At 44.9% G+C, this 66,760-nt stretch overlaps 2 non-coding genes and 8 pseudogenes across 2 annotated transcripts; all 10 read right to left on the reverse strand.

The window, feature by feature from the left end:
* Window positions 1-2,636: 2,636 nt before the first annotated feature.
* LOC141270319 (5S ribosomal RNA) lies at window positions 2,637-2,755 on the reverse strand (annotated as a pseudogene).
* Window positions 2,756-3,697: 942 nt separating this feature from the next.
* Window positions 3,698-3,817, reverse strand: LOC141269157 (5S ribosomal RNA; annotated as a pseudogene).
* A 1,681-nt stretch (window positions 3,818-5,498) lies between these two features.
* Window positions 5,499-5,618, reverse strand: LOC141268633 (5S ribosomal RNA; annotated as a pseudogene).
* Window positions 5,619-11,235: 5,617 nt separating this feature from the next.
* On the reverse strand, window positions 11,236-11,354 carry LOC141266784 (5S ribosomal RNA). The gene has a single exon (XR_012320808.1). It is a non-coding gene; the product is annotated as a 5S ribosomal RNA (ribosomal RNA).
* A 982-nt stretch (window positions 11,355-12,336) lies between these two features.
* On the reverse strand, window positions 12,337-12,456 carry LOC141268492 (5S ribosomal RNA; annotated as a pseudogene).
* Window positions 12,457-26,629: 14,173 nt separating this feature from the next.
* Window positions 26,630-26,749, reverse strand: LOC141268930 (5S ribosomal RNA; annotated as a pseudogene).
* An 18,047-nt stretch (window positions 26,750-44,796) lies between these two features.
* On the reverse strand, window positions 44,797-44,915 carry LOC141270035 (5S ribosomal RNA; annotated as a pseudogene).
* Window positions 44,916-47,631: 2,716 nt separating this feature from the next.
* On the reverse strand, window positions 47,632-47,751 carry LOC141270109 (5S ribosomal RNA; annotated as a pseudogene).
* A 2,191-nt stretch (window positions 47,752-49,942) lies between these two features.
* Window positions 49,943-50,062, reverse strand: LOC141270161 (5S ribosomal RNA; annotated as a pseudogene).
* A 7,177-nt stretch (window positions 50,063-57,239) lies between these two features.
* On the reverse strand, window positions 57,240-57,358 carry LOC141266324 (5S ribosomal RNA). Its single transcript, XR_012320364.1, has one exon. It is a non-coding gene; the product is annotated as a 5S ribosomal RNA (ribosomal RNA).
* Window positions 57,359-66,760: the final 9,402 nt, after the last annotated feature.

The raw sequence follows: 66,760 nt of genomic DNA on the forward strand, positions 1-66,760 counted from the left end.
GTATTGCTTCATTAAATATATATTGCTAAGGAAAAAAATGTTTACATTTTCTGAGTAAACACAACAATTCATTCATTCATTTATTCATTCATTCATTCATTCATACATTCATATATTTATTCATTTTGGTTCAGGAGTATACATTCTTTGATATTCTTGGTTTAATAAAGATATAAAAACTTGTTTTTTCAAAATACACTGACACCTATGGGTTGGAAAAGGTAATTACACCTATGACATAAAAATGTTCTATCATATGGAGAACTTGATTGATAATGAATTATTATCTATTATTGTTTATTATTCCAAACATAATTTATTTTAATATTTTGATAATAATTAGATGGATATTACTAATTGCTATGGTACGCTGTGATATTAAAGGTTAGGAAAAACTGCCAGATTTGGTATCAGATTAGGGAATGAAGACTTCAATCAAGACATCGCAATTATGAATTCTATCTTAATAAAGACTTTTAATTTTTATAAATCAAAGAGATTCTCAAAAGTTACAAGAAGAAGCAACTGATATCCGGACGTCTCAGAAGGTAACAGGTGTGAATGCTGAGTGTTATAATAGACTGTGTCCATTACATACAATACAATTCACATCACTGATCACCAGGACGGCAGAGGACGATGATCCTATATGTACTCTGTTGTGTTCAAGTTTCATCACGTTCCAGTGGTTTCTTATCACCTGCAACGCTTCAATGAAAGCTGGTGAACAGGTAATACCTGGCATATGTGTCCTGTATATAAAGGACTGAGTACTGGTTATGGTGCTATATAAAGCAGGAAAGTGTCAAGTTAACCCTTGCTTTACTGACCAAAGACGTCACATCTGTTCCAAAAGTGACACGAGACCAGTGCGGACACACGGAAGATTCCAAAGACGATCCAACGTAAGTCCAGGTGACACTGCACAGATATTAAAGCTACATTTCATCCATGGACTTTGTTTTCTTATCAACTGACACACATGATCTTTCTAATAAAGAGTACAGTTTATGGACTGAACAATAATGAGCACAATTATGGACTGTACAATATCTACATGCTGTAATTTATTTCAAAGGAGTTTTCATCTAAAGACTGTGTTATAAAAGAACCAAGAAGATGACGACCCGATGACATCAGATGATGACGATTGAACCCGCGATTGCTTCAATTTAGATATAGGGAAGTATAATTATACATATTAAATGAATATTAGTCACGGCTTACCATAACATGAATTCACATCATTATATAACAATAATCCGATATTGATACTATTATTACTATTATTATTATTATGGAAATTTAATGATATTGCCAAGGAAGAAGGAAAGAAAAAATGATTGATGAATGTATCTTCTTTTGAGATTTTTCAGTTAAAGTCCTTTTATTCTCAAAAAAGGGGGAAATGTTAAATGGTTAATTATGGAAATTCATTTGGAATGTTAATCGATAATCATTTTTCTGAGTTCTATGCCTCAGCCATCGTGTCTAGTTGACATGCGCTATTTGTGTGTGTATTTTTGGTTCACTACCATATGTAGAACAGGTGTCCATACGACTGGCTATAAAAGCCCATGGTACAGAAAGGGGGGGCTCTCTTGCTCTGCCCACCCCACAAGACACAGAATCTTCATGCTGAGAAGCAGATGACATGTAGGCCTGGACACATGCTGGACAAAGACTTGATTTACCAGCCAGGATCCAAGGAAAGATGGGTGAATCTCAACAATTAAGCTAATTATGGACAAATGGACAATTACTTTATAACTAATTATTGTATGTACCTGCTGCAATCTGATTCTTTTTAATGGACAATCCAAGAATAAATAGATACATTTTTTTATAAGAATATCGTGATATTGATACTTTGAGAAGTCCTCAGTAGAAAAAAAATAATACACGAAGAGTATTATTTTACAGTCTCCCATCCAAGTACTAACCAGGCCCAACCTTGCTTAGCTTCCGAGATCAGATGAGATCGGGCGTATCCAAGGTGGTATGGCCAGTAGACGCTGCTCAATCCATCGCCCGGCCAGCCTTTCTCAGGATCGCTTGATGGCGAGCAATCTGGCCGTGACGGGGCGGGCTCCGAAGGGTCCATGCAAAGTCTGTGCCGTCCCTACAGGTGTGGTTTGTTTAGCAGTGATTCACCCGCCGCATCAGGTGTCTTCAAAAATGTCTCGGCGCAGGGTATCCTGCAGGCTAAACCCTTCATCGCGGTAATGTGACAGAAAGAGCAAGCTGGACCCGTAACTTGGGGGCGGAGCGAGACGTCCAGGGGTGAATGAAGGAAGAGGGTGAGATGGTTGCCAGTGATTTTGAGCTGCTCTTCAGGGGGGAGGGTCGTGTTGCCTGCAAAAGTCTTCTGCTTGGGGTTACCGGTTGTTGCCTCCAGCCACCCGGGAGACGCTGGTCCTGGTGAAAATGAGCCTAGTATTAAAAGTAAATAAGCAACAATGCTGGAGGCCCGCTGTCATCAGAAGGATGCTGGTATTTTGCAGAGATGAAATAGCGCAAGAGAGAAAGCAAATGAAAAAAAGAAAAGAGAATGAATGTGTGCACTTTTGAAAGGGAATGGAAAAAAGGCATTAGAAGAGAGTGCCCCCTGCTGGTGGAAGGAAGGAAAAAGCAAAAGCCTACAGCACATGGTATTCCCAGGCAGTCTCCCATCCATATACTAACCAGGCCAAACCCTGCATAGCTTCCAAGATCAGACAAGATCATGCGTGTTTAGGGTTGTGTGGCCGTAGGCAGAGACAAGCCTCTCACTTGCTCCTTTTCTACTTTGAAGTCTGGCTGCCAGATGCCCTTTCCAGTGCTCAGCAAGACCAGGTCCTTTTGTGCTTTCCCTTCTCTTCAATTTTTTTGCTGGCTTCCTTAAAAGGTCTTGTAGACAGAAGGCCCCACTCAGAGCCGCTGAGCTCACTGATCGGCTGCAGCGCTGTCGACGGAACGTCAGCTTCATGGCCAATGCCACAGGCAGGGAGCAGAGGCGAGACTCACTGGTAGACCTGGGTAGGGTGATTAGAGCCCGGTTAGTTGCTTTCTAATAGCCTGCAGCCGGGGATTAACTTTTAATGAAAGGGAACAATCCCTTTGACTGTCTGCAGCGCGCCACAGCTAGGAAGCGCACTCTCACACACAAGCCAGCATGCACACGTGCTCGCACGTGATAACATCCCCTATCTGCCCCTACAACCTCTCCGTCACCATGCGTCAGACTCTCCTGCCTGTTTTATGATTTCAGGGCCCTAGCAGGAATCACCCCCCCCTCCCCAATTCCTTCCGCACCTTCCCTGCCTTCCTTGCACTGAGGTTAGCTCTTTGTCAGCCGTCTAGCTTGGTTACACATGCTTCTTTGCAGAGAAACATGTTACTTCTGCTGGCACTCGCTAGGCGGCCGGCATCCAAAACCTTTCCTGGGCACCTGCTGAAAGCCTGGCCCCTTCACGGCCCCGGGTGCTTTTAACGCCATCATTTCCATACAGCTAGCTGCGGAGTCAATAAGCACTCCTAGCCATGGCAAGGAGCTCGGTGTCAGGCCTGCGTGAAGGGCGGCGGGGTAGCGTACTAAGCTGCCAACTGGCTCATAGGCCTTGGGGCTTCCATCATCTAAGTTACTTAAGGTCGGCGTCTGGCAAGGCGCCATTCCATGCTAGCCGAGCTGGGCAGTAGGGCAAAACGTCATCAAAATGGTCTACAGCACCTGGTGTTCCCAGGAGGTCTCCCATCCAATTAATGTCCGAGCCCAGCCCTGCTTTGCTTCCGAGATCAAACGAGATCGGGCGTATCCAAGGTGGGATAGCCAGTAGACACTGCTTAACCCATCGCCCGGCCAGCCTTTCTCAGGATCGCTTGATGGCGAGCAATCTGGCCGTGACAGGGCGGGCTCCGAAGGGTCCATGCAAAGGCTGTGCCGTCCCTACAGGTGTGGTTTGTTTTGCAGTGATTCACCCGCCGCATCAGGTGTCTTCAAAAATGGCTCGGCGCAGGGTCTCCTGCAGGCTAAACCCTTCATCGCGGCAATGTGACAGAAAGAGCAAGCTGGACCCGTAACTTGGGGGCGGAGCGAGACGTCCAGGGTTGAATGAAGGAAGAGGGTGAGATGGTTGCCAGTGACTTTGAGCTGCTCTTCAGGGGGGAGGGTCATGTTGCCTGCAAAGGTCTCCTGCTTGGGGTTACCGGTTGTTGACTTCAGCCACACGGGAGACGCTGGTCCTGGTGAAAAGGAGCCTAGTATTCAAAGTAAATAAGCAACAATGCTGGAGGCCCACGGTGATCAGAAGGATGTTGGTATTTTGCAGAGATGAAATAGCGCAAGAGAGAAAGCAAATGAAAAAAAGAAAAGAGAATGAATGTGTGCACTTGTGAAAGGGAATGGAAAAAAGTCATAGAGGGGAGTACCCCCTGCTGGTGGAAGGAAGGAAAAAGCAAAAGCCTACAGCACCTGGTTTTCCAAGGGAGTCTCCAATCCAAGTAGTAACCAGTCCCAACCCTGCTTAGCTTCCAAGATCAGACGACATTGGGCCTGTTCATGGTGGTGTGGGCATAGGCAGAGACAAGCCTCTCACTTGCTGCTTTTCTACTGTGACGTCTGGCTGCCGGCTGCCCTTTCCAGTGCTCAGCAAGACCAGGTCCTTATGTGCTTTGCCTTCTCTTCAATTTTTTTGCTGGCTTCCTTAAAATGTCTTGTAGACACAACGTCCCACTCAGAGCCGCTGAGCTCACTGATCGGCTGCAGCGCTGTCGACGGAACGTCAGCTTCACGGCCAATACCACAGGCCGGGAGCAGAGGCGAGACTCACCGGTAGACCCGGGTAGGGTGAGCAGAGCGCGTTTAGTTGCTTTCTAATAGCCTGCAGCCGGGGATTAACTTTTAATGAAAGGGAACAATCCCTTTGACTGTCTGCAGCGCGCCACACCTAGGAAGCGCACTCTCACACACAAGCCAGCATGCACACGTGCTCGCACGTGACAACACCCCCTATCTGCCCCTACAACCTCTCCGTCACCATGCGTCAGACTCTCCTGCCTGTTTTCTGATTTCAGGGCCCTAGCAGTAATCACCCCCCCCTCCCAAATTCCTTCCGCACCTTCCTTGCCTTCCTTGCACTGAGGTTAGCTCTTTGTCAGCCGTCTGGCTTGGTTACACAAGCTTCTTTGCAGAGAAACATGTTACTTCTGCTGGCCCTCGCTAGGTGGCCGGCATCCAAAACCTTCCCTGGGCACCTGCTGAAAGCCTGGCCCCTTCACGGCCCCGAGTGCTTTTAACGCCATCATTTCCACACGGCGAGCTGCGAAGTCAATAAGCACTCCTAGCCGTGACAAGGAGCTCGGCGTCAGGCCTGCGTGAAGGCGGCGGGGTAGCGTACTTAGCTGCCAACTGGCTCAGAGGCCTTGGGGCTTCCATCATCTAAGTTACTTAAGGTCGGTGTCCGGCAAGGTGCCGTTCCATGCTAGCCGAGCTGGGCAGTAGGGCAAAACGTCATCAAAATGGTCTACAGCACCTGGTGTTTCCAGGAGGTCTCCCATCCAAGTACTGTCCGAGCCCAGCCCTGCTTTGCTTTCAAGATCAGACGAGATCAGGCGTATCCAAGGTGGTATGGCCAGTAGACGCTGCTCGATCCTTCGCCCGGCCAGCCTTTCTCATAATCGCTTTGTTATGATCTGCTACAGAGACTAAGGAAAGAAAGGAGATCTATCGTTACAATAGAACTAAGCTAGATCCCTACGATGTAACGGGGAACCTGATCCTGCGATCAGACCCGCTAAAGTCCTCGGCTAGTCTGAACGCAGACCTATAGATGTGAGGGAGGGATCCCTACAAGATCTACGGACTGGGAAAAGTTGGACACCTCCTAGCAGAAATAGTAGCAGTCAAAGACAAACACACAACAAAAAGGCATAGGGGTCAGAAGACCTAGCAAAACTAACAGAGAACGGCAACAGAGCAACAAGCTAGCTCAACAGTAGTAAATACAAATGAAGTCCAGCAAAGCCAGGAGGGCAGAGCCGGATTAAATAGGCAAAATGGTCATGTGACCAGCAAACTAAAAAAAAACTAACAGGAGAGTTGTAACAGTACCCCCTCTTCTAAGAGGATCCTCCAGATCCCCTAGGCCCAGGCTTACCAGGAAACCTCCTGTGAAACGCTCGGACAAGTCTGGGGGCAGAAACATAATCCGCTCTCACCCATGAGTTATCCTCAGGTCCGAAACCCTTCCAAGCGACGAGATACTGCAAACTCCCTCTATACCGTCTAGAATTTAGGATGCGGGAAATTTCATATTCCCCGTCCTCCACCACCGGAGGAACAGTGGCAGAGGCGTCACCATCTGACACATCAGCTTTTTTCAACAGAGAAACATGAAACACCGGATTAATCCTCCAGGACGTAGGAACCTCCAGCCTAACAGCAGATTGGTTAACTATCTGAAGTACCTTAAAGGGCCCTACGAACTTGGGACCCAATTTTTTAGAAGGAATCCTCAATCGCAGATTCTTAGAGGACAACCAAACCATGTCACCAACTGCAAACAAAACCTCTTGCCGTTTCCTATCAAAGTACCTCTTAGATTTTTTGTTAGCCTCCTGAAGATTACCACGCACATCCGTCCAAACTCTCTCCAAATCACTGGAAAAACTCTCCTCCTCAGGCACAGCCGAAACCAATTTGGAAAATGACCCAAAAGACGGATGTCTCCCAGAACAACAAAAAAAAGGCGAACACCCAGCAGAAGAGGATGTATGGTTGTTAAGAGCAAATTCATCAAGTGGCAGAAACTCAGACCACCCCTCTTGATTGTCTGCCACAAAACAACGCAAGAACTGCTCAACATCCTGGTTCTTCCTTTCTGTCTGGCCATTAGACTCAGGATGATATCCGGATGAAAACGACAAATGAACTCCCAACCTGTCACAAAAGGCACGCCAAAAATGAGCCATGAACTGAGGTCCCCTATCAGAAATAATGTCAGTAGGAACACCATGTAGTCTGACAATCTCCTTGACAAAGGCCTTAGCGAGTGTCTTAGCGCAAGGCAGTTTGATGAAGGGAACCAAGTGACACATCTTGCTAAAACGGTCCACGACCACCCAGATGACCGTGAAACCTTCAGAGGGAGGAAGGTCAGTAATAAAGTCCATAGCCAGATGTGTCCAAGGTGCACTAGGAACCTCCAGAGGGCAAAGCAACCCCGCAGCAGGAGCATGCGAAGACTTGGATCTTGCACACACAGTACATTGGCGCACCCACTTAATGACTTCCTTCTGCCATCCAGGCCACCAAAAACTGCGACCCACAAGTCTCTTGGTCTCAGAAATTCCTGGATGACCTGCCAACCGAGACTCATGACACTCAACAAACAAATCTCTCCTAAAGGTCCTAGGCACAAACAACCTCCCATGGGGAGTGTTAGATGGGGCATTCTCCTGTGCTTTAAGAATCTCATCCTCCAAAACGGAGTCCAAAGCAGCAATCACAACACCTTCTTGTAAAATGGTCTCCTCTTCCTCCTCAACACCGACTATGGGAGAAAAGCTGCGAGACAAAGCATCCGCTTTAACATTCTTGGTACCCGGGATGTAAGTAACGGAAAAATTAAACCGCGAGAAAAAAAGTGCCCACCTAGCCTGACGGGCATTCAAGCGCTTGGCAGCATCAAGATAGATCAGATTTTTATCATCAGTGAAAACCTGAATGGGAAATTCAGCACCTTCCAAGAGATGACGCCAGTGTTCAAATGCGAGTTTAATCGCCAGCAATTCCCGATTATCAATATCGTAATTAAGTTCAGTCTCGGAAAATTTTTTTGAAAAAGAGGCACAGGGATGTACTCCATCCTTGTTTTCCTGAGACAACACCGCACCAACCCCCACCGAAGAAGCATCAACCTCAACCAAAAACGGCTTAGTCACATCAGGCTGCATAAGGATGGGAGCAGAGGTGAACCTCTCCTTTAGAAACACAAAAGCTTCAATGGCCTCAGAAGTCCACTGAACCGCATTAGCACCTTTCCTGGTGAGATCGGTCAGCGGTTTGACAATAATAGAAAATTTTTTTATGAATTTTCTGTAATAATTGGCAAAACCCAAAAACCTCTGTATCGATTTCAAACCAATAGGCCTAGGCCATTCCTGCACAGCTTGAACTTTAACCGGGTCCATCTCAAAACCTTCACTGGAGATAATGTAGCCCAAAAAACTAATTCTCTGTACAGCGAACTCACATTTCTCCAGCTTAGCAAAAAGCGAATTGTCCATTAATAACTGTAATACCTCACGTACGCTCCGCCAATGAGACTCCAGATCCGGCGAATAAATCAAAATGTCATCCAAATACACAACCACATTTTTGCCGATTAAAGGTCTAAGGATATCATTAATAAGATTCTGAAAAAATGCTGGAGCATTGGTGAGACAAAAAGGCATAACCAGATTCTCAAAATGACCCACAGGAGTGTTAAAAGCAGTCTTCCATTCATCACCCTCCTTCATGCGCAACAAATTGTATGCTCCCCGGAGATCAATTTTAGAGAACCACTTGGCCCCCACTAACTGGTTAAATAAATCAGGAATCAATGGCAGTGGGTAAGGATTGCGTACAGTAATTTTATTAATCTCACGAAAGTCCAGACAAGGACGTAAACCGCCATCTTTTTTTTTTACAAAAAAAAATCCAACAGCCACAGGAGACTTGGAAGGCCTAATGTGACCGGCGGCCAAGCTTGTCTGTATGTATTCTTCCAAAGCCTTTCTTTCAGGAATAGTAAGATTAAATAAACGACTCTTAGGAAGAGTCGCGCCAGGGACAAATTCAATGGTACAATCATAGTCTTTATGGGGAGGCAAAACCTGCGACTCCTCCTCAGAAAAACTCTCCAAAAATCCTGAATAGGTACAGGCAATTCCCCTCTATCCACAGCAGCAATGTGCCCGTTACAACACTTGCCATAACACTTAGGGCTCCAGGACTTAATTTCATTGGTAGACCAATCCAGTACAGGATTGTGCAATTTTAACCAGGGTAACCCCAATATTACTGGAGAAGGCAAATTATCCAATACCACCAAATCCAAATTCTCTTGATGAATACCATTAATAGTGAGGTGAAATTCACAGACCTTGTGAGTAACACTCTTCAAGGGAGAGCCATCGACAGAAACCACAGCAATAGGGGATGACAAAGTTTTAGGTTCTAATCTAAGTTTTTCCAAGAATCCCCCATCAATCACATTCAGAGTAGATCCACAATCCACAAATACCCGAAATTCAATTAATTCATCCAGAGCAGCAGTAGTGGCAGATAGGAATACTCCCTTAGAATTTAAACAGGCAATACGAGCATGACTGACCATTTTTTTTTTCTTTCTTCTTACGAAGCACACAGCTCTTAATAAAATGACCAGAATTTCCGCAATAGAAACACAAGCCTTCAGAAAGTCGGCGGTCTTTTTCCTGAGAGCGGGGTGCCATCGCCCCAATTTCCATCGGCTCTCCATTGTCAGCACAGAACCTCTCAGGACTCGAAGCTGACATAGCAGAGGATTTGCTCTCATTAACCCTTTCACGCAGTCTCCTGTCCACCCGTATAGCTAATTGCATTGCCTCCTGCAAGTTTCCAGGTGTGGGATAAGCAATCAGTAAATCCTTTACCCTTTCACATAGCCCTGCAAGAAACAAGCTTTTCAAAGCAGAATCGTTCCACCCCACCTGGGCAGACCACCGACGGAAGTGAGAACAATATTTTTCCACATTACCTGATCCCTGCCTCAAACGTCTTAATTCAGACTCAGCAGATGAGACACGATCAGGATCATCGTACAACAAACCGAAAGCAGAAAAAAAACTATCCACTGATCTAAAGCACGGATCACTAGGTTGGAGAGAGAAGGCCCATCCCTGAGGATCTTTGCGCAAAAGTGACATTATGATCCCTATGCGCTGTGATTCATCACCAGAGGATCCGGGTCTCAAACGAAAATATAATAGACAAGCATTTTTAAAAGAAAAAAAATCTTGTTTTTCGCCAAAAAATAGATCAGGCAGACGTACCTTAGGTTCCACAAAATGCGCTCCAGAACAGCTACTCACGTGTTGTTGGAGCTTGGTCACCTCCAGAGAGAGTCCCTGCAAGTGTTGAGCCAAATCTTGCACCGAGACCATGATGGAAAACTGGAGGTCTTTCCTTAGAGAATTTTTTTTTTTTTTTTTATGGCTGGAATTACTGTTGTGATCTGCTACAGAGACTAAGGAAAGAAAGGAGATCTATCCCTACAATAGAACTAAACTAGATCCCTACGATGTAACGGGGAACCTGATCCTGCGATCAGACCCGCTAAAGTCCTCGGCTTGTCTGAACGCAGACCTATAGATGTGAGGGAGGGATCCCTACAAGATCTAGGGACTGGGAAAAGTTGGACACCTCCTAGCAGAAATAGTAGCAGTCAAAGACAAACACACAACAAAAAGGCATAGGGGTCAGAAGACCTAGCAAAACTAACAGAGAACGGCAACAGAGCAACAAGCTAGCTCAACAGTAGTAAATACAAATGAAGTACAGCAAAGCCAGGAGGGCGGAGCCGGATAAAATAGGCAAAATGGTCATGTGACCAGCAAACTAAAAAAAAACTAACAGGAGAGTTGTAACACGCTTGGTGGCGAGCAATCTGGCCGTGACGGGGCGGGCTCCGAAGGGTCCATGCAAAGGCTGTGCCGTCCCTACAGGTGTGGTTTGTTTAGCAGTGATTCACCCGCCGCATCAGGTGTCTTCAAAAATGTCTCGGCGCAGCGTCTCCTGCAGGCTAAACCCTTCATCGCGGTAATGTGACAGAAAGAGCAAGCTGGACCCGTAACTTGGGGGCGGAGCGAGACGTCCTTGGGTGAATGAAGGAAGAGGGTGAGATGGTTGCCAGTGACTTTGAGCTGCTCTTCAGGGGGGAGGGTCGTGTTGCCTGCAAAGGTCTTCTGCTTGGGGTTACCGGTGGTTGCCTCCATCCAAGCGGGAGACGCTGGTCCTGGTGAAAAGGAGCCTAGTATTAAAAGTAAAGAAGCAACAATGCTGGAGGCCCACGGTGACCAGAAGGATGCTGGTATTTTGCAGAGATGAAATAGCGCAAGAGAGAAAGCAAATGAAAAAAAGAAAAGAGAATGAATGTGTGAACTTGTGAAAAGGAATGGAAAAAAGGCATAGAAGAGAGTGCCCCCTGCTGGTGGAAGGAATGAAAAAGCAAAAGCCTACAGCACCTGGTATTCCCAGGTGGTCTTCCATCCAAGTACTAACCAGGCCCAACCATGCTTAGCTTCTGAGATCAGAGGAGATCAGGCGTGTTCAGGGTGGTGCGGCCGTAAGCAGAGACAAGCCTCTCACTTGCTGCTTTTCTACTTTGAAGGCACAAACAAGCCTCTCACTTGCTGCTTTTCTACATTGAAGGCTAGCTGCCGGATGCCCTTTCCAGTGTTCAGCAAGACCAGGTCCTTTTGTGCTTTCCCTTCTCTTCAATTTTTTTGCTGGCTTCCTTAAAAGGTCTTGTAGACAGAAGGCCCCACTCAGAGCCGCTGAGCTCACTGATCGGCTGCAGCGCTGTCGACGGAACGTCAGCTTCACGGCCAATGCCACAGGCTGGGAGCAGAGGCGAGACTCACCGGTAGACCCGGGTAGGGTGAGTAGAGCGCGGTTAGTTGCTTTCTAATAGCCTGCAGCGGGGATTAACTTTTAATGAAAGGGAACAATCCCTTTGACTGTCTGCAGCGCACCACACCTAGGAAGCGCACTCTCACACACAAGCCAGCATGCACACGTGCTCGCACGTGACAACACCCCCTATCTGCCCCTACAACCTCTCCGTCACCATGCGTCAGACTCTCCTGCCTGTTTTATGATTTCAGGGCCCTAGCAGGAATCACCCCCCCTCCCCAATTCCTTCCGCACCTTCCTTGCCTTCCTTGCACTGAGGTTAGCTCTTTGGCAGCCGTCTGGCTTGGTTACACAAGCTTCTTTGCAGAGAAACATGTTACTTCTGCTGGCCCTCGCTAGGCGGCCGGCATCCAAAACCTTCCCTGGGCACCTGCTGAAAGCCTGTCCCCTTCACGGCCCCGGGGTGCTTTTAACGCCATCATTTCCACACGGCGAGCTGCGGAGTCAATAAGCACTCCTAGCCGTGGTAAGGAGCTCGGTGTCAGGCTTGCGTGAAGGGCGGCGGGGTAGCGTACTTAGTTGCCAACTGGCTCAGAGGACTTGGGGCTTCCATCATCTAAGTTACTTAAGGTCGGTGTCCGGCAAGGCGCCGTTCCATGCTAGCCGAGCTGGGCAGTAGGGCAAAACGTCATCAAAATGGTTTACAGCACCCGGTGTTCCCAGGAAGTCTCCCATTCAAGTACTGTCCGAGCCCAGCCCTGCTTTGCTTCCGAGATCAGATGAGATCGGGCGTATCCAATGTGGTATGGCCAGTAGACGCTGCTCGATCCATCGCCAGGCCAGCCTTTCTCAGGATCGCTTGATGGCGAGCAATCTGGCCGTGACGGGGCGGACTCCAAAGGGTCCATGCAAAGGCTGTGCCGTCCCTACAGGTGTGGTTTGTTTAGCAGTGATTCACACGCCGCATCAGGTGTCTTCAAAAATGGCTCGGCGCAGGGTCTCCTGCAGGCTAAACCCTTCATCGCGGTAATGTGACAGAAAGAGCAAGCTGGACCCGTAACTTGGGGGCGGAGCGAGACGTCCAGGGGTGAATGAAGGAAGAGGGTGAGATGGTTGCCAGTGATTTTGAGCTGCTCTTCAGGGGGGAGGGTCGTGTTGCCTGCAAAGGTCTTCTGCTTGGGGTTAACGGTTGTTGCCTCCAGCCACGCGGGAGACGCCGGTCCTGGTGAAAAGGAGCCTAGTATTAAAAGTAAAGAAGCAACAATGCTGGAGGCCCACGGTGATCAGAAGGATGCTGGTATTTTGCAGAGATGAAATAGCGCAAGAGAGAAAGCAAATGAAAAAAAGAAAAGAGAATGAATGTGTGCACTTGTGAAAGGGAATGGAAAAAAGGCATAGAAGAGAGTGCCCCCTGCTGGTGGAAGGAAGGAAAAAGCAAAAGCCTACATCACCTGGCATTCCCAGGCGGTCTCTGTTAAATGGTTAATTATGGAAATTCATTTGGAATGTTAATCGATAATCATTTTTCTGAGTTCTATGCCTCAGCCATCGTGTCTAGTTGACATGCGCTATTTGTGTGTGTATTTTTGGTTCACTACCATATGTAGAACAGGTGTCCATACGACTGGCTATAAAAGCCCATGGTACAGAAAGGGGGGGCTCTCTTGCTCTGCCCACCCCACAAGACACAGAATCTTCATGCTGAGAAGCAGATGACATGTAGGCCTGGACACATGCTGGACAAAGACATCATTTACCAGCCAGGATCCAAGGAAAGATGGGTGAATCTCAACAATTAAGCTAATTATGGACAAATGGACAATTACTTTATAACTAATTATTGTTTGTACCTGCTGCAATCTGATTCTTTTTATTGGACAATCCAAGAATAAATAGATACATTTTTTTATAAGAATATCGTGATATTGATACTTTGAGAAGTCCTCAGTAGAAAAAAATAATACAGGAAGAGTATTATTTTACAATGGTGAGCCAGCCAGTCCTGTTTTTTTGTTTTTTAAATTAAGTAAGTGAATTTCTTCCGTGAACAAGGGGGGAGTCCTGACGAGCTGAACAGCTGTTGTTCACGTGTCAGTAAATTCACTAGTTTGTCACGAGAAGCAGAAAGGACCTACAGACTGAGGAAAGACAGGAAGCAGAGGTACTAACAAGGAACAGAATCACACAGGAAAAGAATCAGACGAACTGAAGACAGGACGTGCTGATAAAGAGAAGCCAAGGAATCTTAAGGTAAGCAAAATATGGATATAATTTCTTCTTTTGCTAAACAAAGTAATATTAATTTCAAAGTTAATGTAGGAGATGACATAGAAGTTTTGTGGCTCAGTTTATACAAAGAATGTGAATTGCAGAATTTACAGTTAACTTCTAAATTGGTAAATAGAGACAAACAGAAATTGAGAAATATTCTACATTTGGTAGATTTTTTTCATAGTCTTGTGTTAGAGATTTCTAAGCAGGAAAATAGTGTAGAAGTGTCAGACGGTGATACTGATTCTGACTGTAATGTGGAAAATGAACAAGAAGTAAGACACGTGTCTGTAACTGAAGGTGACCTTGGGTCTGACCAAGAGACGGACATACAGAAACCTGACATGGGAGGAGACATGACTGACATACGAGAAACCGACATACTAGGTGATGTGGGAGGAGACGTGAGTGACGTAGGAGGAACGGACGTACAAGAGCCACTAAAAATATCAGAGAATTCTGGAATTACCCAGGCTCAACTCCAAATTAAAATGAGGAAAAATTTGCTGAAATTATACAAAATCATGCCAAAATATGATGTCAAAATCCATGCCTGTAGAAATTCAGAGACATTTGAGAGCTTCTCTGATAAGTTTGATTTATCCAATGAGGAGAGGAATCAATTATTTAAAATATGGATTCCTGTGACATTGTCCAGACGTTTACATTTAATGCCCTGTGAAAATGACTCTCCTAATGGATGGGAAAATGATTCGGACAGATTAAGATATTTGATTTATTGTGTCACAAAGGATTTTCCCAACATAGAAGATCTGCAGAAACTAAGGATTGGTAGGAAGGAATGTACATATACATTCATGTCCATATTTGAACGGTTGTACAAAGCTCTCATCAAAAATGGAAAAGTACAACATATGATAACAACTTTTGTACAAAAATTCAAATTCCTAAATTCAGTTTCCCAAGTTATGGCATCACAAAAAAATTCATTATTTGAATGTGCGCAGATGCTGGATTTTGTTAGAAAACATGAGAATCGTGAAAAGAAAATAAATCAAGCTAAATTTATAAAACCAGGAAAGGTAAAATCTTACCAAAAGCCAATATCAAACTCTCCTAGACTGAGTCATCCCCATAGTGAACTCTATCAAATACGCAGAAGATTTCATATATGTTATAAGCCATATCAGCCAGTGCAAAGATCCATCTCTCCACAGAATGAGTTAATTCTCAGTCAGAACTGTGATTCTCTAAAAAGGAAAATGGCTGAAACTGATGGACAGAGACAGGTGAGACGACCAACTCACAGTGACGTCATAGAATGTGGACAGAAGAACAGGCAGTTCTCTGAGGTTTTGAAGGATAGAAAAATGTCTTTCCTAAATAGGGCGTTCCTGGAGATATTTGAGAGAGACAGAAGATTTGGTTTAGGGAGTGGCTAAGGAAAAACTGTAATTATAATGTTGTATCAAAATGTAATACAATGTCTCAATATTTATTTATAATCTTATACAGTAAAATTGTAGTTACATAGTTTCTAATAGTTCATATATATATATATATATATATATATATATATATACATACACTTGTCTAAGTAGACATTGCGTATAATTGTATTTATATATACGTTTATAAAATATATATATATATATATATATATATATTAATTAATAAATTACAACTTCATATATATAAATTTAAGTAGCAATATTTTGAATTACATTAGAACCAACCAATATATGTATAAGATATTTAAATAATTCTGTTTCTGTATGAATTTGATATTTAATTTTATTTTCTTATATTTCCTTAGAGTTTTCATTCCAAAGCAGGATTTGATCAAAGAACTCTAAAATGGATTTATTTCTTTATTCACACAGGAAGTGAAAAAATTGCATGATTTTATGTGTATAACATTTTAAAATAATAACAATATATCTAGTTGAACTATAATATATATGTAATACTTATTAATTCTTTTGTGTTGCTAATATTTTCTGTGCATGAAGTGTTCGTGCAAATTAAAGTAGCTTTACAGCATGACGTGTGACAGCTGCGGCCTTTGAACTTTGAGCTAATAGTATAGGATCCCATTCATTCTATTTTCAACTGATGTAACTTAAGACCGGGCAGCCAGTGAAAAAAAAATCTAAGACAAGAGTTTTTTCAAGTGTCTGAAATTCCCGTGACTTACTCTCATATTATATAATATGTACTTGGGGAATATTCAAAGAAATAGAATCATAGAATCATAGAATGGTAGAGTTGGAAGGGACCTCCTGGGTCATCTGGTCCAACCCCCTGCTCAAAGCAGGATTCACTAGATCATGTCAGACAGATGTCTGTCCAGCCTCTGTTTGAAGACGTCCATTGAAGGGGAACTCACCACCTCTCGTGGCAGCCTGTTCCACTCATTAATCACCCTAACTGTCAAAAAGTTTTTTCTAATATCTAATCTGTGTCTCCTCCCATTTAGTTTCATCCCATTGCTTCTAGTCTTTCCTTGTGCAAATGAGAATAAAGATCATCCTTCTACAATGTGACAGCCCTTGACATATTTGTAGACAGCTATTAAGTCTCCTCTCAGTCTTCTTTTTTGCAAGCTAAACATTCCCAAATCCTGCAACCGTTCCTCATAGGACATGGTTTGCAGACCAGTCACCATTCTGGTCGCTCTTCTCTGAACTTGCTCCAGTTTGTCTATGTCTTTTTTAAAATGTGGTGCCCAAAACTGTACACAGTATTCCAGATGAGGTCTGACCAAAGAGGAGTAAAGACCGATAATGACTTCACGTGATCTAGACTGTATGCTTCTGTTAATACATCCCAGAATAGTATTTGCCTTTTTTGCTGCTGCATCACACTGTTGACTCATGTTCAGTTTATGATTTATTAGTATACCTAAGTCTTTTTCACATGTACTGATGCTTAGCTCTATTCCTCCCATTCTGTATATGCTTTTTTCATTTTTATTGCCCAGATGTAGTACTTTGCATTTTTCCCTGTTAAAAACCATTCTGTTGGTTGCTGCCCACTGCTCCAGTTTATTTCGGTCTTTTTGAATCCTCTCTCTCTGTTCTCTAGTATTAGCTATCCCTCCTAGCTTTGTGTTATCAGCAAATTTAATCAGTTTACCCTCAATTCCTTCATCTAAATCATTGATAAAGATGTTGAACAATACAGGTCCCAGGACGGAGCCCGGTGGTACCCCACTTGAGACATTCATCCAGCTGGATGTGAAGCCATTTACAACCACCCTTTGAGTCCGATCACTAAGCCAGTTATGAATCCACCTAACAGTTGCCTGGTCCATTGCATACTTGGTCATTTTTTCAATAAGGATGGTGTGAGATACTATAGTTCCCTGGGTCTACCTTCTTCCCCTTTTTGAAGATAGGAACAACATTTGCTCTTCTCCAGTCTTCTGGGACTTCTCCTGTTCTCCAAGAATTTTCAAAGATTATGGAGAGTGGTTCTAAAATTTCTTCTACGATCTCCTTCAGTACTCTGGGGTGTAATTCATCTGGACCTGGAGACTTGAACTCATTTATGTTAGCTAAATATTCCCTCACAATCTTTCTGTTTACAGATATCTTGGATTCCTCTATTCCTTTAAAAGGACAGTGGAGATCAGTTGATGTTACATTTTCTTTCTGAGAGAAAACAGATGCAAAATAAGAATTAAAACGTTCGGCCTTCTCAACATCCTCTCTTCCCATTTCTCCATTTTCATCCTGTAAAAATCCTATAGCATCTTTGACTTTTCTTTTACTTTTGACATACCCCCAAAATCCTTTTTTATTGCTTTTGACATCTCTTGCAAGCCTTAATTCATTGTCTGCTTTAGCTAACCTGATACGTGCCCTGCAGGATCTGCAGACTGCATTATAATCTTCTTTAGATATGCCTCCCTCTTTCCATTTAATAAACATTTCTTTCTTTCTTTTTAGCATGTGTTTAAGTTCTGTGTTCATCCATCCTGGTTTCCTTAAATGCTTCCCATTCTTCCTACTTTTCGGGATTGTTAACGATTGTGCTTTGAGAATCTCATTTTTAAAAATTTCCCATCCTTCCTGGACATTTTTGTCCTTAAGGACATCCAGCCATTGGATCCCTCCTATTCTCTTTCTGAGTCTCTTACAATCTGCCTTTCTAAAATCTAACCTTGAAGTTTGAGTCTTCACATGTCTTCCTCCTCTAGTTATCCAAAATTCTATAATAGCATGATCGCTGCCTCCTAGGGTCCCAGCCACCTTTACCTCCTCAACCATTTCCTCCCTGTTTATAAGGATTAGATCCAAAGTAGCAGATCCCCTTGTTTTCTCCCCTACCTTTTGGAAGATAAAGTTGTCAGCAAGAGAGGATAAGAATTTGCTTGACCTGTTAGTTTTACTTGAGAGAGATTCCCAACAAATGTCTGGATAGTTGAAATCTCCCATGACCACTACGTCATATTTTTTGGAGAACTTGGTCATTTGATACATAAAGAGTTCATCCATATCTTCAGCTTGCCCAGGTGGCCTGTAGTAAATGCCTACAATGGTGTCCTTTCCGTTGTTCTCTCCTTGTATTCTTACCCAAACAGTTTCCACAGAACTCCCAGTCTCTGAAGCTTCAATCTCTGTGCAGATATACGCTTTTCTAACATACAATGCAACACCTCCTACTCGTTTATCAAGTCTGTTTCTTGCAAATAAGTTGTATCCTTTTAGCCTTTTATTCCAATCATGTGTATCGTCCCACCAAGTTTCAGTGATTCCAATGACATCATATTCCTTTTCCTGCGTTAGTAGTTCCAATTCTCCTTGTTTGTTGCCCATGCTTTGTGCATTTGTATAAAAACATTTTAGTTTGTGATTGGTTTCTCTTCCTCCCATATTTTTATTATTTAAATTGTTTTGTCTTTGTTCTTCCTTTCCACTTCCAGTAGCAGAGATCTCAATAGTATTTGTCAGCTGTATGGCTTTTTCTGGCCTTTTGCTTCCCTTCCCACATTGTTCTAGTTTAAAGCTCTTCTGATGAGTGTAGCAAGGCGACTTCCAAATACATGTTTTCCAGTCTTCGTAAGGTGCAGCCCATCTCTAGCAAGTAGTCCATCGTATAGGTAATTCATTCCGTGATCCAGAAATCCAAATCCTTGTTGACGGCACCATCGACGTAGCCAGTTGTTCACCTGTAGAATCTTATTCCACCTCAGGGAGGATGGATGAGAAGACCACCTGCGCTCCCAATTCTTTCACTTTCTTTCCTAAGTCTTCAAAGTTACTGCAGATGGTTTCCAGGTCCTATCTTGCGGTGTCATTTGTCCCCACATGTATTAGCAGGAATGGGTAGTGATCTGTAGGTCTGAAGAGTCTTGATATCCTGTCAGACACATCTTTAATTTTTGCTCCTGGAAGACAGCACATTTCTCTTGAGGTTATGTCTGGTCTGCAGATAGCGGCCTCTTTTCCTCTTAACAGGGAATCCCCCATGACCACCACTCTCTGTTTTTTCTTCACAGCATTCTTCTTTTCCCATCCAGGAGGATTCTGAGGGCTTACAAGGTTATTCATTGCTGGCAAAGTCTTATTTTGCTGTATTTCTTCATGGTTCTCCTGCGTGAGAGGCTGGTACTGGTTCCTGAGCAGTATGGGTGCTGACTGCCTCTCGATCCTCCTGCTTCTGTGGGTCACATGCTTCCATTCCTCTGTTTCATCAGGTGCAGTTCAAATTTCTTCTCTTTCTGAATCATGAAGAGATAATTCTGCTCTGTCTAAGAACTCTTCACCTTCCTTAATGATTTTCAAGGTAGTTAACCTCTCTTCTAGATTTCGCAACTTCTCCTCCAACAGGGACACAAGCTTGCATTTCTGGCATGTGAAGTTTGGCTTTTCCACTGGCAAGTCTGTGAACATTTAGCAGGATGTCCTCTTTTCAGCTCCAACAGCCAAAATCCAGTGTTCTTTGAGCTCGCGGAGACTCTTCACTTACCCCAAAATGCAGTGGGAATATGCAAATTATCTCCTCAGTACTCCTCCCCTGGTTTACCGATGTCCTCTTTTCAGCTCCAACAGCCAAAATCCAGCGTTCTTTGAGCTCGCGGAGACTCTTCACTTACCCCAAAATGCAGTGGGAATATGCAAATTATCTCCTCAGGACTCCTCCCCTGGTTTACCGATGTCCTCTTTTCAGCTCCAACAGCCAAAATCCAGTGTTCTTTGAGTTTGCGGAGACTCTTCAATTACCCCAAAATGCAGTGGGAATATGCAAATTATCTCCTCAGGACTCCTCCCCTGGTTTACCGATGTCCTCTTTTCAGCTCCAACAGCCAAAATCCAGTGTTCTTTGAGCTCAAGGAGACTCTTCACTTACCCCAAAATGCAGTGGGAATATGCAAATTATCTCCTCAGGACTCCTCCCCTGGTTTACCGATGTCCTCTTTTCAGCTATAACAGCCAAAATCCAGTGTTCTTTGAGCTCGCGGAGACTCTTCACTTACCTCAAAATGCAGTGGGAATATGCAAATTATCTCCTCAGGACTCCTCCCCTGGTTTACCGATGTCCTCTTTTCAGCTCCAACAGACAAAATCCAGGGTTCTTTGAGCTTGCGTAAACTCTTCACTTACCCCAAAATGCAGTGGGAATATGCAAATTATCTCCTCAGGACTCCTCCCCTGGTTTACCGATGTCCTCTTTTCAGCTCCAACAGCCAAAATCCAGTGTTCTTTGATCTTGCGGAGACTCTTCACTTACCCCAAAATGCAGTGGGAATATGCAAATTATCTCCTCAGGACTCCTCCCCTGGTTTACCGATGTCCTCTTTTCAGCTCCAACAGCCAAAATCCAGTGTTCTTTGAGCTCACGGAGACTCTTCACTTACCCCAAAATGCAGTGGGAATATGCAAATTATCTCCTCAGGACTCCTCCCCTGGTTTACCGATGTCCTCTTTTCAGCTCCAACAGCCAAAATCCAGTGTTCTTTGAGCTCGCGGAGACTCTTCACTTACCCCAAAATGCAGTGGGAATATGCAAATTATCTCCTCAGGACTCCTCCCCTGGTTTACCGATGTCCTCTTTTCAGCTCCAACAGCCAAAATCCAGTATATAAATATAAAGATATTCAATTGATATGGCAATGCGCATTAATAAATTGGGATACAACAATTTTGGGTTAAATATATATATATACAGTACAGACCAAAAGTTTGGACACACCTTCTCATTTAAAGATTTTTCTGTATTTTCATGACTATGAAAATTGTACATTCACACTGAAGGCATCAAAACTATGAATTAACATATGTGGAATTATATACTTAACAAAAAAGTGTGAAACAACTGAAAATATGTCTTATATTCTAGGTTCTTCAAAGTAGCCACCTTTTGCTTTGATGACTGCTTTGCACACTCTTGGCATTCTCTTGATGAGCTTCAAGAGGTAGTCACCGGAAATGGTCTCCCAACAATCCTGAAGGAGTTACCAGAGATGCTTAGCACTTGTTGGCCCTTTTGCCTTCACTCTGCGGTCCAGCTCACCCCAAACCATCTCGATTGGGTTCAGGTCTGGTGACTGTGGAGGACAGGTCATCTGGCGTAGCACCCCATCACTCTTCTTCTTGGTCAAATAGCCCTTACACAGCCTGGAGGTGTGTTTTGGGTCATTGTCCTGTTGAAAAATAAATGATGGTCCAACTAAACGCAAAGCGGATGGAATAGCATGTCGCTGCAAGATGCTGTGGTAGCCATGCTGGTTCAGTATGCCTTCAATTTTGAATAAATCCCCAACAGTGTCACCAGCAAAGCACCCCCACACCATCACACCTCCTCCTCCATGCTTCACGGTGGGAACCAGGCATGTAGAGTCCATCCGTTCACCTTTTCTGCGTCGCACAAAGACACGGTGGTTGGAACCAAAGATCTCAAATTTGGACTCATCAGACCAAAGCACAGATTTCCACAGATTTCCACTGATCTAATGTCCATTCCTTGTGTTCTTTAGCCCAAACAAGTCTCTTCTGCTTGTTGCCTGTCCTTAGCAGTGGTTTCCTAGCAGCTATTTTACCATGAAGGCCTGCTGCACAAAGTCTCCTCTTAACAGTTGTTGTAGAGATGTGTCTCCTGCTAGAACTCTGTGTGGCATTGACCTGGTCTCTAATCTGAGCTGCTGTTAACCTGCGATTTCTGAGGCTGGTGACTTGGATAAACTTATCCTCAGAAGCAGAGGTGACTCTTGGTCTTCCTTTCCTGGGGCGATCCTCATGTGAGCCAGTTTCTTTGTAGCGCTTGATGGTTTTTCCAACTGCACTTGGGGACACTTTCAAAGTTTTCCCAATTTTTTGCACTGACTGACCTTCATTTCTTAAAGTAATGATGGCCACTCGTTTTTCTTTACTTAGCTGCTTGTTTCTTGCCATAATACTAATTCTAACAGTCTATTCAGTAGGACTATCAGCTGTGTATCCACCTGACTAATGCACAACACAACTAATGGTCCCAACCCCATTTATAAGGCAAGAAATCCCACTTATTAAACCTGACAGGGCACACCTGTGAAGTGAAAACCATTTCCGGTGACTACCTCTTGAAGCTCATCAAGAGAATGCCAAGAGTGTGCAAAGCAGTCATCAAAGCAAAAGGTGGCTTCTTTGAAGAACCTAGAATATAAGACATATTTTCAGTTGTTTCACACTTTTTGTTAAGTATATAATTCCACAGGTGTTAATTCATAGTTTTGATGCCTTCAGTGTGAATGTACAATTTTCAAAGTCATGAAAATACAGAAAAATCTTTAAATGAGAAGGTGTGTCCAAACTTTTGGTCTGTACTGTATATATATATATATAAAACTTCATATGTGGAATGTTTGAGTTGAACAGATCTGTGAATGTCAGAGTGAAGGTGACAGATGAGTAAATCAGCAGCTGCTAAGTGTGATTGATGTGACAGAGGCCTCGTATGTTTGTATGTTTGAAAAAAAAAATGTTTCTTTATGTGAAGGTACAAAAATATATTTAATTCTGAGGAAATTATAATACATAATTAGGTATTACTGTATCTACATATATATATTTCTATATTTCTTTAATAATTATTATTTCTTGATTTAACTAATAGTGGATAAGGGCAACCACACATCAAAATGGTTTACAAAGCAAATTTATATTTAGAATCATTTTCCACATGATAATATTCTTGAATAACTATAATATTATTTTTAATGGTTACCTAAATAGGTACACACCTCTCTTTAGTCAAATCTATGCTACTCATCGATATGAAATTTATGCACAATATTTCTAGAAGAATAATTATTTTTAATTTGGTTCTGATATATACATAAATTTTATAAAATAATATTTCTGGTATTAAGGGGGAAAATGTGTTTTTGATCCTGATTACATAATCACTTTTGATCAATACTTATTTTCCACACATTTTAATAAAGAAGAAATAATAATAAGGTACTATGGTATAATTAAGAAGGGTATTACATGCAAAGTTGCATAATTTAATATTTTTTGGTGGTACAAGGTTATGACAAATATGAAATCATCCAGATAATGGAGCTATAATGGTATTTTTTATGGAGAATATAATTACTCTGCATTTGTTATTAAAATTTAAAGGCCTTATTTTTATTTTTATTCTTATTTTTACTCTTAATTTTATTTTTCATTTTTAAAATTTTATTCTTACTTTATACTTCTTATTTTTCTATTTTTTAATTTTTTAATTCTCATTTGATTTTATTTGAGTTCAATATCTCAATTGAGAAAACACATTAATATTTAATAAAGTAATGTCTAATACAAGAGTATTGCTTCATTAAATATATATTGCTAAGGAAAAAAATGTTTACATTTTCTGAGTAAACACAACAATTCATTCATTCATTTATTCATTCATTCATTCATTCATACATTCATATATTTATTCATTTTGGTTCAGGAGTATACATTCTTTGATATTATTGGTTTAATAAAGATATAAAAACTTGTTTTTTCAAAATACACTGACACCTATGGGTTGGAAAAGGTAATTACACCTATGACATAAAAATGTTCTATCATATGGAGAACTTGATTGATAATGAATTATTATCTATTATTGTTTATTATTCCAAACATAATTTATTTTAATATTTTGATAATAATTAGATGGATATTACTGATTGCTATGGTACGCTGTGATATTATAGGTTAGGAAAAACTGCCAGATTTGGTATCAGATTAGGGAATGAAGACTTCAATCAAGACATCGCAATTATGAATTCTATCTTAATAAAGACTTTTAATTTTTATAAATCAAAGAGATTCTCAAAAGTTACAAGAAGAAGCAACTGATATCCGGACGTCTCAGAAGATAACAGGTGTGAATGCTGAGTGTTATAATAGACTGTGTCCATTACATACAATACAATTCACACCACTGATCACCAGGACGGCAGAGGACGATGATCCTATATGTACTGTGTTGTGTTTAAGTTTCATCACGTTCCAGTGGTTTCTTATCACCTGCAACGCTTCAATGAAAGCTGGTGAACAGGTAATACCTGGCATATGTGTCCTGTATATAAAGGACTGAGTACTAGTTATGGTGCTATATAAAGCAGGAAAGTGTCAAGTTACCCTTGCTTTACTGACCAAAGACGTCACATCTGTTCCAAAAGTGACACGAGACCAGTGCGGACACACGGAAGATTCCAAAGACGATCCAACGTAAGTCCAGGTGACACTGCACAGATATTAAAGCTACAGTTCATCCATGGACTTTGTTTTCTTATCAACTGACACACATGATCTTTCTAATAAAGAGTACAGTTTATGGACTGAACAATAATGAACACAATTATGGACTGTACAATATCTACATGCTGTAATTTATTTCAAAGGAGTTTTCATCTAAAGACTGTGTTATAAAAGAACCAAGAAGAAGACGAGACGACGACCCGATGACATCAGATGATGACGATTGAACCCGCGATTGCTTCAATTTAGATATAGGGAAGTATAATTATACATATTAAATGAATATTAGTCACGGCTTACCATAACATGAATTCACATCATTATATAACAATAATCCGATATTGATACTATTATTACTATTATTATTATTATGGAAATTTAATGATATTGCCAAGGAAGAAGGAAAGAAAAAATGATTGATGAATGTATCTTCTTTTGAGATTTTTCAGGTAAAGTCCTTTTATTCTCAAAAAAGGGGGAAATGTTAAATGGTTAATTATGGAAATTCATTTGGAATGTTAATCGATAATCATTTTTCTGAGTTCTATGCCTCAGCCATCGTGTCTAGTTGACATGCGCTATTTGTGTGTGTATTTTTGGTTCACTATCATATGTAGAACAGGTTTCCATACGACTGGCTATAAAAGCCCATGGTACAGAAAGGGGGGGCTCTCTTGCTCTGCCCACCCCACAAGACACAGAATCTTCATGCTGAGAAGCAGATGACATGTAGGCCTGGACACATGCTGGACAAAGACATGATTTACCAGCCAGGATCCAAGGAAAGATGGGTGAATCTCAACAATTAAGCTAATTATAGACAAATGGACAATTACTTTATAACTAATTATTGTATGTACCTGCTGCAATCTGATTCTTTTTAATGAACAATCCAAGAATAAATAGATACATTTTTTTATAAGAATATCGTGATATTGATACTTTGAGAAGTCCTCAGTAGAAAAAAATAATACAGGAAGAGTATTATTTTACAGTCTCCCATCCAAGTACTAACCAGGCCCAACCTTGCTTAGCTTCCAAGATCAGATGAGATCGGGCGTGTTCAGGGTGGTGTGGCCATAGGCAGAGACAAGCCTCTCACTTGCTGCTTTTCTACTTTGACGTCTGGCTGTCGGCTGCCCTTTCCAGTGCTCAGCAAGACCAGGTCCTTTTGTGCTTTCCCTTCTCTTCAATTTTTTTGCTGGCTTCCTAAAAAGGTCTTGTAGACACAACGCCCCACTCAGAGCCGCTGAGCTCACTGATCGGCTGCAGCGCTGTCGACGGAACGTCAGCTTCACGGCCAATGCCACAGGCCGGGAGCAGAGGCGAGACTCACCGGTAGACCCGGGTAGGGTGAGTAGAGCGCGGTTAGTTGCTTTCTAATAGCCTGCAGCCGGGGATTAACTTTTAATGAAAGGGAACAATCCCTTTGACTGTCTGCAGCGCGCCACACCTAGGAAGCGCACTCTCACACACAAACCAGCATGCACACGTGCTCGCACGTGACAACACCCCCTATCTGCCCCTACAACCTCTCCGTCACCATGCGTCAGACTCTCCTGCCTGTTTTATGATTTCAGGGCCCTAGCAGGAATCACCCCCCCCCTCCCCAATTCCTTCCGCACCTTCCTTGCCTTCCTTGCACTGAGGTTAGCTCGTTGTCAGCCGTCTGGCTTGGTTACACAAGCTTCTTTGCAGAGAAAAATGTTACTTCTGCTTGCCCTCGCTAGGCCGCCGGCATCCAAAACCTTCCCTGGCACCTGCTGAAAGCCTGGCCCCTTCACGGCCCCGAGTGCTTTTAGCGCCATCATTTCCACACGGCGAGCTGCGGAGTCAATAAGCACTCCTAGCCGTGGCAAGGAGCTCGGTGTCAGGCCTGCGTGAAGGCGGCGGGGTAGCGTACTTAGCTGCCAACTGTCTCAGAGGCCTTGGGGCTTCCATCATCTAAGTTACTTAAGGTCGGTGTCCGGCAAGGCGCCGTTCCATGCTAGCCGAGCTGGGCAGTAGGGCAAAATGTCATCAAAATGGTCTACAGCACCCGGTGTTCCCAGGAGGTCTCCCATCCAAGTACTGTCCGAGCCCAGCCCTCCTTTGCTTCCGAAATCAGAGGAGATCGGGCGTATCCAAGGTGGCATGGCCAGTAGACGTTGCTCGATCCATCGCCCGGCCAGCCTTTCTCAGGATCGCTTGATGGCGAGCAATCTAGCCGTGACGGGACGGGCTCCGAAGGGTCCATGCTAAGGCTGTGCCCTCCCTACTAGTGTTGAGCCACCCCCGTAGTGTTCGAGTGTCACGCTGTCTCTGTATACTGGAGGTAGGGGGCCTAAGCTGACCCTAAGCTGGGGCCCTGACTAATCCCTCAACCTGGAGGTACTGTTAAAGGTACAGAGGTCCAGGCCGCCAGCGTAACCCCTACCTCCTGAAGATCCCTGCACCTCAGTAATCTAGTCCTGAGAAGGACCCCAATCACAACCAAAGGGAACAAGAAATAATATGCCCAAACACAGTATTTAGACGAACGAGACAGTACAAGGGAAAAACCAAAACCACCTTGCATACAAACAACTTCTCAACTACAACAGAGGGAACACCAACGGGAAAGGAGATAAATGATAAAGCGAGGAAAGGGAAAAAACACTTCCAAATACACTTATCTCAGCAACTCCAAACACCACGATCCGCTCTGTCAGTCTGAATGAAATGCTTTCACCGACACCTCCCAAACAGACCAGCAGGTATATGAAGGAGTCTCACTACAGAAGTATTGATTGCAGCTGGGCGAGGCTGGACCTCATCTAGCCCAGAGAGAGAGAGAGAATTAACTCCCTCACTGCCGAGAAACACAAAGCACCAACAAGTCAGCTGCGAGAAGTCAGGCTGTGTACTCGTGACGATCTTCGTGGCAACACACCCGTGACAGTACCCCCCCTTCTACGAGGGGCCTCCGGACCCTCAGGGCCAGGTTTATCCGGGTGAGTCGTGTGGAAGGCCCGAACTAATCGGTCTGCGTTAATATCCGACGCAGGAACCCACATCCTCTCCTCAGGACCATACCCCTTCCAATGAACCAGATACTGAAGGGACCGGCGATTAAAGCGTGAATCAATGACCCTCGATACCTGGAACTCCAAGTTACCATTGACAACCACTGGAGGGGGAGGTAAAAGTGACGGTACCACCGGCGCCACATACCTCTTAAGCAATGATCTGTGAAACACGTTGTGAATTTTAAACGTAGGGGGGAGGTCAAGACGGAATGCCACCGGATTAATAATAGAACTGATTCTGTACGGCCCGATGAACCTGGGACCCAGTTTCCAGGAGGGAACCTTAAGTTTTATATTCCTGGTAGACAACCATACCTGATCGTTCACACTTAGGTCCGGACCAGACACTCTCCTCCTATCAGCCATACGTTTGTATCGGTTCCCCATAGTATTCAGATTCTTCAGCACCCCTCTCCATACTGAAGCGAGTGATGAGGAAAATCGTTCCTCCTCAGGAACCCCCGAAGAGCCCCCCCCACTGAAAGTACAAAACTGGGGGTGAAAACCATATGCCCCAAAAAACGGGGACTTACCAGTGGATTCGCTCCGCCTATTATTAAGAGCAAACTCTGCCAGAGGTAAGAAAAAAGCCCAGTCCTCCTGGTTCTCTGACACAAAACACCGGAGATATGTCTCCAAGCTCTGATTCATACGTTCCGTCTGACCATTGGTCTGAGGATGAAAAGCCGATGAGAATGACAACTGCATCCCCCGCCGTGCACAAAACGCCTTCCAGAACTTAGACACAAACTGAGACCCCCGATCAGACACCACCTCGGAGGGTACCCCTTGAAGCCTCACAATCTCCCCAATGAACACCTGCGCAAGAGTTTTAGCATTAGGGAGAGCCGGAAGAGCGATAAAATGTGCCATCTTGCTGAACCTGTCCACTACAACGAGTATGACCGTTTTACCCGAAGACGGAGGGAGGTCCGTAATAAAGTCCATAGACAGATGAGTCCAAGGACGCTCCGGGATCTTCAAAGGTAAGAGGGCCCCAGACGGACGGGTATGTGAGGTCTTAGAGCGCGCACAAACCCCACAGGACGCGACAAAAGTTACCACCTCCTTATGTAAATTAGGCCACCAAAACCGACGCGAGAGGAGATCCACAGTAGCTTTACTCCCCGGGTGTCCTGCAAAAACTGAGTTATGGTATGCCTCGATCACCTTTTGTCGCAACTGATCTGGAACAAACAATCTCCCTGGAGGTCCAACAGGGGCGTCCCCCTGAGCCTCCAATACCTCCTCCTCCAGCTCAGAGCATACTGCCGAAACCACCACCCCCTCCTGAAGGATAGGAATCGGGTCGTCCGTATTCCCGGCCCCCGGGAAACTACGAGATAAGGCATCCGCCTTTACATTTTTTGACCCAGGACGATATGTAATGACAAAATTAAACCTGGTAAAAAACAATGACCACCTAGCTTGTCTGGGATTCAGACGTTTCGCGGACTCCAGATATAGCAGGTTCTTGTGATCGGTGATGACGGTGACCGGATGAACAGCCCCCTCCAGAAAATGGCGCCACTCCTCAAAAGCTAACTTAATGGCCAAGAGTTCCCTATTGCCGACATCGTAATTCCTCTCAGCGGACGACAATTTTTTAGAGAAAAAGGCGCACGGATGCCACTTACCAGGGGACGAACCCTGTGACAATACTGCTCCCACCCCTACCTCGGAAGCGTCTACCTCTACAATGAATGGCTGAGACGCATCAGGTTGAATGAGTATGGGCGCCGAGGCAAAACATTTTTTCAAAGAGGAGAATGCTTGACAAGCCTTGTCAGACCACCTAGAAAAATCCGTCCCCTTTTTAGTCATGTCAGTGAGAGGCTTAACCATGGACGAGAAATTACGAATGAACTTCCGGTAATAATTAGCAAACCCCAGGAAACGTTGTAGTGCCTTAAGATTCTCTGGCCGATCCCACTCAAGAACTGCCCGCACTTTCCCAGGGTCCATACGAAAACCGGACGCTGAAACCAGGAAGCCTAAAAACTGGAGTTCCTGTACGGCGAACACACACTTTTCCCACTTGTCATACAGTTTATTATCCCGCAAGATCTGTAACACCTGCCTAACGTGCTCCTGATGAGACACCAGATCCGGCGAGTAAATTAGGATATCATCCAGATATATGACAACAAACTGTCCCACCAAGCGGCGAAAAATGTCATTAACAAAGTGTTGGAACACCGCCGGGGCATTAGTCAGACCGAATGGCATGACAAGGTTCTCATAATGCCCCTCCGGAGTGTTAAACGCCGTCTTCCACTCATCCCCCTCCTTCATCCTAATCAGATTGTACGCCCCCCTGAGATCCAACTTAGAAAACCATTTGGCGCCCACGATCTGATTAAAGAGATCGGGAATAAGTGGGAGCGGATACGGATCTCGGACCGTAATCCGATTAAGTTCACGGAAATCCAGGCAAGGGCGTAGGCCTCCATCTTTCTTCTTAACAAAGAAGAACCCAGCAGCCACCGGTGAAGATGAAGGTCTAATATGCCCCTTAGCCAGACTTTCTGAGATATAATCCTTCATGGCCTGCCTCTCAGGACCAGAAAGGTTATACAACCTAGCTTTAGGTAACTTGGCCTCAGGGAGCAGTTTTACAGAACAGTCATACACGCGATGAGGAGGTAGTTCCTGACACCCTTTCTCTGAGAATACATCCTCAAAGTCCGCCAGAAATGGAGGCAAGACCGAAGGAGTAACCGCACCAATGACCATGTTCATGCAGTTTTTATTACAGAATTTACTCCATTGGCTTATCTCCCTGGTTTGCCAATTAATAACCGGGTTATGCTTAGCTAACCAAGGAAGGCCCAACACAATAGGAGTGGGAAGACCCTCCAACACGTAGCAAGACAACAGTTCTTTATGTATTGCCCCCACTTGAAGTTTTACGTCATGCACAACTTGCAAAAAACTTCCCTGCCCGAGAGGCCTGGCATCGATCGAGAATATGGGGATGGGTTTAGCCAACTCACTCAACCGCATACCTTGAACCCGGGCAAACCGAGCATCAACCAGATTAGCCCCGGCCCCACTATCCAGAAGAACAGATATCCTCTCAGTTCTCGTACCCACCACCACCTCCGCCGGTACGAGAAACTGAGACGAACCTAGGGACGAAATACCTACTCCCAGATTGCCGTCCACCACACAACCTGGGATCAACAGTTTTCCGACGACTCTTCACTCTGCAAGGGACAGGATGGACACCCCCCAATAAAATGTCCCTTTCTCCCGCAGAAGAAACACCTTCCTGCCTTATGGCGCACCACCGGTCCCCTCCCCCGAAATGATGTCCCTCCTAATTGCATAGGCTCCTCTGGACTGACCAGGGGAACCACCATATGAGGGGACCTTGTAGGAGGTGGAGTCATCACAGGGGGTAGAGTTATCCCGCACCTCTCCCGAAGCCGTCTGTCCACGCGAATAGCGAGGGCCATAGCGGCTTCCAGAGACACGGGAGAGTCATACTGTGCCAACACATCCTGTAATTTGTCGGATAAACCATGACAAAACTGGCTCCTAAGAGCCGGGTCATTCCACTGGGTGTCCGTGGCCCACCTACGGAACTCCGAACAGAATTCCTCCGCCGGACGATCTCCCTGCTGGATCCTACGTAACTTAGACTCAGCAAGGGAGATCCGATCTGGGTCATCATATACGAGTCCCAGGGCAGCGAAAAACCTATCCACTGACTGGAGAGCCGGGGAACCCGGGGGAAGAGAGAACGCCCAAGATTGTGGGTCCCCTTGTAGGAGCGAGATGACAATTCCCACCCTTTGTTCTTCACTCCCCGATGACCGAGGCCGCAGCCGAAAGTACAATTTACATGCCTCCCGGAAAACAAAAAACTTGTCCCGCCCCCCAGTGAACCTATCAGGGAGAGCTACTTTAGGTTCTGGTCCGGCTTGCTCCTGAGGATGCCAAACCTTGGACCTAACGTCCGCCAGCTCCATGGACAAACTCTGCAATTGCCGAGCTAGACCGGCTACTGTATCCATAGTAGCTGGAGAAAAACTAAGTGGGTCGGTGAAAATGTCATGCTGTCTCTGTATACTGGAGGTAGGGGGCCTAAGCTGACCCTAAGCTGGGGCCCTGACTAATCCCTCAACCTGGAGGTACTGTTAAAGGTACAGAGGTCCAGGCCGCCAGCGTAACCCCTACCTCCTGAAGATCCCTGCACCTCAGTAATCTAGTCCTGAGAAGGACCCCAATCACAACCAAAGGGAACAAGAAATAATATGCCCAAACACAGTATTTAGATGAACGAGACAGTACAAGGGAAAAACCAAAACCACCTTGCATACAAACAACTTCTCAACTACAACAGAGGGAACACCAACGGGAAAGGAGATAAATGATAAAGCGAGGAAAGGGAAAAAACACTTCCAAATACACTTATCTCAGCAACTCCAAACACCACGATCCGCTCTGTCAGTCTGAATGAAATGCTTTCACCGACACCTCCCAAACAGACCAGCAGGTATATGAAGGAGTCTCACTACAGAAGTATTGATTGCAGCTGGGCGAGGCTGGACCTCATCTAGCCCAGAGAGAGAGAGAGAATTAACTCCCTCACTGCCGAGAAACACAAAGCACCAACAAGTCAGCTGCGAGAAGTCAGGCTGTGTACTCGTGACGATCTTCGTGGCAACACACCCGTGACATCGAGTTCGGTTCGGTTCGTCGAACACCCGTGTGTTCGCTGAACTGTTCGTCGAACTGTTCGTCGAACACCTTCGAACACCGTTAAAACCAATGGCAGGCAAACAAAAACACATAGAAACACATAGAAAACACCTTCAAAGGTGTCCAAAAGCTGACAAACTGCTCAGAAGACATAACTAACACATGGAAAAGTGACAAGTACATATAGTCATGCGAAAATAAAAGAGGTGGAGGAGTAAAAGGAGGGGGAGACACAGATATAGGCATGTCATGCCCTTCTAGAATCCAAAAAGTGAGAAGCCGACACGGCCAGTCCGCTCCTGCCCGTGCCACCTCCGTGTCGCCGGGTTTGTGCCAGAGCCGCGGTGAACCCTGATGGCAAGCCCCCCTCTCCCAATACTGGTGCCTGTCCGCTGGTGGGTCGAGCGAGCCCCCCTGTGGTGGAGGCAGCTCTAAGCTTTTTAATTTAAATTGTCTCTCTAATTTGAATGAATACACTTTAAATCCATTTACAAGGATCTATTGGAGGGCAAGTCTCATGCCAGCAGCCGCGTAATTCCAGCTCCAGTAGCGTCCACTAAAGCTGCTGCAGTTAAAAAGCTTTTATAAGGATCGATCTTGGCTGTCCACCGCAAGGCATCCTACTGCCAGTCCCAGCCCCTATGCCTTGGGGTGCCTCCTGATGCTCTTCACTGAGTATCCCATGGTCCCGAAGCACTTACTTTGAAAAAATTAAGTGTCTAAACTACAGGTGGTGTAGCTTGCTTAACAGCCGGGATAATCCGCTGACTAGCAGACACTGCTACTAGGCACAAAGTATTTCCTGGGCTAGATGCAGTTAAAAATTTGTAATTATATACTCTCGTTGGATGCTGAGAAAGCATTCCATAGAGTCTCCTGGCACGCCATATATGATTCTCTTAAAAAGCTTGGGGTAGGGGTCTAGGGGACCCTTTTATAGCCAAAATCACGGCCCTGTATCACAATACGTCACCTAGGCTGAAGATAAATGGAACTGTAGCACCCTGAGGGCTCGGTTGCTACAGAGGTATTGCACCTCACCCAGAGGTGTGATATCTCACTCTCAGGTAAGGATGGAGTGTGGATCAGGACCCGACACCTGCATGCATTACACCACATTGCCGTGGGGCAGGGCGACCAATATGCCTCTGAGATGGGCACGACAGTCCCTGTCCCTGGCTGGAGTGGGGGGAGGGAACACTGAGTAAGGGGAACCCTGTCGTGCAGGAGCAGGGAGGAAGCAGTTCCTGGGTGCATTGAGAAGGGATTATAAAAGGTGGGCACCATCTTAGTTCAGTGCAGAGAAGTCTGAGCAGAAGTGGCAGGGAGCAGGGGCTCTGCATGAGCTCTGCTCCGGAGGCGGGCCTAGTAACAGAGGCCCAGGCCTGGAAGAGGGAGAAGGAAGGAAGAGGAGCAGAGAAGGCTCCAGGAACGAGGAATGAAGGGATCCCAGGGGTGCGGACGGGCGAGTCGCCACCGCACGCCCGAATCCACCTGCGTGGAGGGGTCAGGCCAAAGGGGGAGACCGGTCCCCGAAACTAGTGGAGGCAGGAAACGACCCTCAGCTAGAAACCGCGGAGGCTGTGACATTTTATGTGGCGCAGCCCCTCGCTACACCCGCTAGGAAGGCACCACATAGGGTCAGGGAAACTGGCGCCAAGTTTACCAAGAGGAGGCCCGAGGCAGCCGGACAGAAGGGTTGGTAAGAAAGGCCAGACAAAGGACACACAAAGGGGGTCCTGTGAAGAGCTCCAAAGTTATCTGGGAGTTGTCTGAGCCCCTCACCTGGTGAGCACAGTACGACGTGGGCAGCCGTTACCTGCAGACGTGGTCTGGATAATAAGAACTGTGAGTAAAGGCCCTGGACTGCATCACTGACTCCGTGTCGTTACTGCTGCTGCCCTGCACCATCACCCCCATCCTCCGCATACACTGCCCTGAGGCTATACTCCTCCCGTGGGGAGTTATGCTACGCTCTGCTGCACCCACAACACCAGCCTCAGCGGTCAGCCCTGCAGCGGCGCTTCACTCTGACCGCAATCCACGGGTGGCGTAGTCGGACATTTAAACATCAAAACCACATAAATAGTTCCGCCACTGGTTTGACCACCCTGAGCCACGGAACCGGGTCGCCGCCACGAAGACTACAACCACCAGCATCCACCAAAAAGGGTCCGGCTCCGGGTGTCCCAAGGCCCAGGGGGTGCATCAGAACATTTTCATCACCTTTCACAATCACCAATGGGACAAGGCAGGGATGTCCTCTGTCCCCTCTCTTATACATCCTAGTGACGGAGCACCTGCTCTCATCAATTCGCCATAACCCCAATATTAGGTGGATTGAGGTGGGAGGCACCGAGTACAAGTGCTCTCTATTTGCTGATGATGTCCTAGTATATATCACTCAATCACATATATCCATCCATGCTGTTATGGCTGAAATAGTTCACTTTGTTACATGGTCAAATTTTAAAATCAATGCAGCGAAGTCTGAGGCCCTCGATGTCTCCCTCCCCAAATCCATATAGGATTCCATCCAGTCCAACTTTCCCTTTGCCTGGCTCTCACAGGGTATCAAATACTTAGGAATTCCTATTCATAGAGACCTCTCCCATCTATGTTATCTTAATTTTGGGCCCTTTATTGAACAACTCCATACAGACCACGGTTGGCAAGTTAGAACTGTAAGATTCACTACGTGAACCACTGGTGTTTTGTGGAAAAGCACATGTACACCGCGTTCCAAATTATTATGCAAAAAGTGTTTAGGAGTGATAAGGGAAGAATTTGTTTGTTTGTCAGTTAAACTCAATGATGGTGATGTGTGTCAGGGCTCTTTATATCACTGTAAGCAATTGCAGACACCTGTGCTAATTAGTTTGGCAGGTGTGTCCAATGAAAGGCAAGACTACTTAAGAAGGCTCTCTCACATTATTAAGCAGCCTACATTTTCTGCCAAAATGGGAAAGAAAAAGGATGTGTCGGCTGCTGAGAAGCAACAAATTGTGGAGTGTTTAGGTCAAGGCATGACTACAATCAACATTGTGCGATGATCAGGATGAAGTGTCTTGGCAATCAAGAAGTATGTAGCTGATTCACAGTACACACGTGTGCGTGCGGATAAGGGCAAATTGAGGACTCTTTCCTACAGGCAATTACGTCAGGTTGAAAGAGCAGCGGCAAAAAAGCCTTGTTATAGCAGCAGACAAGTTTTTGAAGCTGCTTGTGCCTCCAACGTCCCCCGAACAACAAGATGCAGGGTCCTTCAGAGGTTTGCAGCTGTGCATACGCCATCCTGTCGACCTCCTCTATCCACTTCACACAAGCAGAAACGGCTCCAGTGGGCCAAACATTACATGAAGACTGATTTCAAAACTGTTTTGTTCACGGATGAGTGCCGTGCAGCGCTCGATGGTCCAGATGGATGGAGTGGAGGATGGCTGGTTGATGGACACCCCACGCAAACACGGCTACAGCGCCAACAAGGAGGAGGTGGAGTAATGTTTTGGGCTGGAATCATGGGGAGAGAGATTGTCGGCCCCTTTAGGATCCCTGAAGGCGCTAAAGATGAACTCCATAATGTATGTGGATTTTCTCAAACAGCACTTCCTGCCATGGTTCAAGAAGAAGAACCGTGTATTTCACAGCAAGATCATTTTTCTGCATGATAATGCACCATCTCATGCTGCACATAAAACATCTGCATCTCTGGCTGATATGGGCATAAAAGGGGACAAACTTATGGTGTGACCCCAATGCTCCCCTGACCTCTACCCCATTCAGAACCTTTGGAGCATCATTAAAAGGAGTGTCTATGATGGCGGAAGGCAGTTCACATCTAAGCAACAGCTCTGGGAGGGTATTCTGTCCTCATGCAAAACAATTGAAGCAGAAACCATCCAAAACATGACAAATTCAATGGACGAGAGAGTTCAGAAGCTCCTTTCGAACAAGGGGTCCTATGTGAAAATGTAACATCACCTAGAATAAAGTTTTGAGTTGAAAACTGTTTGATTTCAGTTTCTAACAACCTGCTAATGCTTATAATTTCAAAAATGACCATTTTTTTGGCCTTTATTAAAATGAAAAGGTTGATCGAAAAGTTTGGGGGATCTAAGAGTGTGGCAACCCAGTAGTCATGATAACTTCGAATTCTGACAATATGAGGGTCATGCTGCAGGTAGTGCAGCAAGAAGGCACTTATGTGTCTTGCGCATCTCGGAGCCCCAAAATTATTTTCCGGGCTACATGCAGCTAAAAATTATTATTAATTTTAAATCTGGTGAATCTTTAGTATAGATGGCCTAATAGGATCAGTGCTGCACACTGCTACAAAGCCCAAATTATTTTCCAGCCAAGAATACAGATAAACATGATTAGTAATTTGAAAGCTTAAAACGGTTGGTAGGGTGATTTTAACCAATCATCAAGCTTTTACTCTCCCCAGGATGACACAGGGGTAGAAAAGTCGTTTCGGATCCATGATTTGTTCATCTTTATGAACGTGAGTCTGTCTACATTATCAGTGGAGAGCCGTGTGCGCTTATCTGTCAGCACACCACCAGCAGCGCTGAACACACGTTCAGACAGAATGCTGGCTGCGGGGCATGACAAGATCTCCAAGGCGTAAGTTGCTAGCTCCGGCCATTTATCCAGATTGGAAGCCCAAAAAGAGCAAGGGTCCAGTGACACAGTCGTGGCTTCAATGTTTACTTGGAGATACTCCTGTACCATCGTCTCTAGGCGTTGACTATGTGTCAGACTTCTTGTCTCCTGTAGCCTTGCAAAGGATGGGCTAAAAAAGTGGTGAAATGATTCCGCAAAATTGATGTTACCAGCAGATACTGTGGTTCTGTTACGGTTTGAGTGCTGAACACTTGACGGTCCCACGGTTGGCAAGTTGGAACTGTGAGATTCACTACGTGCACCACTGGTATTTTGTGGAAAAGCACATGTAAGATTCTGCAACAGTCTCTGCTGATACTCCTGCATGCGTGCATCCCTTTCTATGGCAGGAATAATTTCTGCAAATTTACTTTTGTACCGGGGATCTAACAGTGTGGCAACCCAGTAGTCAGGATTATTTCTAATTCTCACAATTCGAGGGTCATGTTGCAGGTAGTGCAGCAAGAAGGCACTCATGTGTGTTGCGCATCCAGGAGCACCAAGTCCCTGTTGTGTTGGTGGCGAGGTAACAATCATGCTTCCTTCCTCTGTCCTCTCCCCCCAACCTCGCACAACAGAAATGTGATCAAGGTCTCCCTCATCTGATGAGTCTTCCATCAGTTCGTCCTACACTTCTTCCTGGGCTCCTGCACCTTCCTCACTAGTTTGGCTGCTACCATGCGCCCTGGTAAAACCATCTCCCCCACCCTCACATGCCTGCCGCCTTGGTGCTGCCGACCGTCTGGACCTTGCAGATGTTAGCCCTTACGCATACAACTCCTCCTCCTCTACTTCCTCCACCTCCTCTTGTGCCACCACCTGACTCCGAATTCTGTTTAACATGTGCTACAGCATGTAAGTCACCGGAATAGTCATGCTGATAATGGCATCGTCAGCACTAAACATCTTCGTCGCCATTTCAAAACTGTGCAGAAGGGTGCATAGGTTCCTGATCTGAGACCACTCCTCCAGCGTGATTTGCCCCACCTCTGAATCTCGTTGGCCCAGGCTATACGTCAGAACGTATTGCACCAGGGCTTGTCGGTGCTGCCACAGTCGCTGCAACATGTGCAGAGTTGAATTCCACCGGGTAGGCACATCGCATTTTAGCCGGTGAAGTGGCAGGCCCAACGACTTCTGTAGAGATGTAAGTCGCTGAGCTGCGGGATGCGAGCGGCGGAAGTGAGCACACAGCGACCGTGCCCTCTGCAGAAGGCCATCTAGTCTGGGATAGTGGGCTAAAAATTGCTGGACAACCAGGTTCAACACGTGAGCCATACAAGGCACGTGTGTGACATTGCCCCGGCGAAGGGCCGCACCTAGGTTTGCAGCATTGTCGCACACGGCCTTCCTTGGTTTCAGGTCCAGTGGAGACAACCATTCATGAAATTGGTTCTCCAGAGCTGACCACAACTCCTCAGCTGTGTGACTCACATTTCCCAGACATTTCAATGTAAAAACCGCCTGATGACGTTGAGCCCTACTGCCAGCATAGTAAGGAGGTGTGCAGGATTCCTTCTGCGCAGTTAGAAAGCTTGTGGCATGACCAGACAGGCTTTGGGTGCAGGTGGAAGACCGAGAGGAGGTTGAGGAGGCAGAAGCAGTGGAGGAACTTTGACATAAAGAGGATTGACGCACAACTCGTGGGGACGGCAAGACTTGGACAGCAGCCCCTTGTCCTGCTGTCACCATAGTTACCCAGTGCCCAGTCAGCGACATGTAACGCCCCTGTCCATGCCTACTCGTCCAAGTGTCTGTGGTGAAATGCACCCTGTCACACACAGAGTTTCTCAAAGAAGCGGTGATGTTGTGTGCGACATGCTGGTGGAGCGCAGGCACACCTTTCTTTGAGAAGTAGTGCCGACTGGGCATCTGGTACTGGGGCACTGCGACGGACATAAGGTTTCGAAAATCCTCTGTGTCCACCAGGCGGAAAGGCAGCATTTCTGTAGCCAAGAGCTTGCAGATGGTGAAATTCAACCTCTTAGCTTTTTCATGGCTAGGAGGAAATGGTCTTTTACTTGTCCACATCTGAGGGACCGAGGGCTGGCTATTGTGCTTAGACGGGGTTGATAAGGGTGTCCCCGGCAAACTGCCGGTCTGTGAGGAAGATGCAGGCGGACATGTTAGGTTGCCTTGATCCAAAGGTGGTGCTATCGATGTCGGGCAGCGCTCAACACCAGCTGGTGTTACCACCTCCAAAGAAAATGATGACCTGCCAATCACGCTGGCTGTTGCGGGTAAAGAGGTGGCAGGTCTGCGCCCCAAAACAGGTGTGACTGCTGTCCCCCCAGTCACAGAGGATGAAGAGGCCGCGGATGCACAAGATATGGCAGACGGTGGTTGGCCCGGCCGGCTAGGCCGCATTGTAGCACACTGAGCTTCCCACTGCAACTTATGCTTCATGTCCATGTGCCGGTTCATGCATGAAGTACTCAAACTATGTATTTTTTGGCCTCTACTTAGCTTTTGCTGACAAATGTTACAGATAACACGAGTTGGGTCATCTTTATCGATCTGAAAAAATGCCCAGACTATGCAAGGCTTAGCACCCAAGCGACCTGAAGAGCCACCACGACTTGTGGTGAGAGGCAGAGTTGTGTTTGAGGATGCAGTTGTTGACGTGCTTCCAGTACTACGTCTCTGTCCAGGAAGGCGCAACCTGACATCGTCGTCACTAGCATCTTCCTCCACCTCCTCTGCTGACCTCATGTCTTGGCTGACTGTGGGTTGACAGTAAGTGGGATCTCCAACCTCATCATCATCACCCTGTGCGTTATCACACCCGGCGTCCTCAGAGACAACCTTTTCCTGCCCTGACAAAAAACTAAAGTTGTCGCTCCAATCAGGTATTTGAGTCTTATCATCGTCTTCCTCATTGTCTCCACCAACAGGAGTTACAGTTTGGGAATGAGGGTCTACATTATGGTCAGAACCTTCTGCGTCTGGTCCTGGATCCGACTCATAAAGATTCTGGGCATCAGTGCAGATCATTTCCTCGTCTGGATTCACAGAAGCGCTGGAGTCGACCTCTGATTCCCAGGCTATAGTATGAGTAAACAGCTCTGCAGACTCAACCATCTGTTCTACCTCATACTCAGACGGGCAGCTGGAGATTTGGGAGCTGTGAAGAAGCAAGTGCGATTGGGGTGACACCTTTGAGGACTGGAGTATTTGTGATGTTGAAGTTGATGTGGAGGAGAGCCCACTTAAAGGAGCACTTGATATCCGTTGAAGCACCTGCTGTTTTTGTACCTCATCTGGAATTTGTAGCGATTGGCGTGGCCGTAAGAAAGGGATCTTATCACATTGTCCGCTAAAAGAAGTAGACATTTTAGTTTGGCTGGAAGATGGTCTTTCTTCTGCAGATGTTACTGTTGCTTTAACACCTACCCCACGGACACAACCTTTTTTCCCCTTCCCAACACGCCTATTCCCCTTTCCACCAGCAGCAGGCCTTTATCCACTCATTTTGGTGGTTAACTAATTCACAACTCTGGAGTTGTTTGCACAAAAAAACAATGGATGGGAACCGAGCAGAGCTGAGTGGCCAAACTGTGGTATTAGGCCAAAACTATTGGCTGGGTTAGATGCAGAAAAAAATTATATTCAATTTGCAACCTGATGGAGGTCTGTATAGATGGATTAATAGAACAAGTCCCACACACAGCTAGAAGCCCAATATTTTTTCAGAGGTAGATGCAGAAAAAAATATATTCAGTTTGCAACCTGATGGAGGTCAGTATAGATGGACTAATACAACAAGTCCCACACACAGCTAGAAGCCCAATATTTTTTCAGAGGTAGATGCAGAAAAAAATATATTCAGTTTGCAACCTGATGGAGGTCTGTATAGATGGATTAATAGAACAAGTCCCACACACAGCTAGAAGCCCAATATTTTTTCAGAGGTAGATGCAGAAAAAAATATATTCAGTTTGCAACCTGATGGAGGTCTGTATAGATGGATTAATAGAACAAGTCCCACACACAGCTAGAAGCCCAATATTTTTTCAGAGGTAGATGCAGAAAAAAATATATTCAGTTTGCAACCTGATGGAGGTCTGTATAGATGGATTAATAGAACAAGTCCCACACACAGCTAGAAGCCCAATATTTTCATAGAATCATAGAATCAAAGAATGGTAGAGTTGGAGGGGACCTCCTGGGTCATCTGGTCCAACCCCCTGCTCAAAGCAGGATTCACTAGATCATCTCAGACAGATGTCTGTCCAGCCTCTGTTTGAAGACGTCCATTGAAGGGGAACTCACCACCTCTCGTGGCAGCCTGTTCCACTCATTAATCACCCTAACTGTCAAAAAGTTTTTTCTAATATCTAATCTGTGTCTCCTCCCATTTAGTTTCATCCCATTGCTTCTAGTCTTTCCTTGTGCAAATGAGAATAAAGATGATCCTTCTACAATGTGACAGCCCTTGACATATTTGTAGACAGCTATTAAGTCTCCTCTCAGTCTTCTTTTTTGCAAGCTAAACATTCCCAAATCCTGCAACCGTTCCTCATAGGACAGGGTTTGCAGACCAGTCACCATTCTGGTCGCTCTTCTCTGAACTTGCTCCAGTTTGTCTATGTCTTTTTTAAAATGTGGTGCCCAAAACTGTACACAGTATTCCAGATGAGGTCTGACCAAAGAGGAGCAAAGACCGATAATGACTTCACGTGATCTAGACTGTATGCTTCTGTTAATACATCCCAGAATTGTATTTGCCTTTTTTGCTGCTGCATCACACTGTTGACTCATGTTCAGTGTATGATCTATTAGTATACCTAAGTCTTTTTCACATGTACTGTTGCTTAGCTCTATTCCTCCCATTCTGTATATGCTTTTTTCATTTTTATTGCCCAGATGTAGTACTTTGCATTTTTCCCTGTTAAAAATCATTCAGTTGGTTGCTGCCCACTGCTCCAGTTTATTTAGGTCTTTTTGAATCCTCTCTCTCTCTTCTCTAGTATTAGCTATCCCTCCTAGCTTTGTGTCATCAGCAAATTTAATCAGTTTACCCTCAATTCCTTCATCTAAATCATTTATAAAGATGTTGAACAATACAGGTCCCAGGATGGAGCCCTGTGGTACCCCACTTGAGACATTCATCCAGCTGGATGTGAAGCCATTTACAACCACTCTTTGAGTCCGATCACTAAGCCAGTTATGAATCCACCTAACAGTTGCCTGGTCCATTGCATACTTGGTCATTTTTTCAATAAGGATGGTGTGAAATACTTTGTCAAATGCTTTGCTGAAGTCAAGATATACTATATCTACAGTATTTCCCTCATCCACCCAGTCAGTGATTCTGTCATAGAAGGAAATTAAGTTAGTCTGACATGACTTGTTAGTTACAAACCCATGCTGACTCTGGTTAATCACTTCATTCTTATCCAGGTACTTACATACATGTTGTTTAATAATTTGTTCAAAGATCTTTCCTGGTATAGAAGTCAGACTCACCGGCCTATAGTTCCCTGGGTCCACCTTCTTCCCCTTTTTGAAGATAGGAACAACATTTGCTCTTCTCCAGTCTTCTGGGACTTCTCCTGTTCTCCAAGAATTTTCAAAGATTATGGAGAGTGGTTCTAAAATTTCTTCTACGATCTCCTTCAGTACTCTGGGGTGTAAGTCATCTGGACCTGGAGACTTGAACTCATTTATGTTAGCTAATTATTCCCTCACAATCTATCTGTTTACAGATTACTTGGATTCTTCTATTCCTTTAAAAGGACAGTGAAGATCAGTTGATGTTACATTTTCTTTCTGAGAGAAAACAGATGCAAAATAGGAATTAAAAAGTTTGGCCTTCTCAACATCCTCTCTTACCATTTCTCCATTTTCAGCCTGTAAAAATCCTATAGCATCTTTGACTTTTCTTTTACTTTTGACATACCCCCAAAATCCTTTTTTATTGCTTTTGACATCTCTTGCAAGCCTTAATTCATTGCCAGCTTTAGCTAACCTGATACGTGCCCTGCAGGATCTGCAGACTGCATTATAATCTTCTTTAGATATGCCTCCCTCTTTCCATTTAATAAACATTTCTTTCTTTCTTTTTAGCATGTGTTTAAGTTCTGTGTTCATCCATCCTGGTTTCCATAAATGCTTCCCATTCTTCCTACTTTTCGGGATTGTTTTCGGGATTTTTTCAGAGGTAGATGCAGAAAAAAATATATTCAGTTTGCAACCTGATGGAGGTCTGTATAGATGGATTAATAGAACAAGTCCCACACACAGCTAGAAGCCCAATATTTTTTCAGAGCTAGATGCAGAAAAAAATTATATTCAATTTGCAACCTGATGGAGGTCAGTATAGATGGACTAATAGAATGATGCTATGCCCAAAAGATTTTACTTCACTAGGTGCAGTAAAAAAATTGGTATTCTATACAGAGGTGGTATATCTTGCAACACAGATAGGCTACTCCACTGACTAACACACTCTGCAATAGGCCAAAAAGGATTAGCTTTGCTAGATTCAGCCAAATGCTGTGAAAAAAACTTGCACAGCACTGGCACAGACCTGCCTGGCAAAAACTGATAGGAACTGATGTAACCTAGTCCTGAAAAGGACTCCAATTACAATTAGTCTTTACTCCCACAATCTATCTATTTAAGAGCACAGACCTGCCTGATAAAAGTCGTAGGAAATGCTGTAACCTAGTCCTTAAAAGGACTGCAATCACAACTATTCCCTACTCCCAAGCTATCTGTAGATTTGTGCGAAAATTGGCTTGAAATTAACAAGGTATAGCGCACACAGCAACAGCGGTGCCGTCTAACACGCAGCTGCAGCAGTGAGAAAATGGTGGCGACGGGGAAAATGGCTTGGTCTTATAGGGCAAGGACATGTGACATACACTGCCAATGACACATGCCCTTGCTTGTGTGAAAAAAAGCACTTCGCTCCGTGTGTGCGCTGCTGAAAGGCTGAGAGATTGCACCTCCCCACTGCAAATGCGGGAAAGAGAAAAAAAATGGAGATCTTCATTGTTCCTGCAGAGATCCATCCCCTGCCCCTCCCCCCACCCCGCTGTACACTCAAACTGCGTATTAACATTAATTTTCATCATTACTGAGAAAAAATCCCGTTATGATTTTGGTGCACGAACAGTTATCGAACATAACCTCGAACAGCCGAATTTTTCTCAAATTGTTCGTGTTCGCCGAACGGCTCGAACACCGCCCAAAACAGCTCGAATTTGAGATTGGCGAACAGTTTGAGTAGAACAACGCTCATCTCTAGTCCCTACAGGTGTGGTTTGTTTAGCAGTGATTCACCCGCCGCATCAGGTGTCTTCAAAAATGTCTCGGCGCAGGGTCCCCTGCAGGCTAAACTCTTCATCGCGGTAATGTGACAGAAAGAGCAAGCTGGACCCGTAACTTGGGGGCGGAGCGAGACGTCCAGGGGTGAATGAAGGAAGAGGGTGTGATGGTTGCCAGTGACTTTGAGCTGCTCTTCAGGGGGGAGAGTCGTGTTGCCTGCAAAAGTCTTCTGCTTGGGGTTACCGGTTGTTGCCTCCAGCCACCCGGGAGACGCTGGTCCTGGTGAAAAGGAGCCTAGTATTAAAAGTAAAGAAGCAACAATGCTGGAGGCCCACGGTGATCAGAAGGATGCTGGTATTTTGCAGAGATGAAATAGCGCAAGAGAGAAAGCAAATGAAAAAAAGAAAAGAGAAAGAATTTGTGCACTTGTGAAAGGGAATGGAAAAAAGGCATAGAAGAGAGTGCCCCCTGCTGGTGGAAGGATGGAAAAAGCAAAAGCCTACAGCACCTGGTATTCCCAGGCAGTCTCCCATGCAAGTACCAACCAAGTCTGACGCTGCTTAGCTTCCAAGATCAGATGAGATTGGGCGTGTTTATGGTGGTGTGGCCGTGGGCAGAGACAAGCCTCTCACTTGCTGCTTTTCTACTTTGAAGTCTGGCTGCCGGATGCCCTTTCCAGTGTTCAGCAAGACCAGGTCCTTTTGTGCTTTCCCTTCTCTTCAATTTTTTTGCTGACTTCCTTAAAAGGTCGTGTAGACAGAACGCCCCACTCAGAGCCGCTGAGCTCACTGATCGGCTGCAGCACTGTCGACGGAACGTCAGCTTCACGGCCAATGCCACAGGCCGGGAGCAGAGGCGAGACTCACTGGTAGACCCGGGTAGGGTGAGTAGAGCGCGGTTTGTTGCTTTCTAATAGTCTGCAGCCGGGGATTAACTTTTAATGAAAGGGAACAATCCATTTGACTGTCTGCAGCGCGCCACACCTAGGAAGCGCACTCTCACACACAAGCCAGCATGCACACGTGCTCGCACGTGACAACACCCCCTATCTGCCCCTACAACCTTTCCGTCACCATGCGTCAGACTCTCCTGCCTGTTTTATGATTTCAGGGCCCTAGCAGGAATCACCCCCCCCTCCCCAATTCCTTCCGCACCTTCCTTGCCTTCCTTGCACTGAGGTTAGCTCTTTGTCAGCCGTCTGGCTTGGTTACACAAGCTTCTTTGCAGAGAAACATGTTACTTCTGCTGGCCCTCGCTAGGCGGCCGGCATGAAAAACCTTCCCTGGGCACCTGCTGAAAGCCTGGCCCCTTCACGGCCCCGGGTGCTTTTAACGCCATCATTTCCACACGGCGAGCTGCGGAGTCAATAAGCACTCCTAGCCGTGGCAAGGAGCTCGGTGTCAGGCGTGCGTGAAGGCGGCGGGGTAGCGTACTTAGCTGCCAACTGGCTCAGAGGCCTTGGGGCTTCCATCATCTAAGTTACTTAAGGTCGGTGTCCGGCAAGGCGCCGTTCCATGCTAGTCATGCTGGGCAGTAGGGCAAAACGTCATCAAAATGGTATACAGCACCCGGTGTTCCCAGGAGGTCTCCCATCCAAGTACTCTCTGAGCCCAGCCCTGCTTTGCTTCCGAGATCGGGCGTATCTAAGCTGGTATGGCCAGTAGACGCTGCTTGATCCATCACCCGGCCAGCCTTTCTCAGGATCGCTTGGTGGCGAGCAATCTGGCCGTGACGGGGCGGTCTCCGAAGGGTCCATGCAAAGGCTGTGCCATCATTACAGGTGTGGTTTGTTTAGCAGTGATTCACCCGCCGCATCAGGTGTCTTCAAAAATGGCTTGGCGCAGGGTCTCCTGCAGGCTAAACCCTTCATCGCGGTAATGTGACAGAAAGAGCAAGCTGGACCCGTAACTTGGGGACGGAGCGAGACGTCCAGGGGTGAATGAAGGAAGAGGGTGAGATGGTTGCCAATGACTTTGAGCTGCTCTTCAGGGGGGAGGGTCGTGTTGCCTGCAAAGGTCTTCTGCTTGGTTTTACCGGTGGTTGCCTCCAGGCACGTGAGAGACGCTGGTCCTGGTGAAAAGGAGCCTAGTATTAAAAGTAAAGAAGCAACAATGCTGGAGGCCCACGGTGATCAGAAGGATGCTGGTATTTTGCAGAGATGAAATAGCGCAAGAGAGAAAGCAAATGAAAAAAAGAAAAGAGAATGAATGTGTGCACTTGTGAAAGGGAATGGAAAAAAGGCATAGAAGAGAGTGCCCCCTGCTGGTGGAAGGAAGGAAAAAGCAAAAGCCTACAGCACCTGGTATTCCCAAGTGGTATCCCATCTAAGTACTAACCAAGCCTGACCCTGCTTAGCTTCTGAAATCAGACGAGATCGGGCAAAGACAAGCCTCTCACTTGCTGCTTATCTACGTTGAAGTCTGGCTGCCGGCTGCCCTTTCCAGTGCTCAGCAAGACCAGGTCCTTTTGTGCTTTCCCTTCTCTTCAATTTTTTTGCTGGCTTTCTTAAAAGGTCTTGTAGACACAACGCCCCACTCAGAGCTGCTGAGCTCACTGATCGGCTGCAGCGCTGTCGACGGAACGTCAGCTTCACGGCCAATGCCACAGGCCGGGAGCAGAGGCGAGACTCACCGGTAGACCCGGGTAGGGTGAGTAGAGCGCGGTTAGTTGCTTTCTAATAGCCTGCAGCCGGGGATTAACTTTTAATGAAAGGGAACAATCCCTTTGACTGTCTGCAGCGCGCCACACCCAGGAAGCGCACTCTCACACACAAACCAGCATGCACACGTGCTCGCACGTGACAACACCCCCTATCTGCCCCTACAACCTCTCCGTCACCATGCGTCAGACTCTCCTGCCTGTTTTATGATTTCAGGGCCCTAGCAGGAATCACCCCCCCCTCCCCAATTCCTTCCGCACCTTCCTTACCTTCCTTGCCTTCCTTCCACTGAGGTTAGCTCTTTGGCAGCCGTCTGGCTTGGTTACACAAGCTTCTTTGCAGAGAAACATGTTACTTCTGCTGGCCCTCGCTAGGCGGCCGGCATCCAAAACCTTCCCTGGGCACCTGCTGAAAGTTTGGCCCCTTCACGGCCCCGGGTGCTTTTAACGCCATCATTTCCTCACGGCGAGCTGCGGAGTCAATAAGCACTCCTAGGCGCGGTAAGGAGCTCGGTGTCAGGCCTGCGTGAAGGGCGGCGGGGTAGCGTACTTAGCTGCCAACTGGCTCAGAGGCCTTGGGGCTTACATCATCTCAGTTACTTAAGGTCGGTGTCCGGCAAGGCGCTGTTCCATGCTAGCTGAGCTGGGCAGTAGGGCAAAACTTCATCAAAATGGTCTACAGCACCCGGTGCTCCCAGGTGGTCTACCATTCAAGTACTGACTGAACCCAGCCCTGCTTTGCTTCCGAAATCAGACGAGATCCGGCGTATCCAAGGTGGTATGGCCAGTAGACGCTGCTCGATCCATCGCCCGGCCAGCCTTTCTCAGAATCGCTTGATGGCGAGCAATCTGGCCGTGATGGGGCTTGCTCCGAAGGGTCCATGCAAAGGCTGTGCCGTCCCTACAGGTGTGCTTTGTTTAGCAGTGATTCACCCGCCGCATCAGGTGTCTTCAAAAATGGCTCCGCGCAGGGTCTCCTGCAGGCTAAACCCTTCATCGCGGTAATGTGACAGAAAGAGCAAGCTGGACCCGTAACTTGGGGGCGGAGCGAGACGTCCAGGGGTGAATGAAGGAAGAGGGTGAGATGGTTGCCAGTGACTTTGAGCTGCTCTTCAGGGGGGAGGGTCGTGTTGCCTGCAAAGGTCTTCTGCTTGGGGTTACGGGTGGTTGCCTCCAGCCACACGGGAGACGCTGGTCCTGGTGAAAAGGAGCCTAGTATTAAAAGTAAATAAGCAACAATGCTGGAGGCCCACGGTGATCACAAGGATGCTGGTATTTTGCAGAGATGAAATAGCGCAAGAGAGAAAGCAAATGAAAAAAAGAAAAGAGAATGAATGTGTGCACTTGTGAAAGGGAATGGAAAAAAGGCATAAAAGAGAGTGCCCCCTGCTGGTGGAAGGAAGGAAAAAGCATAAGCCTACAGCACCTGGCATTCCCAAGCCGTCTCTGTTAAATGGTTAATTATGGAAATTCATTTGGAATGTTAATCGATAATCATTTTTCTGAGTTCTATGCCTCAGCCATCGTGTCTAGTTCACATGCGCTTCTTGTGTGTGTATTTTTGGTTCACTACCATATGTAGAACAGGTGTCCATACGACTGGCTATAAAAGCCCATGGTACAGAAAGGGGGGGCTCTCTTGCTCTGCCCACCCCACAAGACACAGAATCTTCATGCTGAGAAGCAGATGACATGTAGGCCTGGACACATGCTGGACAAAGACATGATTTACCAGCCAGGATCCAAGGAAAGATGGGTGAATCTCAACAATTAAGCTAATTATGGACAAATGGACAATTACTTTATCACTAATTATTGTATGTACCTGCTGCAATCTGATTCTTTTTAATGGACAATCCAAGAATAAATAGATACATTTTTTTATAAGAATATCGTGATATTGATACTTTGAGAAGTCCTCAGTAGAAAAAAATAATACAGGAAGAGTATTATTTTACATTCTCCCATCCAAGTACTAACCAGGCCTGACCCTGCTTACCTTCCAAGATCAAATGAGATCGAGCGTGTTCAGGGTGGTGTGGCTGTAGGCAGAGACAAACCTCTCACTTGCTGCTTTCCTACTTTGAAGTCTGGCTGCCGGCTGCACTTTCCAGTGCTCAGCAAGACCAGGTCCTTTTGTGCTTTCCCTTCTCTTCAATTTTTTTGCTGGCTTCCTTAAAAGGTCTTGTAGATACAACGCCCCACTCAGAGCCGCTGAGCTCACTGATCGGCTGCAGCGCTGTCGACGGAACGTCAGCTTCACGGCCAATGCCACAGGCCGGCAGCAGAGGCGAGACTCACCGGTAGACCCGGGTAGGGTGAGTAGTGCGCGGTTAGTTGCTTTCTAATAGCCTGCAGGCGGGGATTAACTTTTAATGAAAGGGAACAATCCCTTTGACTGTCTGCAGCGCGCCACACCTAGGAAGCGCACTCTCACACACAAGCCAGCATGCACACGTGCTCGCACATGACAACACCCCCTATCTGCCCCTACAACCTCTCCGTCACCATGCGTCAGACTCTCCTGCCTGTTTTATGATTTCAGGGCCCTAGCAGGAATCACCCCCCCCACCTCCCCAATTCCTTCCTTGCCTTCCTTGCACTGAGGTTAGCTCTTTGTCAGCCATCTGGCTTGGTTACACAAGCTTCTTTGCAGAGAAACATGTTACTTCTGCTGGTCCTCGCTAGGCGGTCGGCATCCAAAACCTTCCCTGGGCACCTGCTGAAAGCCTGGCCCCTTCACGGCCTCGGGTGCTTTTAAAGCCATCATTTCCACAAGGCGAGCTGCGGAGTCAATAAGCACTCCTAGCCGTGGCAAGGAGCTCGGTGTTAGGCCTGCGTGAAGGCGGCGGGGTAGCGTACTTGGCTGCAAACTGGCTCAGAGGCCTTGGGCTTCCATCATCTAAGTTACTTAAGGTCGGTGTCCGGCAAGGCGCCGTTCCATGCTAGCCGAGCTGGGCAGTAGGGCAAAACGTCATCAAAATGGTCTACAGCACCCGGTGTTCCCAGGAGGTCTCCCATACAAGTACTGTCTGAGCCCAGCCCTGCTTTGCTTCTGAGATCAGACAAAATCGGGCGTATACAAGGTGGTATGGCCAGTGGACGCTGCTCGATCCATCGCCCGGCCAGCCTTTCTCAGGATCGCTTTGTGGCAAGCAATCTGGCCGTGACGGGGCGGGCTCCGAAGGGTCCATGCAAAGGCTGTGCCGTCCCTACAGGTGTGGTTTGTTTAGCAGTGATTCACCCGCCGCATCAGGTGTCTTCAAAAATGGCTCGGCGCAGGGTTTCCTGCAGGCTAAACCCTTCATCGCGGTAATGTGACAGAAAGAGCAAGCTGGACCCGTAACTTGGGGGCTGAGCGAGACGTCCAGGGGTGAATGAACGAAGAGGGTGAGATGGTTGCCAGTGACTTTGAGCTGCTCTTCAGGGGGGAGGGTCGTGTTGCCTGCAAAGGCCTTCTGCTTGGGGTTACCGGTGGTTGCCTCCAGCCACCCGGGAGACGCTGGTCCTGGTGAAAAGGAGCCTAGTATTAAAAGTAAAGAAGCAACAATGCTGGAGGCCCACGGTGATCAGAAGGATGCTGGTATTTTGCAGAGATGAAATAGCGCAAGAGAGAAAGCAAATGAAAAAAAGAAAAGAGAATGAATGTGTGCACTTGTGAAAGGGAATGGAAAAAAGGCATAGAAGAGAGTGCCCCCTGCTGGTGGAAGGAAAACGCAAAAGCCTACAACACCTGGCATTCCCAGGCGGTCTCCTTTAAATGGTTAATTATGGAAATTAATTTGGAATGTTAATCGATAATCATTTTTCTGAGTTCTATGCCTCAGCCATCGTGTCTAGTTGACATGTGCTATTTGTGTGTGTATTTTTAGTTCACTACCATATGTAGAACAGGTGTCCATACGACTGGCTATAAAAGCCCATGGTACAGAAAGGGGGGGCTCTCTTGCTCTGCCCACCCCACAAGACACAGAATCTTCATGCTGAGAAGCAGATGACATGTAGGCCTGGACACATGCTGGACAAAGACATGATTTACCAGCCAGGATCCAAAGAAAGATGGGTGAATCTCAACAATTAAGCTAATTATGGACAAATGGACAATTACTTTATAACTAATTATTGTATGTACCTGCTGCAATCTGATTCTTTTTAATGGACAATCCAAGAATAAATAGATACAATTTTTTATAAGAATATCGTGATATTGATACTTTGAGAAGTCCTCAGTAGAAAAAAATAATACAGGAAGAGTATTATTTTACAATGGTGAGCCAGCCAGTCCTGTTTTTTTGTTTTTTAAATTAAGTAAGTGAATTTCTTCCGTGAACAAGGGGGGAGTCCTGACGAGCTGAACAGCTGTTGTTCACGTGTCAGTAAATTCACTAGTTTGTCACGAGAAGCAGAAAGGACCTACAGACTGAGGAAAGACAGGAAGCAGAGGTACTAACAAGAACAGAATCACACAGGAAAAGAATCAGACGAACTGAAGACAGGATGTGCTGATAAAGAGAAGCCAAGGAATCTTAAGGTAAGCAAAATATGGATATAATTTCTTCTTTTGCTAAACAAAGTAATATTAATTTCAAAGGTAATGTAGGAGATGACATAGAAGTTTTGTGGCTCAGTTTATACAAAGAATGTGAATTGCAGAATTTACAGTTAACTTCTAAATTGGTAAATAGAGACAAACAGAAATTGAGAAATATTCTACATTTGGTAGATTTTTTTCATAGTCTTGTGTTAGAGATTTCTAAGCAGGAAAATAGTGTAGAAGTGTCAGACGGTGATACTGATTCTGACTGTAATGTGGAAAATGAACAAGAAGTAAGACACGTGTCTGTAACTGAAGGTGACCTTGGGTCTGACCAAGAGACGGACATACAGAAACCTGACATGGGAGGAGACATGACTGACATACGAGAAACCGACATACTAGGTGATGTGGGAGGAGACGTGAGTGACGTAGGAGGAACGGACGTACAAGAGCCACTAAAAATATCAGAGAATTCTGGAATTACCCAGGCTCAACTCCAAATTAAAATGAGGAAAAATTTGCTGAAATTATACAAAATCATGCCAAAATATGATGTCAAAATCCATGCCTGTAGAAATTCAGAGACATTTGAGAGCTTCTCTGATAAGTTTGATTTATCCAATGAGGAGAGGAATCAATTATTTAAAATATGGATTCCTGTGACATTGTCCAGACGTTTACATTTAATGCCCTGTGAAAATGACTCTCCTAATGGATGGGAAAATGATTCGGACAGATTAAGATATTTGATTTATTGTGTCACAAAGGATTTTCCCAACATAGAAGATCTGCAGAAACTAAGGATTGGTAGGAAGGAATGTACATATACATTCATGTCCAAATTTGAACGGTTGTACAAAGCTCTCATCAAAAATGGAAAAGTACAACATATGATAACAACTTTTGTACAAAAATTCAAATTCCTAAATTCAGTTTCCCAAGTTATGGCATCACAAAAAAATTCATTATTTGAATGTGCGCAGATGCTGGATTTTGTTAGAAAACATGAGAATCGTGAAAAGAAAATAAATCAAGCTAAATTTATAAAACCAGGAAAGGTAAAATCTTACCAAAAGCCAATATCAAACTCTCCTAGACTGAGTCATCCCCATAGTGAACTCTATCAAATACGCAGAAGATTTCATATATGTTATAAGCCATATCAGCCAGTGCAAAGATCCATCTCTCCACAGAATGAGTTAATTCTCAGTCAGAACTGTGATTCTCTAAAAAGGAAAATGGCTGAAACTGATGGACAGAGACAGGTGAGACGACCAACTCACTGTGACGTCATGGAATGTGGACAGAAGAACAGGCAGTTCTCTGAGGTTTTGAAGGATAGAAAAATGTCTTTCCTAAATAGGGCGTTACTGGAGATATTTGAGAGAGACAGAAGATTTGGTTTAGGGAGTGGCTAAGGAAAAACTGTAATTATAATGTTGTATCAAAATGTAATACAATGTCTCAATATTTATTTATAATCTTATACAGTAAAATTGTAGTTACATAGTTTCTAATAGTTCATATATATATATATATGTATATATATATATATACACTTGTCTAAGTAGAGATTGCGTATAATTGTATTTATATATAGGTTTATAAAATATATATATATATATACATATTAACTAATAAATTAGAACTTCATATATATAACTTTAAGTAGCAATATTTTGAATTACATTAGAACCAACCAATATATGTATAAGATATTTAAATAATTCTGTTTCTGTATGAATTTGATATTTAATTTTATTTTCTTATATTTCCTTAGAGTTTTCATTCCAAAGCAGGATTTGATCAAAGAACTCTAAAATGGATTTATTTCTTTATTCACACAGGAAGTGTAAAAATTGCATGATTTTATGTGTATAACATTTTAAAATAATAACAATATATCTAGTTGAACAATAATATATATGTAATACTTATTAATTCTTTTGTGTTGCTAATATTTTCTGTGCATGAAGTGTTCGTGCAAATTAAAGTAGCTTTACAGCATGACGTGTGACAGCTGCGGCCTTTGAACTTTGAGATAATAGTATAGGATCCCATTCATTCTATTTTCAACTGATGTAACTTAAGACCGGGCAGCCAGTGAAAAAAGAATCTAAGACAAGAGTTTTTTCAAGTGTCTGAAATTCCAGTCACTTACTCTCATATTATATAATATGTACTTGGGGAATATTCAAAGAAATATAAAGATATTCAATTGATATGGCAATGCGCATTAATAAATTGGGATACAACAATTTTGGGTTAAATATATATATATATATCTAAAACTTCATATGTGGAATGTTTGAGTTGAACAGATCTGTGAATGTCAGAGTGAAGGTGACAGATGAGTAAATCAGCAGCTGCTAAGTGTGATTGATGTGACAGAGGCCTCGTATGTTTGTATGTTTAAAAAAAAAAAATGTTTCTTTATGTGAAGGTACAAAAATATATTTAATTCTGAGGAAATTATAATACATAATTAGGTATTATCTACATATATATATTTCTATATTTCTTTAATAATTATTATTTCTTGATTTAACTAATAGTGGATAAGGGCAACCACACATCAAAATGGTTTACAAAGCAAATTTATATTTAGAATAATTTTCCACATGATAATATTCTTGAATAACTATAATATTATTTTTAATGCTTACCTAAATAGGTACACACCTCTCTTTAGTCAAATCTATGCTACTCATCAATATGAAATTTATGCACAATATTTCTAGAAGAATAATTATTTTTAATTGGGTTCTGATATATACATAAATTTTATAAAATAATATTTTTGGTATTAAGGGGGAAAATGTGTTTTTGATCCTGATTACATAATCACTTTTGATCAATACTTATTTTCCACACATTTTAATAAAGAAGAAATAATAATAAGGTACTATGGTATAATTAAGAAGGGTATTACATGCAAAGTTGCATAATTTAATATTTTTTGGTGGTACAAGGTTATGACAAATATGAAATCATCCAGATAATGGAGATATAAGGGTATTTTTTATGGAGAATATAATTACTCTGCATTTGTCATTAAAATTTAAAGGCCTTATTTTTATTTTTATTCTTATTTTTACTCTTAATTTTATTTTTCATTTTTAAAATTTTATTCTTACCTTATACTTCTTATTTTTCTATTTTTTCATTTTTTAATTCTCATTTGATTTTATTTGAGTTCAATATCTCAATTGAGAAAACACATTCATATTTAATAAAGTAATGTCTAATACAAGAGTATTGCTTCATTAAATATATATTGCTAAGGAAAAAAATGTTTACATTTTCTGAGTAAACACAACAATTCATTCATTCATTTATTCATTTATTCATTCATTCATTCATTCATTCATACATTCATATATTTTTATTCATTTTGGTTCAGGAGTATACATTCTTTGATATTATTGGTTTAATAAAGATATAAAAACTTGTTTTTTCAAAATACACTGACACCTATGGGTTGGAAAAGGTAATTACACCTATGACATAAAAATGTTCTATCATATGGAGAACTTGATTGATAATGAATTATTATCTATTATTGTTTATTATTCCAAACATAATTTATTTTAATATTTTGATAATAATTAGATGGATATTACTGATTGCTATGGTACGCTGTGATATTATAGGTTAGGAAAAACTGCCAGATTTGGTATCAGATTAGGGAATGAAGACTTCAATCAAGACATCGCAATTATGAATTCTATCCTAATAAAGACTTTTAATTTTTATAAATCAAAGAGATTCTCAAAAGTTACAAGAAGAAGCAACTGATATCCGGACGTCTCAGAAGGTAACAGGTGTGAATGCTGAGTGTTATAATAGACTGTGTCCATTACATACAATACAATTCACACCACTGATCACCAGGACGGCAGAGGACGATGATCCTATATGTACTCTGTTGTGTTGAAGTTTCATCACGTTCCAGTGGTTTCTTATCACCTGCAACGCTTCAATGAAAGCTGGTGAACAGGTAATACCTGGCATATGTGTCCTGGATATAAAGGACTGAGTACTGGTTATGGTGCTATATAAAGCAGGAAAGTGTCAAGTTAACCCTTGCTTTACTGACCAAAGACGTCACATCTGTTCCAAAAGTGACACGAGACCAGTGCGGACACACGGAAGATTCCAAAGACGATCCAACGTAAGTCCAGGTCACACTGCACAGATATTAAAGCTACATTTCATCCATGGACTTTGTTTTCTTATCAACTGACACACATGATCTTTCTAATAAAGAGTACAGTTTATGGACTGAACAATAATGAGCACAATTATGGACTGTACAATATCTACATGCTGTAATTTATTTCAAAGGAGTTTTCATCTAAAGACTGTGTTATAAAAGAACCAAGAAGAAGACGAGACGACGACCCGATGACATCAGATGATGACGATTGAACCCGCGATTGCTTCAATTTAGATATAGGGAAGTATAATTATACATATTAAATGATTATTAGTCACGGCTTACCATAACATGAATTCACATCATTATATAACAATAATAATCCGATATTGATACTATTATTACTATTATTATTATTATGGTAATTTAATGATATTGCCAAGGAAGAAGGAAAGAAAAAATGATTGATGAATGTATCTTCTTTTGAGATATTTCAGTTAAAGTCCTTTTAGTCTCAAAAAGGGGGAAATGTTAAATGGTTAATTATGGAAATTCATTTGGAATGTTAATCGATAATCATTTTTCTGAGTTCTATGCCTCAGCCATCGTGTCTAGTTGACATGCGCTATTTGTGTGTGTATTTTTGGTTCACTACCATATGTAGAACAGGTGTCCAAACGACTGGCTATAAAAGCCCATGGTACAGAAAGGGGGGGCTCTCTTGCTCTGCCCACCCCACAAGACACAGAATCTTCATGCTGAGAAGCAGATGACATGTAGGCCTGGACACATGCTGGACAAAGACATGATTTACCAGCCAGGATCCAAGGAAAGATGGGTGAATCTCAGCAATTAAACAATTAAGCTAATTATGGACAAATGGACAATTACTTTATAACTAATTATTGTATGTACCTGCTGCAATCTGATTCTTTTTAATGGACAATCCTAGAATAAATAGATACATTTTTTTATAAGAATATCGTGTTATTGATACTTTGAGAAGTCCTCAGTAGAAAAAAATAATACAGGAAGAGTATTATTTTACAGTCTCCCATCCAAGTACTAACCAGGCCCAAACCTGCTTAGCTTCCAAGATCAGATGAGATCGAGCGTGTTCAGGGTGATGTGGCCGTAGGCAGAGACATGCCTCTCCCTTGCTGCTGAAGGCTAAACCCTTCATCGCGGTAATGTGACAGAAAGAGCAAGCTGGACCCGTAACTTGGGGGCGGAGCGAGACGTCCCGGGGTGAATGAAGGAAGAGGGTGAGATGGTTGCCAGCGACTTTGAGCAGCTCTTCAGGGGGGAGGGTCATGTTGCCTGCAAAGGTCTTCTGCTTAGGGTTACTGGTGGTTGCCTCCAGCCATGCGGGAGACGCTGGTCCTAGTATTAAAAGTAAAGAAGCAACAATGCTGGAGGCACACGATGATCAGAAGGATGCTGGTATTTTGAAGAAATGAAATAGCGCAAGAGAGAAAGCAAATGAAAAAAAGAAAAGAGAATGAATGTGTGCACTTGTGAAAGGGAATGGAAAAAAGGCATAGAAGAGAGTGCCCCCTGCTGGTGGAAGGAAGGAAAAAGCAAAAGCCTACAGCACCTGGTATTCCCAGGTGGTCTCCCATCCAAGTACTAACCAGGCCCAGCCCTGCTTAGCTTCCAAGATCAGACGAGATCAGACGTGTTCAGGGTGGTGTGGCCGTAGGCAGAGACAAGCCTCTCACTTGCTGCTTTTCTACTTTGATGTCTGGCTGCCGGCTGCCCTTTCCAGTGCTCAACAAGACCAGGTCCTTTTGTGCTTTCCCTTTTCTTCAATTTTTTTGCTGGCTTCATTAAAAGGTCTTGTAGACACAACGCCCCACTCAGAGCCGCTGAGCTCACTAATCGGCTGCAGCGCTGTCGACGGAACGTCAGCTTCACGGCCAATGCCACACGCCAGGAGCAGAGGCGAGACTCACCGGTAGACCCGGGTAGGGTGAGTAGAGTGCGGTTAGTTGCTTTCTAATAGCCTGCAGCCGGGGATTAACTTTTAATGAAAGGGAACAATCCCTTTGACTGTCTGCAGCGCGCCACACCTAGGAAGCGCACTCTCACACACAAGCCAGCATGCACACGTGCTCGCACGTGACAAAACCCCCTATCTGCCCCTACAACCTCTCCGTCACCATGCGTCAGACTCTCCTGCCTGTTTTATGATTTCAGGGCCCTAGCAGGAATCACCCCCCCCTCCCAAATTCCTTCCGCACCTTCCTTGCCTTCCTTGCTCTGAGGTTAGCTCTTTGTCAGCCGTCTGGCTTGGTTACACAAGCTTCTTTGCAGAGAAACATGTTACTTCTGCTGACCCTCGATAGGCGGCCGGCATCCAAAACCTTCCCTGGGCACCTGCTGAAAGTCTGGCCCCTTCATGGCGTCCCTACAGGTGTGGTTTGTTTAGCAGTGATTCACCCGTCGCATCAGGTGTCTTCAAAAATGTCTCGGCGCAGGGTCTCCTGCAGGCTAAACCCTTCATCGCGGTAATGTGACAGAGAGAGCAAGCTGGACCCGTAACTTGGGGGCGGAGCGAGACATCCAGGGGTGAATGAAGGAAGAGGGTGAGATGGTTGCCAGTTACTTTGAGCTGCTCTTCAGGGGGGAGGGTCGTGTTGCCTGCAAAAGTCTTCTGCTTGGGGTTACCGGTGGTTGCCTCCAGCCACGCGGGAGACGCTGGTCCTGGTGAAAAGGAGCCTAGTATTAAAAGTAAAGAAGCAACAATGCTGGAGGCCCACGGTGATCAGAAGGATGCTGGTATTTTGCAAAGATGAAATAGCGCAAGAGAGAAAGCAAATGAAAAAAAGAAAAGAGAATGAATGTGTGCACTTGTGAAAGGGAATGGAAAAAAGGCATAGAAGAGAGTGCCCCCTGCTGGTGGAAGGAAGGAAAAAGCAAAAGCCTACAGCACCTGGCATTCTCCCATCCAAGTACTAACCAGGCTTGACCCTGCTTTGCTTCTGAAATCACATGTGTTCAGGGTGGTGTAGCCGTAGGCAGGGACAAGCCTCTCACTTGCTGCTTTTCTACTTTGAAGTCTGGCTGCCGGATGCCCTTTCCAGTGTTCAGCAAGACCAGGTCCTTTTGTTCTTTCCCTTCTCTTCAATTTTTTTGCTGGCTTCCTTAAAAGGTCTTGTAGACAGAACGCCCCACTCAGAGCCGCTGAGCTCAGTGATCGGCTGCAGCGCTGTCGACGGAACGTCAGCTTCACGGCCAATGCCACAGGCCGGGAGCAGAGGCGAAACTAACCGGTAGACCCGGGTAGGGTGAGTAGAGCGCGGTTAGTTGCTTTCTAATAGCCTACAGCTGGGGATTAACTTTTAATGAAAGGGAACAATCCCTTTGACTGTCTGCAGCGCGCCACACCTAGGAAACGCACTCTCACACACAAGCCAGCATGCACACGTGCTCGCACGTGACAACACCCCCTATCTGCCTCTACAACCTCACCATCACCATGCGTCAGACTCTCCTGCCTGTTTTATGATTTCAGGGCCCTAGCAGGAATCACCCCCCCCTCCCCAATTCCTTCCGCACCTTCCTTGCACTGAGGTTAGCTCTTTGTCAGCCGTCTGGCTTGGTTACACAAGCTTCTTTGCAGAGAAACATGTTACTTCTGCTGGCCCTCGCTAGGCGGCCGGCATCCAAAACCTTCCCTGGGCACCTCCTGAAAGCCTGGCCCCTTCACGGCCCCGGGTGCTTTTAACGCCATCATTTCCACACGGCAAGCTGCGGAGTCAATAATCACTCCTAGCCGTGGCAAGGAGCTCGGTGTCAGGCCTGCATGAAGGCTAGAGATGAGCGTTGTTCTACTCGAACTGTTCGCCAATCTCAAATTCGAGCTGTTTTGGGCGGTGTTCGAGCCGTTCGGCGAACACGAACAATTTGAGAAAAATTCGGCTGTTCGAGGTTATGTTCGATAACTGTTCGTGCACCAAAATCATAACTGGATTTTTTCTCAGTAATGATGAAAATTAATGTTAATACGCAGTTTGAGTGTACAGCGGGGTGGGGGGAGGGGCAGGGGATGGATATCTGCAGGAACAATGAAGATCTCCATTTTTTTTTCTCTTTCCCGCATTTGCAGTGGGGAGGTGCAATCTGTCAGCCTATCAGCAGCGCACACACGGAGCGAAGTGCTTTTTTTCACACAAGCAAGGGCATGTGTCATTGGCAGTGTATGTCACATGTCCTTGCCCTATAAGACCAAGCCATTTTCCCCGTCGCCACCATTTTCTCACTGCTGCAGCTGCATGTTAGACGGCACCGCTGTTGCTGTGTGCGCTATACCTTGTTAATTTCAAGCCAATTTTTGCACAAATATACAGATAGCTTGGGAGTAGGGAATAGTTGTGATTGCAGTCCTTTTAAGGACTAGGTTACAGCATTTCCTACGACTTTTATCAGGGAGGTCTGTGCTCTTAAATAGATAGGTTGTGGGAGTAAAGAGTAGAGATCAGCGTTGTTCTATTCGAACTGTTCGCCAATCTTAAATTCGAGCTGTTTTGGGCGGTGTTCGAGCCGGTCGGCGAACACGAACAATTTGAGAAAAATTCGGCTGTTCGAGGTTATGTTCGATAACTGTTCGTGCACCAAAATCATAACTGGATTTTTTCTCAGTAATGATGAAAATTAATGTTAATACGCAGTTTGAGTGTACAGCGGGGCGGGGGGAGGGGCAGGGGATGGATCTCTGCAGGAGCAATGAACATCTCCATTTTTTTTTCTCTTTCCCGCATTTGCAGTGGGGAGGTGCAATCTGTCAGCCTATCAGCAGCGCACACACGGAGCGAAGTGCTTTTTTTCACACAAGCAAGGGCATGTGTGATTGGCAGTGTATGTCACATGTCCTTGCCCTATAAGACCAAGCCATTTTCCCCGTCGCCACCATTTTCTCACTGCTGCAGCTGCGTGTTAGACGGCACCGCTGTTGCTGTGTGCGCTATACCTTGTTAATTTCAAGCCAATTTTCGCACAAATATACAGATAGCTTGGGAGTAGGGAATAGTTGTGATTGCAGTCCTTTTAAGGACTAGGTTACAGCATTTCCTACGACTTTTATCAGGCAGGTCTGTGCTCTTAAATAGATAGATTGTGGGAGTAAAGACTAATTGTAATTGGAGTCCTTTTCAGGACTAGGTTACATCAGTTCCTATCAGTTTTTGCCAGGCAGGTCTGTGCCAGTGCTGTGCAAGTTTTTTTCACAGCATTTGGCTGAATCTAGCAAAGCTAATCCTTTTTGGCCTATTGCAGAGTGTGTTAGTCAGTGGAGTAGCCTATCTGTGTTGCAAGATATACCACCTGTGTATAGAATACCAATTTTTTTACTGCACCTAGTGAAGTAAAATCTTTTGGGCATAGCATCATTCTATTAGTCCATCTATACTGACCTCCATCAGGTTGCAAACTGAATATAATTTTTTTCTGCATCTAGCTCTGAAAAAATATTTGGGCTTCTAGCAGTGTGTGGGACTTGTTCTATTAGTCCTTCTATACTGACCTCCAGCAGGTTGCAAATTGAATATAATTTTTTTCTGCATCTAGCTCTGAAAAAATATTTGGGCTTCTAGCGGTGTGTGGGACTTGGTCTATTAGTCCATCTATACTGACCTCCATCAGGTTGCAAATTAAAAATAATTTTTTTCTTCATTTATCTCTGAAAAAATATTTGGGCTTCTAGCAGCGTGTGGGACTTGTTCTATTAGTCCATCTATACTGACCTCCATCAGGTTGCAAATTAAAAATAATTTTTTTCTGCATCTAGCTCTGAAAAAATATTTGGGCTTCTAGCAGTGTGTGGCACTTGGTCTATTAGTCCATCTATACTGACCTCCATCAGGTTGCAAATTAAAAATAATTTTTTTCTGCATCTAGCTCTGAAAAAATATTTGGGCTTCTAGCAGTGTGTGGGACTTGGTCTATTAGTCGATCTATACTGACCTCCATCAGGTTGCAAATTGAATAAAAAAAATTTCTGCATCTAGCTCTGAAAAAATATTTGGGCTTCTAGCGGTGTGTGGGACTTGGTCTATTAGTCCATCTATACTGACCTCCATCAGGTTGCAAATTAAAAATAATTTTTTTCTGCATCTAGCTCTGAAAAAATATTTGGGCTTCTAGCAGTGTGTGGGACTTGGTCTATTAGTCCATCTATACTGACCTCCATCAGGTTGCAAATTAAAAATAATTTTTTTCTGCATCTAGCTCTGAAAAAATATTTGGGCTTCTAGCAGTGTGTGGGACTTGGTCTATTAGTCCATCTATACTGACCTCCATCAGGTTGCAAATTGAATAAAAAAAATTTCTGCATCTAGCTCTGAAAAAATATTTGGGCTTCTAGCGGTGTGTGGGACTTGGTCTATTAGTCCATCTATACTGACCTCCATCAGGTTGCAAATTAAAAATAATTTTTTTCTTCATTTATCTCTGAAAAAATATTTGGGCTTCTAGCAGCGTGTGGGACTTGTTCTATTAGTCCATCTATACTGACCTCCATCAGGTTGCAAATTAAAAATAATTTTTTTCTGCATCTAGCTCTGAAAAAATATTTGGGCTTCTAGCAGTGTGTGGGACTTGGTCTATTAGTCCATCTATACTGACCTCCATCAGGTTGCAAATTAAAAATAATTTTTTTCTGCATCTAGCTCTGAAAAAATATTTGGGCTTCTAGCAGTGTGTGGGACTTGGTCTATTAGTCCATCTATACTGACCTCCATCAGGTTGCAAACTGAATAAAAAAATTTTCTGCATCTAGCTCTGAAAAAATATTTGGGCTTCTAGCGGTGTGTGGGACTTGGTCTATTAGTCCATCTATACTGACCTCCATCAGGTTGCAAATTAAAAATAATTTTTTTCTGCATCTAGCTCTGAAAAAATATTTGGGCTTCTAGCAGTGTGTGGGACTTGGTCTATTAGTCCATCTATACTGACCTCCATCAGGTTGCAAATTAAAAATAATTTTTTTCTACATCTAGCTCTGAAAAAATATTTGGGCTTCTAGCAGTGTGTGGGACTTGTTCTATTAGTCCATCTATACTGACCTCCATCAGGTTGCAAATTGAATAAAAAAATTTTCTGCATCTAGCTCTGAAAAAATATTTGGGCTTCTAGCGGTGTGTGGGACTTGGTCTATTAGTCCATCTATACTGACCTCCATCAGGTTGCAAATTAAAAATAATTTTTTTCTGCATCTAGCTCTGAAAAAATATTTGGGCTTCTAGCAGTGTGTGGGACTTGGTCTATTAGTCCATCTATACTGACCTCCATCAGGTTGCAAATTAAAAATAATTTTTTTCTGCATCTAGCTCTGAAAAAATATTTGGGCTTCTAGCAGTGTGTGGGACTTGGTCTATTAGTCCATCTATACTGACCTCCATCAGGTTGCAAATTGAATAAAAAAATTTTCTGCATCTAGCTCTGAAAAAATATTTAGGCTTCTAGCGGTGTGTGGGACTTGGTCTATTAGTCCATCTATACTGACCTCCATCAGGTTGCAAATTAAAAATAATTTTTTTCTGCATCTAACTCAGCCAATAGTTTTGGCCTAATACCACAATTTGGCCACTCAGCTCTGCTCGGTTACCATCCATTGTTTTTTTGTGCAAACAACTCCAGAGTTGTGAATTAGTTAACCACCAAAATGAGTGGAAAAAGGCCTGCTGCTGGTGGAAAGGGGAATAGGCGTGTTGGGAAGGGGAAAAAAGGTTGTGTCCGTGGGGTAGGTGCAGAAGAAAGACCATCTTCCAGCCAAACTAAAATGTCTACTTCTTTTAGCGGACAATGTGATAAGATCCCTTTCTTACGGCCACGCCAATCGCTACAAATTCCAGATGAGGCACAAAAACAGCAGGTGCTTCAACGGATATCAAGTGCTCCTTTAAGTGGGCTCTCCTCCACATCAACTTCAACATCACAAATACTCCAGTCCTCAAAGGTGTCACCCAAATCGCACTTGCTTCCTCACAGCTCCCAAATCTCCAGCTGCCCGTCTGAGTATGAGGTAGAACAGATGGTTGAGTCTGCAGAGCTGTTTACTCATACTATAGCCTGGGAATCAGAGGTCGACTCCAGCGCTTCTGTGAATCCAGACGAGGAAATGATCTGCACTGATGCCCAGAATCTTTATGAGTCGGATCCAGGACCAGACGCAGAAGGTTCTGACCATAATGTAGACCCTCATTCCCAAACTGTAACTCCTGTTGGTGGAGACAATGAGGAAGACGATGATAAGACTCAAATACCTGATTGGAGCGACAACTTTAGTTTTTTGTCAGGGCAGGAACAGGTTGGCTCTGAGGACGACGGGTGTGATAACGCACAGGGTGATGATGATGAGGTCGGAGATCCCACTTACTGTCAACCCACAGTCAGCCAAGAGATGAGGTCAGCAGAGGAGGTGGAGGAAGATGCTAGTGACGACGAGGTCAGGTTGCGCCTTCCTGGACAGAGACGTAGTACTGGAAGCACGTCAACAACTGCATCCTCAAACACAACTCTGCCTCTCACCACAAGTCGTGGTGGCTCTTCAGGTCGCATGGGTGCTAAGCCTTGCATAGCCTGGGCATTTTTTCAGATCGATAAAGATGACCCAACTCGTGTTATCTGTAACATTTGTCAGCAAAAGCTAAGTAGAGGCCAAAAAATACATATTTTGAGTACTTCATGCATGAACCGGCACATGGACATGAAGCATAAGTTGCAGTGGGAAGCTCAGTGAGCTACAATGCGGTCTAGCCGGCCGGGCCAACCACCGTCTGCCATATCTTGTGCATCCGCGGCCTCTTCATCCTCTGTGACTGGGGGGACAGCAGTCACACCTGTTTTGGGGCGCAGACCTGCCACCTCTTTACCCGCAACAGCCAGCGTGATTGGCAGGTCATCATTTTCTTTGGAGGTGGTAACACCAGCTGGTCTTGAGCGCTGTCCGACATCGATAGCACCACCTTTGGATCAAGGCAACCTAACATGTCCGCCTGCATCTTCCTCACAGACCGACAGTTTGCCGGGGACACCCTTATCAACCCCGTCTAAGCACAATAGCCAGCCCTCGGTCCCTCAGATGTGGACAAGTAAAAGACCATTTCCTCCTAGCCATGAGAAAGCTAAGAGGTTGAATTTCACCATCTGCAAGCTCTTGGCTACAGAAATGCTGCCTTTCCGCCTGGTGGACACAGAGGATTTTCGAGACCTTATGTCCGTCGCAGTGCCCCAGTACCAGATGCCCAGTCGGCACTACTTCTCAAAGAAAGGTGTGCCTGCGCTCCACCAGCATGTCGCACACAACATCACCGCTTCTTTGAGAAACTCTGTGTGTGACAGGGTGCATTTCACCACAGACACTTGGACGAGTAGGCATGGACAGGGGCGTTACATGTCGCTGACTGGGCACTGGGTAACTATGGTGACAGCAGGACAAGGGGCTGCTGTCCAAGTCTTGCCGTCCCCACGAGTTGTGCGTCAATCCTCTTTATGTCAAAGTTCCTCCACTGCTTCTGCCTCCTCAACCTCCTCTCGGTCTTCCACCTGCACCCAAAGCCTGTCTGGTCATGCCACAGGCTTTCTAACTGCGCAGAAGGGATCCTGCACACCTCCTTACTATGCTGGCAGTAGGGCTCAACGTCATCAGGCGGTTTTTACATTGAAATGTCTGGGAAATGTGAGTCACACAGCTGAGGAGTTGTGGTCAGCTCTGGAGAACCAATTTCATGAATGGTTGTCTCCACTGGACCTGAAACCAGGGAAGGCCGTGTGCGACAATGCTGCAAACCTGGGTGCGGCCCTTCGCCGGGGCAATGTCACACACGTGCCTTGTATGGCTCACGTGTTGAACCTGGTTGTCCAGCAATTTTTAGCCCACTATCCCAGACTAGATGGCCTTCTGCAGAGGGCACGGTCGCTGTGTGCTCACTTCCGCCGTTCGCATCCCGCAGCTCAGCGACTTACATCTCTACAGAAGTCGTTGGGCCTGCCACTTCACCGGCTAAAATGCGATGTGCCTACCCGGTGGAATTCAACTCTGCACATGTTGCAGCGACTGTGGCAGCACCGACAAGCCCTGGTGCAATACGTTCTGACGTATAGCCTGGGCCAATGAGATTCAGAGGTGGGGCAAATCACGCTGGAGGAGTGGTCTCAGATCAGGGACCTATGCACCCTTCTGCACAGTTTTGAAATGGCGACGAAGATGTTTAGTGCTGACGATGCCATTATCAGCATGACTATTCCGGTGATTTACATGCTGGAGCACATGTTAAACAGAATTCGGAGTCAGGTGGTGGCACAAGAGGAGGTGGAGGAAGTAGAGGAGGAGGAGTTGAATGCGGAAGGGCTAACATCTGCAAGGTCCAGACGGTCGGCAGCACCAAGGCGGCAGGCATGTGAGGGTGGGGGAGATGATTTTACCAGGGCGCATGGTAGCAGCCAAACTAGTGAGGAAGGTGCAGGAGCCCAGGAAGAAGTGGAGGACGAACTGATGGAAGACTCATCAGATGAGGGAGACCTTGATCACATTTCTGTTGTGCGAGGTTGGGGGGAGAGGACAGAGGAAGGAAGCATGATTGCTACCTCGCCACCAACACAACAGGGACTTGGTGCTCCTGGATGCGCAACACACATGAGTGCCTTCTTGCTGCACTACCTGCAACATGACCCTCGAATTGTGAGAATTAGAAATAATCCTGACTACTGGGTTGCCACACTGTTAGATCCCCGGTACAAAAGTAAATTTGCAGAAATTATTCCTGCCATAGAAAGGGATGCATGCATGCAGGAGTATCAGCAGAGACTGTTGCAGAATCTTACATGTGCTTTTCCACAAAATACCAGTGGTGCACGTAGTGAATCTCACAGTTCCAACTTGCCAACCGTGGGACCGTCAAGTGTTCAGCACTCAAACCGTAACAGAACCACAGTATCTGCTGGTAACATCAATTTTGCGGAATCATTTCACCACTTTTTTAGCCCATCCTTTGCAAGGCCACAGGAGACAAGAAGTCTGACACATAGTCAACGCCTAGAGACGATGGTACAGGAGTATCTCCAAGTAAACATTGAAGCCACGACTGTGTCACTGGACCCTTGCTC

The sequence above is a fragment of the Phyllobates terribilis genome, unplaced genomic scaffold, assembly GCF_046119375.1.
Source record: "Phyllobates terribilis strain yellow unplaced genomic scaffold, ASM4611937v1 Scaffold_4__5_contigs__length_816908805, whole genome shotgun sequence".
Taxonomy (NCBI): domain Eukaryota; kingdom Metazoa; phylum Chordata; class Amphibia; order Anura; family Dendrobatidae; genus Phyllobates; species Phyllobates terribilis.